The sequence below is a fragment of the Hibiscus syriacus genome, unplaced genomic scaffold, assembly GCF_006381635.1.
Source record: "Hibiscus syriacus cultivar Baekdansim isolate YM2019G1 unplaced genomic scaffold, ASM638163v2 tig00111947_pilon, whole genome shotgun sequence".
NCBI lineage: Eukaryota > Viridiplantae > Streptophyta > Magnoliopsida > Malvales > Malvaceae > Hibiscus > Hibiscus syriacus.
This window is the reverse complement of record NW_024063219.1, coordinates 868,633-940,721: the sequence shown is the minus strand read 5'-3', so window position 1 is coordinate 940,721 and position 72,089 is coordinate 868,633. Positions and strand designations below refer to the sequence as shown.

At 34.1% G+C, this 72,089-nt stretch overlaps 5 protein-coding genes and 2 pseudogenes across 7 annotated transcripts in view; 3 read left to right on the top strand and 4 right to left on the bottom strand.

The window, feature by feature from the left end:
* LOC120173419 (GLABRA2 expression modulator-like) overlaps positions 1-703 on the top strand; it is a 2,365-nt gene extending 1,662 nt beyond the window's left edge. For both annotated transcript variants that reach the window (XM_039180602.1, XM_039180601.1), the window contains exons 3-4: positions 1-224; positions 307-703. The exon at positions 1-224 is cut by the window's left edge and continues 48 nt beyond it. In XM_039180602.1, coding sequence (XP_039036533.1) covers positions 1-224; positions 307-495 — 413 coding nt within the window. In that variant the 3' untranslated portion in view covers positions 496-703. The remainder of the gene's footprint in view (positions 225-306) is intronic.
* Positions 704-6,201: 5,498 nt separating this feature from the next.
* Positions 6,202-8,254, bottom strand: LOC120173418 (annotated as a pseudogene).
* Positions 8,255-26,692: 18,438 nt separating this feature from the next.
* On the top strand, positions 26,693-28,992 carry LOC120173364 (MADS-box protein SVP-like). Of its 2 annotated transcripts, none has more exons than XM_039180559.1 (9): positions 26,693-26,847; positions 26,970-27,297; positions 27,706-27,784; positions 28,034-28,098; positions 28,171-28,270; positions 28,355-28,396; positions 28,474-28,515; positions 28,619-28,764; positions 28,853-28,992. In XM_039180559.1, the coding sequence occupies exons 2-9, from the start codon at positions 27,116-27,118 to the stop codon at positions 28,869-28,871; spliced, it is 675 nt and encodes a 224-aa protein (XP_039036490.1). In that variant the 5' UTR covers positions 26,693-26,847; positions 26,970-27,115; the 3' UTR covers positions 28,872-28,992. The 2 variants fall into 2 exon arrangements, with proteins under 2 accessions (XP_039036490.1, XP_039036489.1); XM_039180558.1 differs by having other exon boundaries at positions 28,610-28,764.
* A 9,291-nt stretch (positions 28,993-38,283) lies between these two features.
* Positions 38,284-38,998, top strand: LOC120173333 (annotated as a pseudogene).
* A 2,439-nt stretch (positions 38,999-41,437) lies between these two features.
* Positions 41,438-48,043, bottom strand: LOC120173423 (mechanosensitive ion channel protein 2, chloroplastic-like). Its single transcript, XM_039180606.1, has 14 exons — positions 47,855-48,043; positions 47,379-47,593; positions 47,226-47,285; positions 46,462-46,625; positions 46,024-46,147; positions 45,812-45,909; positions 45,566-45,679; positions 45,282-45,342; positions 44,872-45,021; positions 43,772-43,882; positions 43,410-43,577; positions 43,193-43,306; positions 42,617-42,673; positions 41,438-42,523 (listed from the first exon to the last, which is right to left on the bottom strand). The coding sequence occupies exons 2-14, from the start codon at positions 47,445-47,447 to the stop codon at positions 41,588-41,590; spliced, it is 2,226 nt and encodes a 741-aa protein (XP_039036537.1). The 5' UTR covers positions 47,448-47,593; positions 47,855-48,043; the 3' UTR covers positions 41,438-41,587.
* A 14,404-nt stretch (positions 48,044-62,447) lies between these two features.
* Positions 62,448-66,937, bottom strand: LOC120173332. The gene is made up of 2 exons (XM_039180530.1): positions 66,705-66,937; positions 62,448-62,577 (listed from the first exon to the last, which is right to left on the bottom strand). The coding sequence occupies exons 1-2, from the start codon at positions 66,935-66,937 to the stop codon at positions 62,448-62,450; spliced, it is 363 nt and encodes a 120-aa protein (XP_039036461.1).
* A 54-nt stretch (positions 66,938-66,991) lies between these two features.
* LOC120173331 lies at positions 66,992-69,418 on the bottom strand. Its single transcript, XM_039180529.1, has 2 exons — positions 69,376-69,418; positions 66,992-67,752 (listed from the first exon to the last, which is right to left on the bottom strand). Exons 1-2 carry the CDS (start codon positions 69,416-69,418, stop codon positions 66,992-66,994), a joined length of 804 nt encoding a protein of 267 aa, XP_039036460.1.
* Between the last annotated feature and the right edge of the window lie 2,671 nt (positions 69,419-72,089).

Sequence of the window (72,089 nt, the reverse complement as noted above, 5' to 3'; positions counted from 1 at the left end):
GGGGAACAAAGGTTTTAGCAGAAGGTGGCTATGAGAAGATCTTTATACAAACTTTTGAAACAGTTCCTGAAGAGAAACTTCTAGATTCATTCGCATGCTACTTATCGACATCGGCTGGTCCTGTCATGGGAGTTCTATATGTTTCCACGGCAAAGCTTGCATTTTGCAGTGACAGTCCCCTTTCGTATAAAAATGGGAGCCAGCCTGAATGGAGCTACTATAAAGTATGATACGTCTTATCGTATAAAAGTATTCAGGATCCGGTTGATGGCATCGGAAGTAACGTTTTTGTGTCTGGTTAAACAGGTAATTTTGCCATTACATCAACTGAAAGCCGTGAATCCTTCAACAAGCAGAATCAATCCATCGGAAAAGTACATCCAAGTTATGTCTATTGATGGTCATGAATTTTGGTTCATGGGATTCTTAAACTATGACGGTGCTGTTAAATACCTAGAGGATGCTTTGCAACTCCATAGCTTACTATCTGTATGATACCGCTTAATCAAATATGCACTTATCATGAAAGCATTTAACTCGGCTGCTTGGAAGCGTTTGATAAGGCTTGCTCTCCCTCGGAAGCCCTCAATATTCCGCAAAAATGAAAAATCAGTTAACTTTTATAGAAGAAAAGGTATAATAAATCTCTTCTGTTTTCGACTCATGTAGTTGTAAGCTTCACTTGCAATAATCAATTCAGTAATTGAAACCGAGCAACGTTTTAGATGATGATGTCGCTTGAAAGGTGAAGGGCTGTTGCCTATAAGACTAATTGGTGTTTTTTAGGTTCCGATTGATGTTTTCGTAGAAGAAAAAAAAGTGGGTTCCAAGATAACCCTAATCACAAAGACAATGATTAAGGTGACGACTAGGGAAAATGGGTCACTGTCCTTTTGCTTCCAAAGCATTTTGGTAGGATCATAAACCAAAAACACACCCTGCATAACGTTCCTCCACTGTTGATGTGATCATTTTAGACACAATATATAAGAAATACGAACATATAATACAACACAATATATGTATTTGCATAAGCAATATAAAAAATACAAGAAAAGAATCACTCGTTTGTACCCTCTTTTACTATGCCTACTTGGAAAAAGATGAATAAAAGCAAAAATCTCTTTAAACTTTTTCCCAAAAATGTAAGAAATTATTTTTACCCGAAACAGGCTAAGATGTTGTATACCCAATAAATATTGAGTAAATTACATGCTTACTCATTAAACTTTACTATCTCTTTTATTTCATTTACTGTACTTTCAATCTTTTTCAATTTGTACACCGAGCTTTAGAAATTGAATTTTTTTTAATCATTCTACCGTTAACTTCTAACTTTGAGATGTCATGGCATATTTTATTAATTTTTAAATTGCATGTAGATATTAATTAATATTATTCTTTTTTTAATATTTTTTCACTTGTCATCCAATTCCTATTTTCAATTGGAGCTTCCACTGTCGTTGTTCCTAGCCATCGGGAAGGCATCCTCTGCAAACATGTAACTTCAAATACATATGAAATAAATTTCCTCACCAATCTTTAACATTCAATTTCAATAAAATAAAAATTAAAAACACTTTGTAAAACAAGTAACTTTACCTGTTAAAATAAATTGAAGGCATTTGATATCCCCAAGGTTGCAGAAGCCTTTGTTCTTAAGAAAAAAAAGGAGGGCATTCAATTTCCCCAAAATTGGGGAAACCTTTGTAAACAAATGGAAGGATAACACCATTAGAAAAAAAACCTATAAAGTATAATGTAAAACTTTGAAGACAACAAATTTGTGCTAAAGTGTTTGATTAAGGTGATTTTTTAATCTATATATTATTTTAAGGTCTATACACTGACAATAAATCAAAGGTGTATTGTATCGTTTCGTTTTCATCACGAAAAATCATGTTTTTTACTTCAATTTTGAATCTTTCGATTTTATTAATAATTCTAAATACCTGACCACCTTTATTTTTAATTTGTCTAACTTAAAATTTCTAATTTTTTCTTAAAATTTCTAATTTTTTCTTAAAATTTCTAATTTTTTCTTAAAAATATAAAATTAGTTATAAAGATTTAATATATGTAATTTTATTTTAAAATGTTTATGTTTATATCTTGATCGCTATAATTTTATTTTTTTTAAATCTTTATAATTTTAATTTTTTTCTCAATTTGATCCTTGTATCATAAAAAAGTTACTAAACTATAGGCAATTTGACCCAAAAAATAATCATATTAAAAAAATTCTACCTATCAAATACCATTTCCTAACTATTTCCAGATCTAACACCTTTTTTCAAGAGAAAGAATGAGGCGCAAGACAGGGGATGCGCCTTAGTCGGGGGGAGGGAAAGTGCGTTGCATGAAACGTGCATTCCATGGGTTTTATGAATGGTGCTTCCTATGGAACATGCCTCCCTTGAATGTTGCGTCCTATGGAACGTACCCCTGTTGAATGGCGCGTCGTATGGAACGCGCCTCCCATGCCCAGCGGTTTTAGGTTTAAGGTTTTATGTTAAAGCATTTTTAGGGTTTTTAGTGGTTTAGAGTGTTATATTTGTATGGTTTAGGGTTTTTAAAGAAGTTTAGTGTTAAAATTGATTGTATGTTAAAATGTTTGTGTTTTTAAAGTAGGGTAGGGTTAAAGTTGATTGAATGTTAGATTGTAAGAAATAAACGTTAAACATTTAATTGGAAAATTATATAGATAGACGAAAGGGTCATCTTGTAAAATAAACAAGTTGAAATCACATTACTTGAAACTAGAAGAAAATGAAATAATATAAGCTGAAACATTAGAAAATATGATTACATGGTGGTGGTCAACGGTTACGTGATGATGAAAGAGATTGACAGCTTTTTTATTGTGGTCGGGATTTCTGCAATGGCCACATCTTAAGCTTTGTGTTGGCATCTTTCGAATATCCATATCGCAATGAATTCGAGTGGATTTTGGACGACTTGGCTCTTTTAATAAGTCTGGATTTGGTATAATTGGAAGCCAAGTTTGAACCTCATTTGGGTCTTTATCATTACCTATGGGGAGAAACTCATATTCATATACCTTGAATACTTGTGAAATTTGGTATATGTGATCCACATAGCGCTTATAGTCTTGACGAGAAAATGAGCAAGCTGCTATGACATGGGAGCATGGATACTTCAAAGCTTGAAAAGACCCACAGTCGCATCATCTATCTCATAGATTAACTCTGAATGAGTTAGATTCAATCCATTGCAGAGGTCGTGGCATTTTTATAACCCGAAATAATTCTTGGGTGCGAGAAAAGCTTATTACGGACATGTTGTTTGATACTGCAACCTTTTGCTACAGATTTGCTACTAATCGTGGGTGATAAACATGATAGTTTTGTATCCAAGTAAGAGTTTGTTCCTCGAGCTTGGCAAAAAGTTGACCCAAACGAAAATATGTCGTTTTAGCCAAAGTAGTTACTGGTAAATGACAGACCCCTTTAAGGTTGAATTGATTGCCTCAACCAAGTTGGTTGTCATGTGTCCATATCGATATCCACCATCTTATGCGTTTGTCTACTTTTCTTTATTGATTTCACTAATGTAATTATATCCATGTTCATTTTTTCCTCGCAATTCTTGAAGCATAATCTCATTATAAAAAAATAAAAATGAGTGAGAAATGAAATTGGGGAAAATGTGACATACCCATCCGTATAATTAATTGTCGTTCATCATTCTTCTTATATTTGTCATGATAGTTTGCAGCAATATGTCTAATACAGAGACAATTTTGGACGTGAGGGGTTTCCAAATTAGACCCAAAGAGTCAACAGAGCAATATGTCGAAGCTGCTGGTGGTTGTGGCGTCGGAGAAGGGGGAATGGAGGGGGAGACGGGGGTGGGAGATTCTTTTAAAAAAACTTAAAAAATATTTTTAACATATATTCTCAAATTTATCAAAACATGACATGTGTCACTTAGCATAGATTTTTAATGGCGGTTAACGTTCAAGAACCTAAAAATGTAACGTTGAAAATATTATACACCTTTTTTTAGCGAAAATTTCTTTATATACTAAAATGCTTTTCGATAAATATGACACTTATTTTTGTATTAAGTCATAATTTAAAAAAAAATTATAAACAAATACTACCTTATGATCACTTTATATTATTCAACATATACAATATTGACATTCAACAGTATTACCACAACCAATCCATATAATTAGGAGAAAAATAAAATTTTGGAGACTGACACTCTTCTAGTTAGTGGCGGAGCTTCATAGAGATCAAGAACAACCTTGGTCTCTGTCAATTATTTTCTTAATGTTAATTAATACTAAAATATTATATTTCTACAAAATAGATAAAATAAATTTTATCAGTCCTCTCAATTGAGAAAATTATATTTCTGAAAAATAAATAAAATAAATTTGAAAAAATTATATTTCTGAAAAAAAAACAAATATTTTGAGCCCCTCTTTAATAAGTTTTTAGTTCTGTCCCCGCTTCTAGTCTTGTTCTACCAACTCAATGCAGTTTTTGCAATGAGACTGGCAATCTCCAGGTCCCCCACAAGGACAATTTCAGAGCTCAAAAAAGAAAAGTAAACAGAAAACCATATGTAGAAGAAAATGAACGACTGCAATTTTCAAAATGAGCTGGCCATGTTGATTATAATCTTTTGCTGCAAAAACTTACACTAAACAAATATTCATTAGTTTATATGTTTTTAACAGTGTGAAGACAGTCATATGTCATTTACTCCTGTTGGTATTCTTCAGATGTCCCTATTGCAGACAGATATGAAAAGAAAAAGGGGTTGTTTATGCCATTGGGATCCCTGCCTTTAATGGCATTGTCAGTTACAAATTTAGGGTTCCCTCTTCTTTTTAATTTTTCTGTCCGATATATAAGCCTAATTCACCATGCTTAGCTGTGTTTTATAATCCGTCTACAGTTTTACTGTTTTATACACTCTGTTGTCTGTTGGTTTTTTAAGGGATGCTTTTCTCTGTGAGTTTCTGTTTTGAGGTAAAAGGCTGCACTCATTTGGATGGAAATTTCATTATTTTTCCCCAATAAAAAAAAAAGTATCAGAATCTTAGAGGATAGCTTTCGGAGTTCCTGATATTCTCTTTATTTTAACCCCTGTGGGTCTAGTACAAAGAAATTTATGATTTATGTTTGAATTTTATGCATTAAAGAATAGTGTTAGATTTTTATATTTATTGGTGAAATGGTTCGACACAGAATATATATATTATTTTATGTTAATAACCTAATTTAATCCTACCATCAAGCCCATGGAGAGTATTGGTATTGTTTCTTTATGTTTGTGTGATACGGGAATTAAATATGTGTACACGTATGAAGACAAACCTTGGTGATTCCCAAATGAAGTAAAAAAAAATATTGTTGAACTGGGGCATAAGTTACTGTAATTTATTAGGAGTATATAAATTGATTGAGTTAAATTCTAATTGAACACCATGTATGTATTGTTTTTTATGCAATTAGTTAGTACTTATCATGGAGTTGGTAAAATAAAATTTTGAATGCAATATATTCTGTCAGTGGGCAATATTACAGTCAAGGAGACGAACAAATTCTTCATGTATAAAGATTTAAATAGGTTAGCTTCGTACGCAAATACATAAAGACTTTTTTATTTCAATTTATCCATTAATGGTTTTCTTTTATATACTGTATGGCTTTTGGATTTCTCATGTTCTCTCCTCTTCCTCTGCTTCCATCATAGTTTCAGAATTCAGACACCAAACTCAAAACTCCAAAAGAATTAAAGACAAAGGTGTTGGGTGGGACCCAATTATTATCCTTTGTGATCCCAATATCCAACCAAAAAACGGCACCGTCCTGTGCTTCAACTCTGCATACTTGGTACAGCTGAAATTGAAATGTGGCATATTTGTAATTACATGGCTTTTTTTGTTTTTCCCTTTTTTCTGGATAATTAATTCTCTGTTACTAACACATTTAGGGTTATCCTGGAGCTTTTTCCCAAAATAATACTAGTAATTAAAATTAAAACATCTACATTCAATTCACTTCTTCTGCCTGTGAAGCCAATAGTTGTAATTTGAGGCCATCTTGATTAATATAAACAGCTGGTGACAACCTTTTCATGCTTTTAGCATTGAACAACATGGAAATCCAAAAAAAAAATTCTCTTTGTTTTCCCCCATTTCTCTTTCAGAGCTCCAAAACCAAACCAAATTGATTTTGGACTTAATTATTAGGAGAGAAAAAAGTGAGGGAAGGGGTAAATTCACTTGAAACCCTGTTGTGATTGTGAAGCTTTGTTGCTGTTGTGTTATCACTGTCGTCATGTTTCCTCCTTTTAATGTAGGGCGAAGAATTCGCATTCGAACCGACTGTTATTTCTTCACTTTTATAGCTCAGGCATGAGGCTGCATCCAACACCCCAATGGGGCTTTGGGGCATAGTGGATGAAGCTGATGAGTGTTGTTGAGTTGTCACAGCAGCAGCAGCTCCATTAATGAATGACAAATTTTTCACGAGCTCAACACACTTCAATACCCTACCCTGCATAAATAATAATCCCAAATCCACATCCTTTTTACTGAATCATCAAAATAGTAAAAAATGATCAATGTCAAGATCTTTGTTTTTTGTTTTGTTTTTTTACTGCTTTTTTCTTTTTTACCTTTTCTACAAAGGTGAAAGATGAAATTGCCTTGTCAATGGCTACTGTTTGCATATATCCTGAAACAGAAATTGCCACTGCTGCTGCTATTTCAGATGGTCTGAATTCCAAGAAGTCGATTCCTGCATCCATTTCCCCCCACCAACCCCCATTAATCCTCTACAATGAAAATCAGACAGATAAAGATGAACAATTCGGACATTGAGATAGAAAAGCAACCTTTGACCGTGTTCAATATCATTTGTAATGATCTACACATTGAACTTGATGGTGGATATTGGTCATTGCAGATTCTACACAGGAAATAGTCGATGAAAGAACATGGAGTAATGGCTTGCATTCTTCACTTCAATGTGCTTAAAACCAAAACCTCCATTCTGTATATTGTTCTAGCTTCAAACACAAACTTGGGTTCTCCCACCTGCAAATCTACCGGCGCAGGCACCTTTGTCTCCTCCATCTTGGCTGCAATTGATAGACAAGCAACAGCAAGCAATTGCACTGTCCATGTTTTACCTTTCTGTGTAATGTTTAAGACCGAAACATAGAGAAACAAAACCAAGGATTCGAGACGAACATCAGTGGCTGTGATTTACGATGTAAGAAAAAATAAGGAATCCAAGCAGATGAACTTACAGGTAAGTCATAAACTGATAGGAACCGATCCAAGTAGTTAATGGACAGGCAAAAACTCAAAGGTCCGAAATGGTAATGAGCAGAAGCCTGTTTGATCACAAATGAAAATAAAAATCAAAATCAAATCAAAGAAGATCTAACTTTTTCATAATTAACCGTGAGATCATCATTCATATGACACATTATCATAGTCCAATTTGGCATTATAAATTGTACAGAATGAGAAGCGGAATCACAGAAAAGAAAACACAATTCTAATATCTGCTTTCCATTAACTTGAAATAGAACTTTAAAACAAAAATCTATGATGGGTTGGGAATTGATTGATCCAAAAATAAAACATGATAATAAAAAAAACAATGTGATGAAATGAATAAACATAAAAAACACACACACAAAACTGATCAAATAAAAAACAGACCTTCAAAATCCAATCAAGAGCGTCTCTCCTAACACTCAAGTTCAAATCCCCACTTCGCAGTCTCTTGAGATAATCATCTCCAGGCAAATGCTGCGCCTCTTTTTCAACCATCTCTTTGATTCTATCATCACTCTGAATTTCAAAATCGGAACAGCCCATCAACGGAGTTGATCTATTGTTTATAAAAAAGGGGTCTTGTTGATTAAAGACTTTGTTTTTAAGGTGGTGGTCACAAGCAGGGGAGACCCCAAATTCATCCAAGCAAGAGCTCGTGGTCTCTGAACAGAGAAGGTTTGAATCTGAACAGTCCAGATTTTCTTCCATTTCATATCAGATAGGGGGCTAAGAAAGGCTAGGTAATTGTAAAACCTCGAGAGAGAGAGAGAGAGAGAGAGAGACTCAATTCATCAAGGGGAAAACTTTGTGTGAAAAAGGGTTTGCCAGTGGCTTGCGGAGAAGAGCATTTTGTCCATTATACAATAAAGCGAAAAAAGAGAGTGAAAGAGAATGGGGATGAAGAGACTGTTTTAATGACAGATGGGAAAACTTGTATTTAGTGTAAATGGATAAATCGATGAAAGAGGAGAGGGCTGCCATAACAAAGAGAAAAGGCAAAATACCTGGCAAAAATAAACCATATAATTAAATTAAAATTAGATTATAGATGTAAGAAACCCTTTTACAAGTTCTAGAAAATCTTAAAATAGCCCATCTCTTACTCGATAAATGGCAGTACCAACTTCGATGTCGATAGCCCATCGTTGTTGGTATTTTTGGTTTTTCTTTAATTTTAAACTTTTATTAATTTTATCTTTCTAATATGGTTTTTTGTTTTATAGTATATTTTTTCTTCTTTTGACACATTTTAGTCCTTTGGTCATTGTTTTATTTATTTTTTAAAGATTAAATTTGAAATCTGCGTGATTGATTAAAATAGTATTTATTTATTATTATATTAATCTTTTTTATTTTGAACTTCAAATTAAATTTAGATATACGATTTTATATAGTGGATTGATTTATATCGTCATTGAATTTGATTTACGTTTTGTCAGTAATTTTCTAATAGTTTGATCCTTTTTATAATTGGTTTATCAATGAGATCAAATATGTTTTGTATTTATATTTTTGTTTGAATTATTTTAATAGACTTTTGATATTTTTCTGGTATGACCATAAATGATTAATTTTTAGTCAACAATTATAAAATAATATCTTATTATATGTCTAATTTATGATTATAATTATAAATATTTAATATAATTTTAGATATTTGTTCTTTTTAATAGAGTTAGCTGTTTATGTAAAAGTTCATCATCTCGTCACTACTGATCACATGTAGATTTTTTTTTAAAAAATTGACAAATTTGCATAACTCCACCTGAAATATTACCGGTAGTACAGTTTGAGGCACTGCCTCCAGGCAAACTGGATTTCCTTGTAATGTGTTAATTCCTTTATTCATAAAAAACCTGTATTTTAATGTAAACATTGCTTATTTAATTAATTTAAAAGACAGTTGTATTTATTAAGATATAATTGCATTTTATTTTACAAAATACATTCCTTTTTCCCATCGCCCTACCAGTACGAAAATGCTGAAACCGCGGATATAATAATTGCATATACGAATTCCAATAGACAACAATAATTTGTGTGTTTGTCTACATGAACCATATTATATATTGAATTATTTTTATGTAAATATTTAAATTACTCATACCTTTTCAAATTTAAAATAAAAAATAAAACATGTTAAAATTAATATTCAATAAATACAATATTTTATATTTTAAAGTGTAACTTATTTATAGATTTGCCGGTGGCATCCAAATTCAGCAATGGTAAGACAATAAAATAATGGCAATTTCAATGGACAATTAGAATTTCTGTTTGTAACTTGGCCGTGGTACTTTTGCCAACCATATATATATATATATATTAACTTTATCTTTTATATACCATATCATAGATAATAAAAACTTTTAGGGTAAAATACACTAATGACCCCTTAATTATGGATGGGTTTCATTTTAACTATCACTCTTTCACTTTTTCAATCATACCACTTAATTATTTAAATGTTATCAATCAAGCTATAAGCCGTTAACATTTAACGAAAAAAATAATATGACTGTTAAAAGTTAGTATAATTAAATACTCTATCAGTTACGTTATAATTTGAATTTAATTTAACATGTCATCACCTGATTAAGAAAAAAATGTGTTGGAGAGGGATCAAACCTAAAATTTACAAATAATTTAGACGCATCAACCACTTAACTAAATTCTATAATTGGTTTTCATTTGGTGACTGATTCGGGTCGCACATCTGATTTTGGTGGGTAAGTTTTCCAGCGGGAATTTTTTGCACACACAAGGACTCGAATTTGAGATATTACTTAGGCGATATCAAGCTGCTTACCACTTGAACAAATCTCCATTGGTTGTAATTGGTTTTCAATTAACGTGTTATATGATAAAAAATAAAATATTTAAACGATAATGTCGTATTATTCTAATACATTGATATTTAAAGTTTCCGAGCTGCAGATTCAGAACAGAGGAAGTGTGGAAGAAATGAGAACATAAAAAAAGCCCATACATTGAGTTTCATACCATAATATTTATGAACTATGCATTTAATGCATAAACTATCATTTTTTTGTCCGTTTTATTTCTTATATTTTATTTTTTTTAAATCATACCTAACGTTTAGTTTGTGTTTTATTTTAGTATCTCACTGTTAAAACTTCATGTGTTAAGTAACTAAACTATTAGTTTTTGTCCGTTTTAGTACCTAAACTTTTTTTTTTTAAAACTCAACGTTAAATTTGAACGAGATACTAAAATGAAACAAAAATTAAACTTTATGTATGATTTTGAGAAAATTAAAAGTTTAGATATTAAAATGGACCAAAATTGATAGTTTAATTACTAAATGCATAATTTACCCTAATATTTTTTACTAATTATGATTATTCATGTTAAAGTCAATCTTTCATCAAATTCATTGAACAACCCTCCATTCCTTTCAATATTGTACTAAAAAAACATGCAAAAATGACAAATATTTTTCCAATTTCCTTTTTGGATTTTGATTTAATATATATAATTATGAAATTTGTTGGATCATTCTAACATTATGGCAGTGTATGTGTTGTATTCGTATATTTTACCGAGCAATAATCGCATTTATAGTTTGATAGAAGTGATAGTTTTATTTATATTTTAGTATATAAGTTAGCAAAAAAATATTTATTAAATAATTTTAATCATTTATATAATTTAAGTTAAACAATAAGAATCAATAGAGATCATTTATTGTGAATAAATATTATTTTTTACTTGAGTTTTTAGTTATATTTTTAATTTTGAGTTTAAATTTAGATTATTTTTATATTATGACAATTTATTTTGAAATGTATATAGTAATTAAGATTTTCCTTGTATTAACATACATGTAACCCAACGCAAACATCAATATATTTTATATTTAAATAAAATTTAATATATTAATGATTTGCGTACTATACATTTTAAAATACTCATAATTTTTATATATAGTCATCTTATAAAGTTGTATAGTTTTCTGTTTTATTTCTTCATTTGATATTATCTTTATAAACCTGATGATTATAAGTGATATTATTTGTTTTAAATTTTTTAAACAATTGACAATGAACGCTCAAATATTATGTAATTATTGATTCTCGAATATTAAACCTCCAAAGATAACAATTATCGTTTTAACTAACGAGATCGCTTTTCTTTTCATTTATATTATTTAAATATTTTCTACATATTACATTGTATTAAATTATTAGTTTGTCAGATATAATCGAATTATATATTCGTTTATTTGTTAAGTGATTAGATATTTAAATTCCATTTTTCTCCTCCTCGTTTTACTTCAACGTTGTCATTTAAATAATTGAATTTTCTCACTTTTATATAATTTGTATAAATTATGTATTTAGATTTATAAATTAATTTTTATTTTAATTGTTTCATTTTTATATTGTAAAATTTACCTATATTAATTTCATTAAGAATATCAAAATTTAAAGTATATATATTCGTAATTTTCTCGTCCAAGTTTTATTTATATTTAATTTGGAGCTGGGCTTAAAATAAATTTTTTGATCTCACTTCAATCAATCTAATTTTACATAATTTTTTATGATATTAATCTTTATAATAATGTTTTTACGATATTAGTTTTTATAAAACTAAATTAAATATATGTTACATGAATTATTCAAAAAAAAATTATGTTACATGATAATATAAAATTAGAAGATGTGTGATTAAAACTATTTCTAATAAATATATTTGAGGCAAGACGAGATATAAACTCACCCCAATTTAATTGGCCACCTCTAAGTAGAGTGGGGCATTTGATGATTTTACTTCTGACTGTAATGGCTGAAAATTGTAGCAAAATTAGTGAGAAAAATGGGAGATGAAATATATGGAATCCAATTATTTAAAAGGTGAGGTTAGCTAAGCTAAGAGGCTAGAAGAAGTTCCAAAATGACACGTTCTATCAAACTCTAGCCATGAAAGCGTCTAATCTATGAATAATAATTTTTGTGGGGATGAACCAATCTATGAATAATATTATTATGGGAATAGACGAAATTGAAATCCCATTACATTCGTGTTTCCCCCAAAGGGGTTGAATAATTTACTAGTACAACATTATTGGTACGGTTGTGGCATCACCTTCTATTATTAACAATGTAGCCTATCTTGCTTTACCTACATTTGGGGTTTGATTGTCCATCCAACTCAATAGATTCAATCCATATTAGTTCTATTAGCTTCGGTTCATTAAAAGATATTTTTATTTAAATTTAATTATATAAAAAATAAATAACAGGTACTTATTTAATTACATAAATGGAATTATTATTAAACAAGTTCATTGCCACTTTTTTCAGCAATTTGTGGATAATACATATAATTAATTTGATAGCGCATCTTCATAGATGTTGCATTTGAGAAAGAAGTTTCCAAATAAAAAGGAGAGGCACACATGTGCTTTGTAATACTTTTAACGGTTTAGCAAGAGAGGGAATCCAAATGTGGGTGGGGGTTTTCTCCCAAAAATTCTTTAGGACCAAACATGTAACACTGCAAAAAGAACAGTGTTTGATGAGTCGTTTCTTGTTTGGGTGTTGTGTGTTTGTGGACAGTGCTTCCTTATTCTTCATATAGATATCATGAAAAGCAGGATCAGCCATGGCTCCGGCAAACCACTCAACGACCCAATAATTTTTTTATTATTATAAACAGAAGAAAAAAAATTGCATCTTTGGGTCTGGGAGGCATCTATTTTATTTACATTTGGCTCCACATGTCTGCTTCCAGCCATGGCATTGCTGAATTATATAATTCCATATTTTTCATTCATCATTTGCTTTTCAAACTACCATTTCTCCTGCTGTCATCTTGTCACCTCGGTGACTTTGTTGTAAGTTAACCCAATGGGCCTGAACGGCAGGAATATACAGAGTCAGCCCATGATCTCAAGCAACGTCAAGTCTTTACTTTTTTTTAAAAAAAACATGAGACGATTATAAGTTAATATTTATTTTTAATCTTTATAATTTATTGATAATGCACATATACATACAGAATTAATTGTTCGAACCCAAGATTTGTAGAGAAAACAACACTTATCTTAACCACTAAGACTACTCAATGCGTTCAACAAACAAAATCAATTCAATATAATTGTTAAGTGTTCTAAAACCAAATACTAATTTTAGTAGTTTTATCAATCTCATGGCTAATTTAATAGGTAGGGTTGAGTATAATGTTTTTAATATAATATATTGTTCAAATTATATTCAAAATTTAATATTAAACTTTGATTTAAAATAAATATTAAATTACTGAGTTTCACACAATTTAATGAAATTTATTTGATTAAATCAATTTGAATCTCAAGTTGAATTTGAAATCTAATTATTTAGTGTTTGAACTTGAGTTTAAGTTCAAGTTTGAATTAAAAGTTTGAATATTTTCTTTTATTAAGCTAAGGTGATTATAAAGTAGTATTTCATCTAATTATTCTTTAACCATTTGACAATGAACGCTCAGTCACCCTGTTATAGTTATTTGTGCTCGAACCCATGACCTCTAAAAACAAACACAATTCCTTTAACCACTTAAATAAGTTAGTTCATTGGGTTTTAAAATCAAAAAATGTATAACTTACTAACTTGTTTTCTTTGCAAAATTAAAACGATTGAAAGAAAACAATGTAGTTTCACTTACCCACGCGCACAATTAATTGACGCTCATCATTCTTCTTGTACCTTCCATGATAGTTCGCAGCAATGTGTCGGAGACAATACCTATGTTGGACAAGGGTGGTTGCCACATTGGACCCAAAGACTCCATTGCTGCTTTGATCTCAGCTCCGTGATCTGAAATGACACATATGTTTTCCCTCGTGATAACATGTGCACGTAAATTTTGGAGGAAAAAAGCCCAAGAATCTGTATTTTCTCCTTCGACAAGAGCAAAAGCAACTGGAAGAATGTTGCAATTGCCATCTTGGACAACTGTCAATAATAAAACTTGCTTGTATTTTCCATACAAGAAAGTCCTGTCGATCTGGACCACATGCTTGCAGTATTTGGCAGCATTAATGCACTATGGGTAACTCCAAAAAACCCTGTAGAATTGGCTTCGATCGCGAAGAACTCGATCATTATGGTATGTATAGGAGGTTTCGAAGTCCACAATTATCACAGGATTCAACGTCCGCACCAGCCTAAACTAACCTGGAAGTTCGTTGTAAGATGCATCTCATTCGCCATGAAGTTTGACAATGACATTTTGTTTTGCCAACCAAGCTTTTTTATAGGAGACAGTGTACCCATACTGCGATTGTATAGCTAAAATCAACACTACAACAGCTATATGAGAGATTGTTTTTATCATGGGCATGATGGCTTGACATATCATTTCAGAGTCCAAGTTGGGATGATCTTGGTTGACCCCTCCAGCACAACATGTGTGAGGACCTTTGTATACTATTAGTTCTCATATGTTGTTTTTCCTCTTCATTTTCGATACGCGAACCATCCAATTGCATCCGTTTTCATGTCGGGCACAATAACATACATATTTTTTGGTCGTCGATCGATTGACTCTGGACTGAACATAATTACGGATATTGTAATTTTTTATAGCCATCACCGCTTCTTCTTTGCTTGAAAACTCCATGCCTAAATATAACTCACCATTATTTATTGATGAGTAATATCCAGAGTCATCGAGATGAGGCATATCCGCAAATTTTGGCCCGTACATTGCACCATAATCAGCTTCATACATGTGTGCAGGAGGGTCAGTTTGTGCCACATTTCCTGGAACTTCATCATCATCGGAGTTGAATTGCGGTGATTCTGGGTGAATGAATAGTCCAGTCTCAGCACCATCCGCACCAGGCTCACGAAGCGGTTCTTCTGGTGGAGATGATGGTTCCTCCATGCTCTCCACATTTAGGTCGAAGAACCTACTACTTGCACGCCTTCCCCTTGAACTGGAAGGCATATCGACATTGAGATTGAAAAAGCTCGCAGTCGAATACCTCCCCTTGGAGCTTGAAGTCATCGTGTCAAATGGAAACTGTACAGATGGTTGTGTCGATGGCATCTCCATATGGTCAAAGAAATTTGCAGATGAATGCCTTCCCTTTGAACTGGATGCAGTGTTGCCATACGGATTGTTCGTGAGCCCACCTCGGTACATATCGTAAGGAGTTACGGATAAATGTCTCCCCATTATGACATTAAAATCATTACACATTACTGTAGTCGGGCTGTCAACTTGATCAACTTGTTTAGCTAGCCCATAGTGGGAGCTTAAAGATTGACCCCAGACAACACGCACTTGAACAAAATGTGCATACATCTCAATAGCGGCGTCTGAATAATTACTTTGAGCTTCAACAATCATTTGAACATCATCATTGTTCGAAAGTTCAAACGCTGTATAAGTTAATGGCAACAATGATGTTGGAAATCTGTACTGGAACGACGACATTCTTCTACTACTTCCAACATGAATCTTCCTCGAAATCTTCGTTATCAGCTCCTCAAGAGTTATGTTTCTCTTTAATGATATTTTAACACGCTCATTTGATACGAAAACAACACCGGTTTCATCTTCTCGAATTTCACCATCAAAATAAACAATAGCTGAAAGTCGCGTCATTCTTTGAGTTTAAAAGTGCGACAATATTATATCTGCAAAAAAAATAACTGAAACAAACCTGATTAAATAAATTATATATGTACGAAAATATAACACAATAATTTTTTTACACATCAACGTAAATAATTTAAATAATATAATTTTATATTATTACTTGTACCGCAAAACTATTTTAACGGATGCTCATGCTTTTCAATTTTACGAACACAAAAATTAATTGAAAATAATTAGTATAATATTTTTTTTCAAATAATCATAATAAACAATAAGTATAATAAAAAAATTATAACAAAATTTATAATGAAAAATCGCACGAACTTCTAAATCAAATATGAGAAAATTACTAGAATTATTACTCGTTGATGGAATTGTTGTATTAATTTATAAGATAGAGGAGAGAGATGTGAGAAACTTAACGGGGAGCGAAGGGTATTTATAACCATATAAGGCGCGGTGCCTATATGTAATTATTTAGATAAAGCTATAGGGCGGACCAGGGTCCGCGCTAAATATAATTCATACCCAGGTATAGCACTGCAGGGGTAGCGCTATACCCCTACGTGGCGTATAGCGCGAATCAGGGGCCGCGCTATACACACGTGTAAGCTATGTCAGCGTATAGCGTGGTACATGGTGCGCGCTATACCCCACGTGGCGCCAAATCATCATATAGCGCGGGGCAAGGTGAGCGCTTTACTGCTACGGGTGTTAGATCGGGAAATATAATCTGACCGGTTTTAGATCGGTAAATATATCGGTCACCGGTGATTTTTCGGGAAATACGCCCAAAATTGAAGAACTTTTCTTCTTTTGAAAAATATTTTTTCCACTAGTTTTCAGGTGATAGTCAAAGGCAAAGATCATTCGCGATCTCTGTAGATGTGCTACTGTAGCTGATCATAAGTTGTTGTATCCTGGGAAATAGCTGACCAACGAAGTCGAGCACTAAATGAGTGGCCAGAAATCTATTTTAAGGGAATTGTGTTTGATTTTGTCTCAGATTGTTACTTTGGTCAACAATTAAAATTATAAATAGATATAAAAAATCATAAATAAAGTCAATACTTTATAAAAAAAATTAAAAATAAAATCTATGAGTAAATCATAATATTAAAGTATGTGGATGTTTGTTGTGTAAGAAAGAAGAGTTTTGTCTGAAAATGTAATGAAAAAAAGCACTAAAAGGCTATTATTTTTCTTCATGTTTATCCAGAACACAATGATATAACATTAGAGAAAATAGTAGGCAATTTAATTCATAGTCTCTTATAAAAAAAATCCAAGGAAAAAGGAACAAGTTCTCAAAATTATTGATAAGAATGCAGTAAAGAAAGAAGATTACTAGTATATTGATCATTGCAAAACTGCACACAGATTACAAGAATTCAGCTGTTTATATACAACTTCTATTGACTATTATAAGCCTAACAGTTTTTACAATTGATGATAACAACCTTAACTTCTACTAACAACTTCAAGAAGTTGCTAACTACTTAACTAACATCACCATGCAGACTAAGCACGAGTGGCATTGTTGTTGACTCATCATGCTAACATTCCCTCTACTTCTTCTGTCATTCTTCACTTATTCGAACTTTCTTTTTGTTGGAAGCAAGGCGGTTAAGCTACGAGCATCCGGGTGTAATCTGAAGCCTCTCTTGGGCAAGAAAACACCATATTTTGTCTGGTTAAGGAGGACAAGGCTGTTAAACACTTAATCCTCCCCAGATAATTTTCTTTCCAAGTAAACTTGGCTGTTAAGCCTCAAAGTTTCATGATCACCTTGTGAGAGAAGCAAATAGGTAACAAAGAAATGCCAACTGAAGGTAATCGAGCAACCTAAATCTATAGTAAAAGTGTCCATAATTCAACAGCAATACCATCTTAAGCCAAATCAATCGGCAACATGCAACAACTTTTTTTTTTCAAGACATTTTCCTTCTTTTTTTCATTTTCACTCCATACAACCTCAAATTTCTCAATTTTTCCCAGCACTATCTCAATCTTAGCTTTCTCGATCTGTCAACCCTTTCGATCCTCATGGGTGCTGAGCACAGTCAATGTCGTTATGACAACAGCAGGAATAGCCATTCCTAAGCCGCAAAGTTCAACTTCGTTGAACTCATTGATGTACCTCTTGGCATTCAGATAGAAGACTAAGGGCTTGGTGATGGAGACTTGCACCTTCTTCTTCTGTTTCTTTTTCTTATCGTTCTTCATGCTCTTGGTCTCTTGGACTGACTCGACAGTTTCCGCTGGAGAAATAGTGAAAATAACCTCGACATGGTGATCGGTAGTGACAACTACAGCAACGATAATCGGTTCCTTGTTGTTCTCTAAGTTAAAATCGTCGGAGATGATGGTCTCCTCGATCTTGGCTTCTTCTTTGGCCTTAGGGCTCTCTGATTCAACTCGTTCAGTTGCACTGCTCACCTCCATGAGTGAAGAAACATAAAGAAAGAAAATCTATAAGCGTGAAAACAAAATGCCCAGAACCTTGGCGAAAGATACCATGATAAGAATGCATTAAAGAAAGAAGAGTACTAGTATATTGATCATTGCAAAACTGCACATGGATTACAAGACTTCAGCTGTTTATATACAGCTTCTAATGACTATTATAAGCCTAACAGTTTTTACAATTGATGATAACAACCTTAACTGCTACTAACAACTTCAAGAAGCTGCTAACTACTTAACTAACATCACCATGCAGACTAAGCACGAGTAGCATTGTTGCTGACTCATCATGCTAACAATTATCATTCAAGTAATAAGTTTTGGTGAAACCTAAATGAGTGTTTTATACGAGTCAATTGAAAATTTTCCTTTTATATGTTTGATCTCAAATTGTGCAACAAAAAACATATTTTTTTCAAATCGAAATTTATATATGAATAGAGCTTAATTCAAATCTTCAACTAAAAATAATGGGGGTAAAAATAAGGATTAAGCCTTGTTCTAAGTTATCATTTTTTTCAATAAACCAAATTTGGAATTCGAGTACAGTTAAATTTCTACAAAGTGAAGACAAGCAAAACAAAATTAGCCGAAAGAGTTATTACCACTGGGATTTGAAAGAACAAATGTCGATATCGTCGATGCCGTTGATTGTAAATGGAGACAAAGTCAGTTACAGAGATAATTTGCCCAACAACCCAATGATGAGATCACAATTTTAAGCAAAATCATCTCTGGTGACATAACTTCGACGACAAGATTACAATTTCAATCAAAATTACCTCCGGGGACGCATGTGATAGTCACATGTCGTCCCTGAAATGTCCCCAGATATGCATCGAATGTCCTTGAGTTCATTCAACCATACCCCGCCACCGTGGCACGTCCCCGATATGTGCCTCAACAGTCCTCATTTTGGGAACGTATCAAGTACTTGAAACGGAGTTCTTTTACTGTCCCCGTATTTCATAGATTAAAGGTATGATTATTATTTTTTGAGATTTAAAATTCAAACATAATGTCTATAAAAATGTATAGATATTTATTATTAAATAATTATAAGTATTTCAATCAAATATTACCTTATTATTAGTCTTAGATTAATATATATAAAAGCAGGAAAGATACATAAAAATGTAATATATCATACGGAATACGGTTATCTGAGAAGAGCAGTTCTGAACCAGGACTAGTAGTAGTTGCAGGACATGCTTGGCCATGTCTAGCATGCTTTGGTCAATATCAGTCGATGTAAAAAGTGAAAAAGGATGTTGCAGCATCTGCAATTTGTACTTTTTCACATCAATCCTCCTTATCCAGTATCTCTTACACAATGGGAGCGCTATGGTAAATTACATAAATGACAATATAACCATAGGTTAAATCGTACAATGATTAATTTTTAAATTTCTATTAATGCAACCACTGAATTATTTAAATAATTTTAATATAGTCACATATTATTAATAATTAACGGAATTATTTAAATAACAATTAATAAAATTGATATAATTAAGGCAAATGTCCTTGTAGAGTTACGTATCCGCGGCGTTAGAACCCTGCTTTCTTTTCTTTCATTTTGGTTATTACTTGTGTATGATTTGTTTCCTTGAATTTTCATTTAATGCAATTTGATCATTATTTTGTTTTTAATTTGTATAATGTCTTAATTGAGCATTAACTTTAAAATTTTTTATTCTAGTCATGTATTAAATTTGTAGAACAAATCCCTTAAATTTTAGAATTAATCAATTTGATCACCAAGACTAGCTTTAATTCTTAATTTTTAATTAGGTCATAATTTCAAATTAATTTAATAAATTTATTTATGCAATCAAATTGTGACACACGTCACAATCTTATAATTATAATTTGAATATTAACTATAATATATAATATTTTATTATTATTAACTATATATATATATATATATATATATATATATATATATATTATGATTTGAATATTAAATTAATTTTAATGATTTCATATATATAACCTTTAAAAAATAAATATGAAAACAATAAATTTAGTTTTAAAATATTAAAATATTAAATTAATTATAAATAAATTGTTATATTTATTTTAGTGATTTAAGTGTTGTCATATTTTCAATTGGCCTCGATGTAAGTTCTCACTCGTCCATTTTTATTTTTTAAATCATTAACTATTATATATATATATATATTATAATTGAATCATAAATATTAGATTTAGCTTATTGGTTAAGACTCGTTTGTTTACTAACTAATTTTGGGTTCACACCCAATTAAGTTATTTTAATTATTTTTGATGTCTAAACTTGAACAAGTTATATAACATGTGTATTATCTCAATAAAAAACATGAGAATTAGCTCAGTGGTTAAGGCATGCGTAGGTTATCCTTTGGACACAAGTTGAATTCCCTTAGGTGTTAAAACTTATCTTTATTTATTTTTACTTCAATTCAAAAGGTCACGTGTATCACCTTTTGATTGGATTAAAAATTTATTAAATTAATTAAGTTAAAATTAAAAAAAACCCTCTGATTAGATTGTGACATGTGTCACAATTTGATTGACGAAATAAATTTATTAAATTAAATTGAAATTATGACCTAATTAAATTAAGAATTAAAGTTAATATTGGTGATCAAATTGATTAATTCTTAAATCAAAGGGATTTAATCTATAAATTTAATACATTTTTTTAAAGATGATACTTTGTATTATAAATTAACAAAGTAAACCACCTCAAGAACCTCATTAAAAAAACCTCCCTAATCTTATTTGGAGGAAAAAAGTGTACCTTAAGGTGGTAATAAACTGTATACACAAAAAGCTTACAACACACAAACCAAATACAACCCTACAACAATCCCCCCCAGCAGCACAAAAAACCAAAAACAAGTTTCAGATTCCACAAGCTGACAAAAACCTCGGCCAAGAAACGCCACATAATTCCAGAGAATAAATAAATCCGAAGACTACTCAACTAACCCGATTAAACTAAGCACCAGAGGAGTGGACTGAATAAACCCGTATTAGAAGCATATCCACTAGCACCAAGGAATAACGAAAACTACCAAGTAACCACAAAGAGAAACCATACTGAATACGACAGCAACCAAAAATAAATCGCCCAACCTCCCGCCTGCAACAGATACAACAAAAGATTACAACCTATGCAACGGATCGCTTTTTAGCCCTGCAAACTCCACCCCAAAGCAACGGCAACCGCTAAAGTCATCTCATTTTCAATAGAATCACCTTGAACTCCCTCATAAAGCACTCTATCTCTCTCTCCAAAAAGATTACGACTGTTTCTACCCTTTGGCCCACGAACCCGCTCTCTTCGGACATGGAAATTTCTCCTCCCAAAAATTAGCCTCGACGACGCTTTAAGATTGATCCGACTCACCCCTTCCTTTTTGCCTTGGGACGACTATCAGCGCCCGAAAACAAAGGGATAATAGGCCTCTTAGAAGAATGCCCATAAATGAAATCACGCTTAGCAGCCAAATGACCCTTATCCAACATTAGGGGAGAAGACACCTCATCAATCGACACGTCAAAAAGCCTAGAGTTGGTGGGGATGGATTGGGTCACCTAAGCTTGATCCAAATCCCTATTGATTACAATTAACCCAGCACTATCGTCGAAAACATGCTGCTCACGTGGCCCATTACAAGAGGAGATGGACACACCGTGAAACCCTGTTACAAAAGCATCCTTACAAACCTCGATATCATCTACATACTCCCACCTTCCATAAAGCCATCGATATTGGCACTCCTCTGACACACCATCTCACCCTGTTCTCTCTCAACAAGTCTCCCCTCGAGACCACCTCCTACAACACCCTCCACGTTGAAGAGTGAGGAATTTGAACCTTCTGCAACATCCGCAAACCACACACCACCATCCACCTTAGTTTCATTGAAAAGAACTCTCGCCTCATCCTGTACCTCGGATAGAACTTTAATAGAGGTGGAGGGAGGTGCGATAACAGCATGTGGGTTTCTAGTTCAAAAGTATGTTGGTCAGTAGGCTAGGATTCATAATAGTTCTGTTATAGTTGTTCATGTTAGGGTTGTTGACGATTGTGTAGCAAGATTTCCTTCAAAGCTTTTTGTTGCCAAGGTATTGTTGGAAGTTCAGTCTGAAGTATCCACGAACCCGCTCTCTTCGGACATGGAAATTTCTCCTCCCAAAATTTAGCCTCGACGACGCTTTAAGATTGATCCGACTCACCCCTTCCTTTTTGCCTTGGGACGACTATCAGCGCCCGAAAACAGAGGGATAATAGGCCTCTTAGGAGAATGCCCATAAATGAAATCACGCTTAGCAACCAAATGACCCTTATCCAACATTAGGGGAGAAGACACCTCATCAATCGACACGTCAAAGAGGCTAGAGTTGGTGGGGATGGATTGGGTCGCCTAAGCTTGATCCAAATCCCTATTGATTACAATTAACCCAGCACTATCGTCGAAAACATGCTGCTCACGTGGCCCATTACAAGAGGAGATGGACACACCGTGAAACCCTGTTGCAAAAGCATCCTTACAGACCTCGATATCATCTACATACTCCCACCTTCCATAAAGCCATCGATATTGGCACTCCTCTGACACACAATCTCACCCTGTTCTCTCTCAACAAGTCTCCCCTCGAGACCACCTCCTACAACACCCTCCACGTTGAAGAGTGAGGAATTTGAACCTTCTGCAACATCCGCAAACCACACACCACCATCCACCTTAGTTTCATTGAAAAGAACTCTCGCCTCATCCTGTACCTCGGATAGAACTTTAATAGAGACTAGACGACCTTCAACGATAATGGAGACTTTCTCAGATAAGGATACTTCAGACTGAACTTCCAACAATACCTTGGCAACAAAAAGCTTTGAAGGAAATCTTGCTACACAATCGTCAATAACCCTAACATGAACAACTATAGCAGAACTATTATGAATCCTAGCCTACTGACCAACATACTTCTGAACTAGAAACCCACATGCTGTTATCGCACCTCCCTCCACCTCTTTAAACGACCTAGCGTCCCTTAATATTGGCTTCCAAACCTTATTAAACCTTTTTAATACATCAACCTTCTTGCAAAGCTTTTCAGGATTATTGTCGTGGAAAACTCTAATTTTGAAACCATCCAACACCCTACCATCAGCTCTCCTCACCGCCAAGCTCGCTTCATCTCGATTACTGAACCTAACGAACGCAAAAGTAGAGTCCGCGAATTTTCTTTACAAACTATTATACGCAATGAACACATCCAAAACAACATCATATACCTGAAACACTTCCTTGAGAGAAGAAACAAGAATCCTCTTACTAACATAAATTTAATACATGACTAGTATAAAAGATTTTAAAGTTAATGCTCAAATTAATTCATTAGACAAATTAAAAAAAGAATCAAGATCAAAGTGAATTAAATGAAAATCTAAGGGAACAAATCATACACAAGTAGTTACTATAATGGAAGAAAACAAAGCATGGTTCTAGCGTCGCGAATGCGTAACTTTACAAGGATCCGTGCCCTAATTATATTAATTTTGTTAACTGCAATGTAGACACTTCCGTAAAGTGTTAACTGTAGGTGGCTATATTGAAACCATTTAAATAGTTCAGTGGCCATATTGACGCAAATTTAAAAATGGTTGTCATTTCACGACTCAACCCATAATTATGTGGTCATTTACGTAGTTTATCCAAAAAAATTGGATGATTCTACACTAAATAATTTAATTTAAGGTTCAAGAATAATAGAGAATAAATACAATTGAAAATATTAATAATAAAATAACATTTTTTTTAATTTAATTTAATTTAAGGTTGTAGGTTGGGTTTATTGAGTCTGAGACATATTTTGGGTGAAGTATATACTAAATTCACATCCAGGAGATCTAAAAAAAGTTCATTGATTTTTTTTTTTTAATTTGCAACAGTTGTCGATGATAGTGGCTAACAGGGAAGATGATGAGTGGTGACCAATAACAATAGAATTTGGCTGACTTCAAGGATCAATTTCATAATTTATTTAATGCTTTTAAAAATGATATTTTATTTAAAATTGAGGGCTAAAATAATATTATAACTAAAGTTCAAAGGTTAAATAAATTAATCCTTTTAACTAATATCTCATGCCATTAATCTAACATGAGGTAACAATTTAATGATCAAAATATAATAACTGGTAACGTAAATGACCAAAATTTAATAAATTAATAATATAAATGTTTTTTAAATTAATAATAAAAATAAATAAAATTGATTATTCCTATAGTTAACTCAAAAAGAAAATAAAGAGAAAACTCAATAATACTTTTATGATTATTGTTTTTCTTATTTACAATATAACTTTGGATAAATCAGTGACCTTAAATAAAAATAATAATAGATAGAAGAGTAACATTCGACGTAAATGAATTATTACTCTTAGATAAATTAATAATGTATTATAAAATTAAAGGAATTTAATAAAAATATAAAGAAATAGAAATGAGTAGAGAAAAACAGAAAATAATAGGTAATATATATCTGTATTATTTTTTCATAAACTTAAAATACATATTTATAATACAAGGATAGAGATAAATAATAATTATCAAACTTATAAAATTAAATCTGGTAGATACTAGATACATACATACAAAAAGATAAATATTAATAAACAGCAAATTATATTAAATAAAATAAGATAAAAAAAGTCATTTGAGGGTCTTGTACTTGAAAAATTAATGCGAGTTTTAAATTATTTTTATATTTAATGTAGTTTTTAAACTTAGGAAAAAATTTAACGTAGCTTTTGACTAATGATTTATGTCGTTGATCATTACGATATTAATCTAACATTTTAGGACATTGACATAACAATCTATGATGCTGAAATGATAATTCATAATAGTTGAGACATAGTAGATGAGTTAAATTAGTTTTTATTTTTTAGTTTAAAGGCTTATTTAACTTTTTTTAAACAAAATTAAAATATTTTAAATTTAAAAATATAAAAATGTCAAAAGAAATTAAATATAAAGTATGAAAAATAAAAAATTAAATTACTAAAATATTAGAAATATATATCACCATTTTTATCTTAAATTTAACTCAATTTTTATTTATGTAAACTTGAACTTGTCCAACGTACACAAATTTATTTTTTATCTTTAATTAACTTAAATTCTAAATGTCTTTCTAATTCTATTTCACCAAAAAATTATAAAATTGAATTTAAAAATACTATAAAGTCTTATAAAAGATAAAATTATAAATTAAAATTTGTCTCTAAATAAAATAAATCTCATATCAGAATTCACCTCTAAATTTAATTAATCATTTAACAACATTTTCAATCATTTTGATTAGTATATATTAATTTTTATTTCAATATTTTTATATTACTTTTTTGTATATTTTAAATTTAAATAAGTCATTGAACTTTTTTTTTTTAAATCAAATTGGCTCTCGAATTCATTCAAAAAATTAATTTAGCTCATTTATCACATCATCAGTAACCATGAATCATTATATTAGCATCGTGAAGTGGCTTGTCAAGATAATAATAGTTAACTGCAAAAATCGTTAGTAAAAGAACCGCATAGATTTTTCCCTAAATTTAGAGGTTATATTAAGTGTAAAAATAATTTAAAAACTATATTAATTTTTTTAAAAAGAAATACAATAACTTCAGGTGTTTTTTTACCCAAAAAAAATAATGCTTTATCTTCTTTTTAATGTTATAAACATTCACAGTAATCTATATACATCATGAAAGTTTATTTTTCCTTGAAAGAATTCATTCATCCGTGGCCTTCTTTCACAAACACTTTCTTCTTCTCTCCGGCAGTCAACCCAACATCCCACCAATATTCATCAATAAAAATGAGTTAACAAATATATAAATGGTAGTTTATCTTCCCTATAAAAGAATACAGTTATTTTAAAAACTTTAAAAATAAACCCCTTCAATTTAATGACATATGAGTTGTGCCCCATCTCTTTCCAAAGTTTCCATTTCAACTCCTACCCTGTCCTTTCGGGTTCCTACATTTACAACATAGGGGTGGAGGAGAAAGAAAAGCTTCACTAAAGAGGGTTGCTTCTTTTCCCCACCACAGCAGAAATCTTTTTCCCAACCCCAACCCCAAACCCTCCCTCCCTCCCCTCTCATTTCTCAAAAACCTTCATTGGTGGCTAAGACGAGTTCTCTCTTATCCACTTGGCACCCAACCCAATATCCCACCAAAACTGGGAAGTAACTATGAAATAACCAATCATTTTTTCACTCTTCTACTTCCCTTTTCCATTTTAAAAAACTTAGTTTTGGGTTTTTGTGTGTTGGGGCCTCATGTTGGATGGGATTTTTTTAAAAGCAATTCTCGTTTCTTCTATTTCTTTCAGGGTTTCGTCTCTTCAACGCTAAATTTGGTAAAATACCGACAGTTTTTCCCCACATTTGCCTTCTTTAACCTTGCCTTTTCTCTTTTTTAAGTCTTAAATAACTCTATTTATAGAAATATCCATTTGGTTTTGTTTTTTTTTGTTTCCAGATTTACTTGATTCCATGCTTGAGTTATTCCCTAAATAGAAGTTCGATTGCTCAAGTGCTCTAAAACGGAAGGCAACCTTTTGTTTTTTGTGCTGGTTTACAAGGAAGGGAAAAGAAGATCAACAGATTAAAAAAGAAAAAGAGAAAATGGCAAGAGAAAAGATTCAGATTAAGAAAATTGATAACAGCACAGCAAGGCAAGTGACTTTTGCCAAAAGGAGAAGAGGGTTGTTTAAGAAAGCTGAGGAGCTGGCCGTTCTTTGTGATGCAGATGTCGCCCTTATCATTTTCTCTTCTACTGGGAAGTTCTTTGAGTATGCTAACTCAAGGTACTCTTCTTCTCACTTTCCAAACACATGTTTTTGAATTACTTTCCGTTTTTTAGCATACAATTATCCTGTTGTAGTTGTAACATTTTACTCTTTCCTAGTGGGAGAAAGGACAAATTTTTGAACTTTGAGAGAAATGTGTTATATATATATGCTTTATTTGTAAGATCTTTGAGAGGGAGGAAGTCTGTTCTTCTGTATTTATGTGTTCTTTTTTTAAAAAAAAAACCTGGAAGTTTGATGGAAAAATGAAAGCAGTAATGAAAAATTGAGTTTTGGATCCAGATAACTTTACATTATGTCTGTATGTGTAGATTTGTTTCTTTTTTACATTTTATGTGTATCTATAGTGCTCTGTGTTATGCTGTACGAAAAGATGATAAGCTCGATTTTATGCTTTAATCCTAGCGTGAAGGAGATATTAGAAAGGCACCATTTGCGCTCAAAGAACCTGGAGAAGCTGGAACAGCCATGTCTTGAGTTGCAGGTTAGTTGTATTCTGTATTCCTCTTTCCGTTTTTAACTTTTTATGTCAATATTTAATCAGTTGGCTGCAAAATTACTTGGAGGATGAATGCAAATTTTGATTTTTCTTCTTAAAAAAATTAATATAACAATATATATATTTTTTGATAAGAATATAACACATGGCCTATTATTTGAATATGGTTTCACCATTGAAGTCCATCTATTTATAAAATACGTTGACCCTTTTCATTCCTGTTCTAACCCGCAGCTGGTAGAAGACAGCAACCTGTCCATGCTGACTATGGAGATAGCAGAGAAAAGTCATCAACTGAGGCATGCATTTCTTTTCTTTTTTTCATATCAATTTTATTCATATATGAAAAAGTGGGTTCTGCATTAAAACAGGCAAATGAGGGGCGAGGAACTCCAAGGATTAGATGTTGAAGAACTGCAGCAGCTAGAAAAGTCTCTGGAAGTAGGGTTGAGCCGTGTGATGGAGAAAAAGGTTCATAAAATCTCTGCAAAGTTTTAAGCAATATGCACATGTGATTAAATATTTGAAATTATTATCTTCTTTAATGGATTTCAGGGTCAAAGGATAATGAGCGAAATCAGTGACCTTCAAAGAAAGGTCAGTGTATAAACATACAAATAGCAGTACTAAAAGGGCTTGAAAACAGACATAAGAGAGTGTTTTGATGCACGCAGGGAATGGAATTGATGGAAGAAAATGAACGATTGAAGCAGCGAGTATGGTTTTCCTGTTTCATATATAATACTATTCCCATGCTTTTATAGTTATTATCGGTATAGGTATAGCCACAAGGTTTCTTCATCACTGCAGGTATTGCAGATATCTGATGGCCGAAGACAAGTTGCCGGTGACTCGGAGAACATCTTCTACGAGGAAGGTCACTCATCGGAGTCGGTGACCAACGTTTGTATGTTGAACGGTAATCTGCACGACAACGAAAACTCCACTACATCCTTGAAACTAGGGTGAGTGCAATTACAGAAACATATACTGAATTTATTGTTAAAAGCCAATGGCCAAACCGTTTTTTTCATTTGGCCTGATGTTTTGCAGGTTACCGTATTCTGGTTAAGTGGGGAAGGTTTGTGGTAGGAAATTATGATAGAAGCTTTCGTAGGATATGATTGGTGAGTTGGATTTTTATTGAGATGCAAAGGTAGCTAACTCACCTGTATGTTTGTGATACCATTTTATTTTAATCAAATTCGGAAACGGATAGACAATGCAATGTCCCTCACTTTCCTAGTGCAAAAGTTGTTGCATAGTCTCGATATTGAAGATGCATACTTAAGTCATCCAAGGATCGTATTATCCAACCTTATTATGAAAAACACATATTCCTAATGAAATTTAAACATCGATAATCTAACTTTTAACGGATTCAAATATTTGATATATAAATTAAAACTTTGAATTCAATTTTCCAAAATTGATGTATTTATAAATAGTGAAATTTAATTCTATTTCATATAAAATATTTAGATAATTTATAAATAAAAATAAATTTTGTGGATTCATATTCAGATGATAAAAACAGGATAGATATTTGACTAGTTGCTATCATTCTACTAAACATTGTGGGTCCTTCCAGCTGTAAGATGGCGTTCAATTCTGGGTTTTAGGCTACCCAATTCTTGTTTGCATGCTCATAAACACACAAACTCGGATCATATAATTTATTGGGAGATGGGTCCTTCAGTTTTCGGACATTTACGAATGACTTAATAGTTTCTCATTTTAACATCCGAAGTAAATGAAATCGTCAATGCTATGAATAATAGCCCCTTGGGAATATCTTTAATCGGATGCTTTCATTTAAAGTTATCAGAAATTCAAGTTTTTTTAATTTTTTTCTTTTAATAATTAAGACGGTTATAAGATAATATTTTATTATATTAACATTAAATAAATCAGATAATATGTTATGATATTATTATTAATGTTTAATTTGAATCATATTTCACGTTAATTTTAGATTCCGAACCAAGCACGTCCCAACTGTAAATCAATAAAAGAGTTGCTTGATTTCAATGGTGGTGTCGGTGGTCTAATCATCTCTTAACTGTTCACTCTTAAAGATGAAAACATCAATCTAATGATCCCATTTTTAAAATTATATTTCCTTATTCCATAAGCGTGAAAAGGAAAGAATTACTGTGTTTTCCCATGCACAATATCAAAGCTTTGAACTTTAACTATGGGTTAATCTTTTTCGGAAGGGGTCCCATTAGAGAAAAAGGACACAGTTTTCCGTAATCAAACTAAACAGGTGTCCATGTGAGATACCATAACTAAGGCCTGAAGGTGAGAGAGAATTCGATCAGAAAAAGAAGAAAAAAAAGAGAGAGCAAGAGATAGAGATTCGTATGATGGTGAGTGCTTGAGTAGCGCTGCTTCTCTTTTTTGGCTGTTGGTTAGATTTTGTTTTGGTGTGTTGCTGATTTGAGTGGTGCCCAGTGTTCACCATTAAATAATGCCAATCAAAGCCAACACAGAAGAAAACAAATTGAGGAAAGTGATCATCTTGGAGATCTGTGTTTTTCAGCTTTAAGGGATGAGGTTTCATTACCAGAACCATTGTTATTAGTCTCCTCGGAGAGGAGCACTTGCTGGGTTATTTCTGTTGCTTTTCCCAGTTCTTTTGACTTGTTTATTCACTCCATTCGCCCATGCTTCCCCTTCTACATTCTCGGTATGTCCATACTCGAGTTCTCTTTGTTCAATTCTATATGGCTTCTGGGTTTAATTTTTCATTGCGAAAATATCCATGGAAATGAGAAATGGGAGCCTCATGGTTTGTTCAATGAAAAAGTTGCAGTTACTTTTATTTATTTATTTTAAATATGATACTTTGTATTAAAATCATAATAAAGTACATCACCTCAAGGATCTCATTAAAAAATCTCACTACCCTTATATGAAAGAAAAAGAGTAATTTGAGGGTGGAAAGAAAGAAATAGAAGAATAACTCTTACATCAAACAAGACATAAACAAGAAATACGATACAAACCCCACTCAAAAATAAAACCAATACAATTCAAACCGTATAAGATAAAATAGGACAAAATGAACATCAAATATTGATCTGAAGCAAACACGACAACAGTGTGTTAAAACCAAACAGCAATAGAGATCAAAATCAGCAAACCTGAAAAACGATAATGAATCAACCACAACAACAAGCAACAATGAACAACTCGATTTATTACTCTCATGCATCGCCCAGGAGAGCAGAGAATAACGTTTCGACACTAAATTCATGGTTACAAAATTGACAGCTAAAAACATTAAGAAGCATATCCATTCGCTTCTCGGCAGCAGACTTTGATCTCGATTTCCCCTTTCCAAGCTTCAATTCCAAAAATCAGCATCTTCGATTCAAAAACTATGATTAAATCTCCAGAAGAGCTGAAAACAAAGACCAAAACAAAAGCAAAGAATTGTAGACCCAGTGAGACAACAAAAGCAGAAACAACCGAAAACAGAAAGATATCCAAACTAATGATAGAGTCGATTCATAACCACCCATTGACTAGCATCATAATCGACCACCACTGAAAATAATAGATTCCGGACTTCGAACAAAATCTTGAGCATAAGGGATCAACTCCGGCCATAAGAAATTAGCCCAAACCGCTATCTGAATCATAGCAACATTAAAAATCTGATCCATCGAAAAAGAACACCCATTAAACCTGGATTTGTTTATGCACAACCATATTTTCCAAATCAGACAAGATAAACCAAGATACCATAAATCCCATACTTTCCTTCTAATGTTATGAGAGATCCAAACCTCAAATAACTCTTTAACATTCATTGGAAAAATAATGTTCAATCTCCACAAGCTGCACCATTGCTGCCAAACTTGCCAAACAACATCACAATGACACAAAATATGGTTAATTGTTTCTGATCCACTATTGCAAAATAAACAAAGGGGCAGATCAGTGTCGAGAACTCCTCGTTTTGCCAGCTCTACGATGACCGACAGCCTTTGATGCATTGCTTTCCACACAAAAACAACAACTTTAAGAGGGACAAATTTGAACCAAACATTTTCCCAGATTGGGTTTTCCAACTTTTTTTTTGATAGAAAGAGGCCTCATTAAAATCCTCCTTCAATCCCTCCATGTTATGAGAGTAACATGAAGGAGCAACGAAGGCGGAAAGGAGAGCCAAGAAAACTTTTATTCACAAGAACCAGATTACAAGATTGAACAAACTCCTACACTTCCAACAGAAGAACATAAAACTTAACACAAAACATCCAACAAACAGGGAGGTACAATTCCTGTTAAACAACACAACAATAACCAAAATCACCCTATCCCATCTTTAGCAAGTTTATCAGTTTCCCAGTTTGCCGCCCTTGAAATATGCCTAAATATAATATCCTTTCCAATCAAAAGCGAAACTATATCCTTCACCAAGGATAGATGCAAAGGAGGGCTTAAACCCGGATTCTGGATCCACTTCAGAGCGTTAGATGAGTCTGATTCCAAGATAACTCTCTGATTTGCGACAAAATCCAACTCCTCCATAAGACAAATCCCTCTTTTGATAGCCAACAGCTCTGCCAAGATAGGAGGACCACCCCCTACTGCTTCAGAAAACCACTGAAGTAATAGACCTCTGCTATCTCGAAACAGACCACCAATACCTCCTTTTTCCCAACCCGAAACCATCGCTCCATCAACATTTAACTTTAGAAACCCCTCCGGTGGAGGAACCCAGCAAGCAGGTTGAGAGCAATCCTTTCCTGATCTACCAATCGAATCAGCAATTTTTAAATCACCTACTAGAGAATCTAGAGGAATACCCACATCCTTGAAACGAGCACTAAACCAGGAAGCCACTCTAAATCTAACAATGAAAGATAATCTGACCAAATCCAGCTTTCCTTTCTGAAAGATAATCTCATTTCTACACTTCCATACTGACCACATCACTGCCCTAGGAATGAATTTCCAAATCAAAGAGTTAGTCATAAAATCATCCCACAAAATTAGAAATTCCATGGTACACTTTGGAGTCACCAATGACACATTCCACATTTTCAAGAAGGAGTCACCAACTTACCGACACAAAATCTTTGTACAGAAAGATTTCGGATAATAACAACCATCCGAAGAGTCTGACCATAATAGTCTATCCGACGCTGGGACTGCACTAACAACTCTATTCAGAACCTGCATAAATTCAATCCAAAGAGGCTTTTCCCAATCAAATAGATCTTTCCTCAACTTAATCCTCCATTCCCAAACTCCATGAACCCAAAAACCAAAATCACTTATCTTCCCGGATTTCAAGGAGGCTATCCCAAAAATTCTAGGAAAATAAACTTTGAGAGAATCAAACTCAGTCCAGTGGTCAGACCAAAAATCAATATTTGATCCGTCACCCATAACACACCTCATATCAGAAAGAAAACCCACCTCATTGGAACCTATCGGGTTGACAATGTTACGCCACACCCAAGAAGAATTACGCATATTTACCTTTTTCCATAAGCTATTTTTACCATGAGATTTTGGTCCACAAATATTTTCCCACTTTATCCAGTGGATACCTCTATCTGACTTAGAATTCCATAGAAAGTTAGCTACACATTTGTTTAACCTCTCGGCTATGAAAAAAGGAATAAGAAAAATGGACATAAAGTAAACAGGTAAATTAACCAAAACTGACTTAATCAGCGTAAGCCTACCCCCAAAAGAGCGAAGTTTACCTTTCCAACTATCTAGTCGAGAACTGACTTTGTCCACAGTAGGTTGCCAAAGAGACTTGGAATTCTTTTTAAAACCAAGTGGGAGACCCAAATAGGTCGTAGGAAGTTCTGCCCAACCGCAGAAAAAAGAATCTGCCCACCTTCTGACTCTCTCTTCTTCCACATTGATCCCGAAAATCTTTGTCTTCTTTATGTTAAGCTTCAGACCAGCCGCCACTTCAAAAAATTTTAGGACGCGATAGAGATTTTTTAACTGTCGTTCTTTTCCTTCCGAAAAAATAAGGTCATCCTCAAATTGAATATGAGATATGACAATGCTTCCAGACCCTACTCGAATTCCTGCACATAGATCTAACTCCACTGCTTTTTTTAGCATGCCACTAAGAGCCTCACCCACAATATTAAAGAGCAACGACGACAAATGACAACCTTGCCTAAGACTCCTCTTAATAGAAAAACTATTAGAGGGACATCCATTTACTAGCACAACAATCGATGGGGTCGAAATGCAAAAATATACCCATTTCCTCCATCTTCTACCAAAGCCCATTTTTTTCAAGATAAAAATCAGAAACTGCCAATCTACTGAATCGTAAGATTTACAAAAATCTGCCTTGAATAAAATAGCTTCTTTCTTGTTTTTAAACAGCTCATCAATTACTTCGTTCGCGATCAGAATACAATCATCAATTTGTTTACCAGCCATAAAAGCAAACTGATTCTCTCAAATCACTTCTTTCAGACAACTTGCCATCCTCTTCGCCAACACGCGAGACACTATTTTATACATACTGCCCACCAAGGAAATTGGTCTGAAATCTTCGGAAAAAATTGCATCAACTTTATTCGGGATTAGCGCAATATAGTATTTATTAAATAAAGGATCTTTAGCTCTACCCCAATAGAAATCGGCCATAAAATTCATCACATCTTTAATTACCTTCCAGAATTTATTAAAAAAATCCAAGCTGAACCCATCCGGACCCGGAGCTCTTGAACCATCAGACGACTTGATTGAAAGCCACACCTCCTCTTCAGAAAAAAAAAAAGCTTTCAATAATCCTTCTGGTAGCAACATTTAGTCTCTTGAAAGGGATGTCAAATTTCTTAATTGGAAGAGTACTCACATCATTAAAGCCACTACGAAAATATTGAACAAAAGCTTGTTGAATCCCTGCTTGGTGTTTGAATATCGAATTATCAACCTTTAATTTTGAGATCTGATTAATTCTACCTCTTGACGCTGCTGTAAGGTGAAAGAACTTTGTATTTTTATCACCTTCCTTAAACCACTTAAGTCTAGATTTCTGCAACCACTCATGTTCTTCCTTCCTCATGATTTCCCACAACCTTGCCTTCGAAGACACGAGTTCGGCTTGGGCTAAATTATCAGTGGGATTTGAAATACACATCTTTTCTAGAGAATCAATCTTTCTTCCTATCACTTCGACATAATCTGAATTATTTTCACGAACAACTCTTTCCCACTCCTTAGTCTTAGACTTAACCAACATCAAAGTTTGAAACAAACTTTTACCCTTGTTAGCTACACAAACACCTTTAATTTTATCCGAAAGACAAGGATCATCAGCCCAATGATTGAACCATTTAAAAGGCCTGTAAAACTTCTTTAATTTCCTATATTTAAGCAAAACATGATTATGATCCGATAGACTTCTGGGAAGAGTAAATTGCATTAATTGCGGAAACAAACTAACAATTTCAATAGAAATAAGGATTCTATCAAGCCTGCTTGCAGCAACAATGGAAGCTCCCCTAAACTAAGTAAACAAACTACCCGAAATTGGGACATCTATCAAATTCCATATGGAAATGAAATTTTCGAAGATACTCGAAGCAACAGAATGATAATGTGTCCCAAATCTTTCAGAATCAGATCTAACTGTGTTAAAATCACCCCCACAATAATAGGAGTGTTCAAGCTTGCAATGACGTCATTTAATTACTCGAAAAAATCTAATCTTTCCCCTGAACATTTGGACCATAGACTCCAATCTCCAAATTATTCTGAACTAATAATCCTTTTAAGGCCACGATTCTCTTCAGAACAATTTTACTACCTACATTAAACACATTATAGTCCCACAATGAAATAAGCCCCCCTGACGTACCTTCAGCAGGTGCAAAAACAAGATACCTGCTATACCTCCTTATAAGCTTTCGTTCTACAGAAATAGAAACTTCTGCAATTTTAGTTTCCTGTAGCATAACTACACTTGCTTTGTTCGTATCTATAACTCGACTAATATCTCTTAATTTTACACTTCTCCCCAAACCTCTAACGTTCTAGGTTAAAATAGATAAACCCCTTTCCATGAAGATATACACACAGAAAAATAAATCAGACACTATCTGTGAAAAATTCACAACTTACCTGATAACTCAATCGGCACCAATCTCTCAAGAATCTCCTCTCTCGAAGCTGAAAACTCCACCCCAGAGCCTCACCAATTGCTAAAGATGCTTCGGCTTCATTTACAGAACCCAAAATACGGCCAGAGATATCCCCGCCCCAGCTTCTACTTTCGATCATCAAGCTTTTGGATTTATGCGGCACAACCCGATGTTTCGCACTCGACTTCTTCCTTTTAAATTGTTTAGCTTTCTTAGAATCTCTACCAGTAATCCGACTAACCCCCTTATTAGCGTGAATAGATGATACATTCTCATTTGGAGTTTTGGAGAGATCTTGATTAACCATCGGAGTATTTACATTACCATCAACACGTGTTTCGATCGAAAGAACCTACTCCAATACTTGGAGAGAAGACACATCTTCTATGGGCACGTCACGCAGCCTAGAATTATTTGATATAGATTGGGTCATCCACAGCTGATATTTATCTCTATTAATCTCCATAAGCCCGAAACTTTCATCAGCATGCTTGATAAGAGGCCCATCATTAGACAAAATCGAGACTTTATGAAGCCCCTCTCCTCCAGCTGGGACGTAATCCACATTGGAATCCGCATGCACCATACTTACTGCCAACTTTCCACTATCGTTTGCACGTCTCTGACTCAACGAAACATTCTACAGCTCCCCCATAACACCTTTCTCGGGACCATTATCTACTGCACATGCCTTCACGAAACCAGAAAACTCCGCCACTTCATCGGCAACTGATTGCCACTCTCCGCCGTCAGACAAGGCTCCGTCTATGAATACACGAACCACTTCATAAGCTTCTGTAAAAATTTTAATGGAAAAAACTCTTCCATTAATCAAAATGGATACTTTCTCTGGAATATCCGACTGGAACTGCACTTCCAGCAGAATTCTTGCTACATCAAACCTGTCCTGATTGGAAGTAACTTCATCTATCCTTAGAACTTTACCCCACAAACTTCCTATATCCATAAAGAATTTATCGCTCCAAACTGAGAGAGGAACGTCCTTAAAACACACCCAAACTTTCCTTCTCATTTTGATCTCAAAACCTTCCAGAAATTCCAGCTCATCGAACCAAAGGCGAACCCATTCTTTTCTATTTAACCAGCATGCCTGTCGATCCTTTTCATTCCTGAATTGGATGACCACCAGAAGATCATGCCACAAACAAACCTTCACATCAAAATCTTCTGCTCTAAATGCTGTTTGGACAATATCTTCATCATACATGTTTTTTATTTTACCAACCAAGCAACATTGTCTCCACGATGATTCCATCTTAGGAATGAATATATTCCTACTTGAAACACCACTTGAAGGATATGGACGAGAAGCTCCATCATCTGCTAAATAAACATGAACCACGTTCTTAGGCCTTTTACAATTTGAGTGTTGATAACAATCTTCGATAACCTGAAACTTCCCGTCCTCTTTCTGTAAACCCCCTAGAACTTCCTTGAAAGATCTAGAATCCCTCAAGGATGGCTTCCACACCTTTTTGAATGAACTTCCAGCCTCAGCCCTCTTGAAAATGACTTCTCGCATTTTGTCATGATATACTCTAATCTTAAAGCCATCCATAACCCTGCCATCCGCCCAACGAACCGCTGTGTTTGCTTCTGACTTCCTTCCAAACCTCACAAAGGCAAAAGTAGAATCAACTGATTTTCTTCTGACGTTTCTGTACGCAATGTAAACATCGATCACGACTCCATACATCTGAAAGGATCAGTTTGAGTTTAGTTTGCATAAGTGGCAATATTATGTAGCTAATTGTGTTATAATCAGATTGCTTTATTGGAAATTAGGCCAACCGACTACTTATCTCTTGGTAAGATATGGTTAATTTGCTTTAATTGGGGAAATGAAATTGGTGGCCAACAATTCATCTTTTCTTCCATTCTTGTAAACTTTGGCCTTTGTTAGTAGTTCCAATTTCACAAAAATAGCAAGGTTCGGTAACTGTTAGACCAATTCCTTATCGTCTCGGGGGCACAATTCCTACTTTTATCAGTGTGCATGGAACTGAGATTGTATCCTTTTACAATAGGTCAGGAAATAAGGTAAAGTCATCAATGTTGTAATTTGTGCCGCTGACTGCTTTTAGTGTTAGCATGACATGATCGTAATTTACTTTTTGGGAAGCAAATCGACTAATTGTGCCCTTTGACGCATGTTGCAGGAATGTAATGTGCCTAAACCTAGACATTTATCTCTACTCAGGAGTGCCAAGTGTGAGTAGATTTTCTTTAAGCAGCATCCTTGTATGTGCGTGTGCCTGCACATGCATATGTTGTGATTTTCCTTTTCCAGGCGTATTCTGACTTGTAATTTGTCTGTTTGATTTACTTCTTCAGTCCAATGGAGAGCAGTCCGATCCCTGGGCTCCTTTGGCCGACCAAGGGTGGAGACCGTTTCTTGAATCTGTAAATGCTCTCTGTGAGTGACCTGTAATGAGTTTTCTAGTTTTTGTTTCTCTACATTGTTGGTATTTCTAGCTATGAGACTCAGGTTTGGTATTGATGATTTTAAAATATTATTTACAGATCACAAAATTTAATTTTTCTTCGATTTCTTTGATTACCTTATGCAGCATTGCCACAGAAATCTGAAGGATATCTTCAGGTGTTTCTTGATGGTGGACTCAACCAGCAACGAATGGGGGTAGGTATTCATTTGCATTATACACTAGATTAGTCGAGAATTCGGAAAACATTCAGTAATTCTCGTCCTGACTAAATATTTTAGTCACTTATATGTTCCAGACAACCAATCTGATAATCAGATATTAAATTCCGTTGTTTTAGATATGTGATGCCGTTGCGGTTGCAAAAATACTGAATGCAACACTTGTGATCCACATCTTGAAGCAAATCCAGTTTGGCAAGACTCGAGGTACCTTTTTTTCCGAAGGAATTTACCATATCCTTTTCTTATTCCAGGCGTAATGTGCAGCTTTTGCCTCGTTTTAAGGGGACATTTTTTCTGAAATAATTTTTTCCCTGCAGCTCATTCATGGATATGTTTGATGTGGATCACTTATTAATGTATTGAAGGATGATGTTTCAATCGTCAAAGAGTTGCCGGATGAATTTTCTTGGAGCACGTGGGAGTATTATGCCACTGCTATCAGAGCCACCAGAATTAAAAGAGCACCCGTTCATGCATCTGTTAATTGGTATCTCGAGTATGTGTTGCCCGTATTACAGAGGTTGGTAGCATCTTGAAACTTTCGCATTTAATCCGCGCTTTAGTTTCTTTTATAAGTTTCGTGCCTAAGGACTTTTGGACCATATCAAGTACACTTTCATGCCTGTTCCTGTCATGGGCCACGCGGAAAATGTTTGCTGACCTGTTTTTCTACGTTCAATGATTTTAGCTCAGTTCCTTTTAGTTGCCAACTTGTCTTATTTTTGTGTAGTAATGGGATTGCTGCGATTTCTCCATTCTCTCACCGTTTATCTTTTGACAACATGACGAGTGAGATCCAGAAACTACGTTGTAAAGTCAACTTTAAAGCTCGTGTTTGTTCCGCACATCACAGCACTTGGAGATGCCATTGTCCATTGCCTCAGATATTCTCCTGGTGAAAATGAAGCAGTTAGCAGTAACTACCTCGGGGAGACCACTGATCGATATGAAAAACAAAGCCACACAAATTTGTTGTGGTACATCTTCCGTTTGATAAGGTATAACATGCACATACGTAGATGAGTATACCTGTTTTTTAACCAAGTGGCATCGGTTTTTGCATAGGCTTTACCTTGAAATGAGATTCAGCATATTAGAAGATCGGAAGCATATTTTTTTTTCTGTTTGTTTAAGCTTTGTTGTTCATAATCTCTAGCTCTATTGGTTAAATATATATTTCATTTTTCAGACCTCGTACACAATCTGCCTGCATAACTTATCCATGCGACGTTTAGTCCACCGGCTTACTCACTAGCCTTTTACATATGCAGGATGTTGCAGCCCATTCAGCCTGTGATTTCGGTGGGGGTAAAGCTGAAAAATTGGCTCTGGCCAAGTATCGACAAACAATTTAGGGAGGGAGGATTCTCAATTCTCAGTTTACTGATGAAGAGTTGAGAAATCAGGTGCGTTGCCCATTGATTCCTGAAGAAATTGGATTGCTTCTAGCAGCTTTGCGTTTCGACAATAGTACCTCACTTTATCTTGCCTCGCACAAGGTCCTTTGTTGTAGGAATATTCGTTTTCCATCTCAGATTCTTCAAATATAACATTTGGTTTTCCTACATTCTATTCACCGAATGGCCATACATTTCAGGTATATGGTGGGGAAGCTAGGATTTCCACCCTACGTGAGCTGTTTCCGCTGATGGAAAAAAAAAGAGCCTTGCCTCTTCGGAGGAAAGGGCTTGTATAAAAGGAAAAGCTTCTTTGTTAGCTGCAGTTGATTACTATGTTGGTATGCATAGTGAGTCTCTGCGTCTCCTGGGAACATGCACAATGCATTGGTGAGTTTTTCTGTCTAGTGCATAGGCGACGATGCTTTATTTTGTTGCAACCCACAGGGCAGTATTATATTTTCAAATGATATTGTGCAAGAGCAGTGCTTCTATAGTTTTTGTGATCCTCTTCTGCTAAATCAATGGTGTGTATATTTCACCCGTCGCAAATAGATGACAGTTGCAATGATGCAAGCAGTTGGGACATCAAAGTTTCGAGAACAAGAAGACCATAAGGCCAAATATGGCTCTGTTGGGCCAACTCTTACTCAACAAAAATATTACGTGATACGAATTCCGTCAGGCAGTGGCAGAAGGGCACCAAAACAGACTAGGGCAACTCAGGTTAAGGAAACCAAAACAGTCCATATAGACACATCCTGCGCTTGATTGCATGTTCGGAGGTTAAGTCCCTAAAGCCCAGCTATCCATATGCTAAAAGAAGTGAAACTACTATCGGTATGTTATTGATTTATTACTGCAGCTATCATTTGCAGCTTGTGCTATTGATATCATGAATAAGCAGTACCCCATTTCTCTCCCTTGGATGTATGCAGTGTTCTTAGTAGGTATTTTTGCAACAGGTTTTTTTTTTTGAGGTTTTAACGCAGTGGACGGCAACATTATGCTGTTCTGGCTATTTTGTTGTGACTTGAGAGGAAACAACTTTTGCAGGCAACAACATAGTAGTTGTGGACAATGCAACGATGCTTCGCTCTTTCTTCTTGATAGCTGGACCGAAATTTAAATCGATTTAATTTGTAGTTTTCCATCAGCCGATTTGACCGACCATTTACCTTATAAAAATCGAATATTCAAAAATGGATTTAAAATGTATTTAATTTACAGGTATAATTAAAAGATAAAATGTTGGAATTTCAATCACAAAATAAAATAGACATAGATCACGGCCTAGGTTGAATTGGGTTGTGGTTCCAAGTTTTCTATCTTCTTTATTCATGTATTTTTTTTTTGGCTTGGCTCGAACTACTCTGGAGGTCTAAAATTTACTAACCACTTAATATTAGAAATTATTAGTTTTCATTAAACAATTAAATTTAAATTAAAAATACTTGCCACTTCCCAGTTCAAGTAACTGATCTGATTCAATTCTTTAAACCTATGAAGAGATCAGTTGTTATCTCTGGGGGTAGGTTGCCGCGTCTTGAATACATCATTGATTATCGGGGATCTTTGGAGTGGATCGAATCTGACCATCTTTCCTGTCCTTGGTAGTGGATCCGTTTCCATTCCGGTTTGCAGAAGCCAGTTTTTTTGCATCTGCTGAGGATGGAGTCAACTCTTCCTCGATAGGTAGTGTTCTCTTTGAGCCCTCCAATGCTACGCCGAGAACTATATTTTCCTCCAAGTCAGGTCTTGCTTTTGGTGGCTGGGAGACCGCCAGCTTCTCACCTTCCTGCTTTGATTGCAACTGTTCTTGTAATCCACCTGCTTTCTCAATACCAGTTTCTGGTGTGGATACTGAAGGATTATCCGACTTGCTGCTCGGCCTAGCAATTTTCTGTTGCTTGTCAGTGACCTTTTTGTTTTTGAGCAGATTATCAGAGATTGAATCCGGAACTTTTTGGTTGAGATCTAATGTTTCTTCAGCTTTAGAACTTGTTTTGGGGACAGATTTTGATGGTGATTTCAAGGGCACTTTATCATCTGTCCTGGGATCGGATGTCGATTCAGATGCTGCCTTAAATTCCTCCTTGATGTCAGAATTTGGAATTTCTTCAATTTTGGCATCTGCTTCGGGCTCAACTGCCAGTGTTGCTTTGGACTTGGAGTCAGGCTTTGGTGTCGTTCCTGCTTTGTTGTCCACTTTAGTGTCGGCAGTAGGCCGCACTGTGGTTTTACCGTCTTGTTCTCCAACTGGGCGTGAGGAACGACCTTTAGTTCTGTCTTCACCATTAATCTTGTAAGAGGGTTCAACCAGTAAAAATGGCCTGTTAGATGCCCCTCCATCACGGTTATACATTGAGTCAGCAAATGGTATATTCTCCAGGTCGGAATCGCCATATAGTTTCTGCACAGTGCGAATTGGTGTGGCAAGCCGTGCACGGTGATGGCTGATGACTCTAAGGAGATCCAGAAGTATAGCTTCCTGCATCATCAACCAAAGAGACTTATAACGCATCCATTCAAATATATCAAACTTGAATATTGAAATGCATAAACTTCGGTGGACGATTCTTACCTTGACACATAGGTACTCTTCAAGATGGGAAGTCTTTACAAAACAGGACACCAGAATCTGTCAAGCAAGAAAGAAAGGGGGAAAGAAGAATGATAAGGCATAGACTATAGACACAACAGCCGCACAACTAACGCATCTTATATGTCAGGTATCACAGCCAGTAACAAGGGGCATGTTTCTTCTTTTCACGTTTAGCAAAATCTAATTGATTTCTTCCTTATTACCAGAAGAGGATATTCCGTACATATGTTTACTGTATCTCTTGTCGAAAAACTGGAAAGGAAGTTCTTGGATTATAAGGTGCTCGGAGACACTTAAAAGGCATTAGGAAAATGTCAGTGCTAAGAGGTTGACATGATTCGACTTTCAAATAAAGTTCCTACTTGTGTAAACAATTGAAAGATGTCGTTTGGTTCGTTAGATTAGAGTGGAATAGGCATGATACCACATCACACTTATATTACCGGCATATAAAAAGGACACTGGTTGAGGCTAATTCTTTTAGCGTCACTTGACAGGGCTTATAAAAAAATTACAAAGTGATTAAAAAAAGAAAGGTTTTCTAAAGATACAAACCAAAAGAGCCTGATTCTCGGGATTAATATTTTCCAGAAATACTCTTCTGTGCAATCTCTGCTGCTCGACCTGAGGATTCTTAGCCAATACTTTGCGCATGTCAGCAACTATATTCTGCATAGACAAGCAATCCAAAAAAATAATAAAAATTGAAATGGCAATTAAATGTCTCCAATAGGTGCAGTAGAAGTTTTGACATTCTAAAATAACTCCTTACATTAATCTTATGGACATCCATGTGACTGATGGCCAGGTGAGTTTTAATGCGCCAATGAGTTTTCTGAGTGAGATTTCTCACAACATTTACGGTAAATTTGTGGTTTGGAATGTGAACTGCTTCACGATCTTCACCTCTTATTATTGTTGGAGACCACCAACCAACATGCTAAAAATGGCAAAAGATAAAACATAAGAAAAGCCTCAGATGGGATAATTTTTTAAGTGATAAGGGAATTACATCATGCAAACCCAATCATAATTTTGATATCTAATACCAGCACTATAATCATAAAGCATATATCTAAGAGCTCCACCTTTTTCTCTAAACAAATTATTCAGAGACAAGGCTCAGATACAAACCTCAACAGTACCGGAAACTTCATACCCCTCAATCTTTGTTTGAATCCATTCATTTATAACAAAAGGTCGAGTTGCATGAATCATTGCACTTGAAAGAAAATTTGTAAATATCTACATCAACAAACAACAAAATGTCAAGCCTTGAGAAAATGCATATACTGAAACAGATAACAAAGGGATAAAAAAATCAGGATAGAAAACAAAAATGTTTGGAATTCCGTCGATCTTTGTTTGACCTTGGACTGATTTAGGAAATGAAAAAGATTGAACAAATACTAATTGTATGTTTCCTTGGGTTAAATATGAGATTATCATTTCTTGTTTTCTTGGGTTTATTCTCAGTGGTATTCCACCGATCTCTAAATTAGCCTAAAAAATCTCATGTTTTGAGTCTAAAGATTTTGTTTTGGGGTTTTCTTCTGTTATATTTTGAGAGAACAAATTTCAGTGGTATCCCATCACTAAATTGTATAAGTAGAACACCATAAGTATGTGAACTCTTTCAGTTGACAATAACAAGATAATTTCAAAGATGCTATTGATGCAAGATAAGTTACACTGCCTTCCAATTGTATGAAGCAAGTTTTAGCTGTAGGCGTGAAGTGTTATCTTTATCTTCTTCTTATCCCTATTTCTAGCATTGTTCAAAACCAGCACTATATCAATCTCTTAAACCTATCAAACCTCTACCAAATCGAACACCAAAAGCAATTTACAAGCTTCAATTACAACCCCTAATCATTTCCAACGGTTAGAACTACCAAAACCAAGATGACAGGTAGGACATTTCCCTTTTGTAAGTTTTTCACCCTCAAAGCTGAGTTCCTTTCCAAAAAAACCTGCAGAGGTAACTATCTTCTCTTACTCAATTAAACCCTACAGCAAGTTCTTTCCAATTGAATAATCACCAATTTGAAATCTGTAAGTTTACATTCCAGTCCCATACCATCTATATTATTAATAAATTGCAGTTAACATAAAATATTTTTACTTAAAAAGAAAAGAACTGTACATTGGTAAAAATTGATATTAAGGCGAACATAAATTCAATGTGCATATAAGTTGTAATGCATTAACATGAAATTGCATTTTAGGTGTACCTCACGACCAGCAAGAGTAAGCAAAACTGTCCCTAGACCTCCAGCAGTTAGCCACCTCTGTGTAGAGAAACCCAGCAACTCCATGAACAATGAAACAGCAGCGACCCAAACTGCAGAGTATATAGCTTTTCCTGCAAACTGGAAACCCATCTGCCAATAAAGAAAGAGATCATGATTTAGTTAGAAGGGTCACACTGCAGTTCAGGGTGTCTTAGCAACAACCATAAAAATACGTAAATAAAGAAAATCAATGAAAGAGAACTAATGTGTATTATATATAGGTATCTCTCTACTGTGAGGCATCAGAGTTGCATTTCACACACACTTCTATATTTACCAACGAACAATATAAATTACTAAAATATTAGCAATTAATATCAATTGGTTTATGTTAGAGCAATGTCACCAACGTTTCTTGCATCACTGGCCTCACTCGTCTCCATGAAGAATCTCTGCATTTGCTGAACCGTTCTGTATAAAAACATTTTAACCATGTTTAGTGGTCAACAAAACAACTTTCATGGATAATTACAACTAGGAAAGCATTGTCAACAACAAAAAATCAATTTCAGTCGAACAACATTCTGAAACACTATAAATACAAAAAATCAAACTGTACTTCATATTACATCATTTTAAAGTCAGTGACCATCCTCACCAACAACCAAAAAAGAAAAGGAGAATAAATGCACACCTTGATAAGCAAAGCGCAAAGGCCAACACAGTTGACAATGATCTTATAAAATGTAAAAGCCGTTGCTTAACAACTTGGCTAGCTTCTGTAGGGAGAACTAATGGATCCAGTGTTCTGCAAGAAGTACACCAATATCATGGACTTGAGTTGAAGAACTGGAAAATAGATTTTGCATTTTATAACAGCAAAAATACAGGATACGTTTTACATTCAATATATATATATATATAAATAATATTTTGGAACCTGCAAATGAGTATTGCTCCAATCCACAGAAGCAAAGGTTGAATATAAGAAGTTGTAACATAATGTGTTCTACTCTTCTTCCAGCTATTCTCACTCCTCTGCAGGTAATCGTAGAATATTAGATAATGCATTGACCCAATCTGGCTAAATGTTTATTGATCCATGCTAGTAACCAATAACAGAATGAGTAGAGCCCACAAGAGCATACTTACATGGAAAAGTAAGCTTCTACCCTGTCGAATAAGTGGTTCAACACCACATAGGGCAAAAATTATAATACTAACAGCTGGAATCAACTTAAGAACAGTAGGACTAGCTTGTAAGTTATTGTACGACCTGCATTACAAAGGGCTAAATATTAAATGAATACAAACACATTGCAGTCACTAAACATAAAGACAATCACCACAGCAGCAGAAGAATCATGAAACCATGTGTAAAATAAATTATCTAAAGCAGAAAAAAGCAAATCTCTTAAATAATAGTTAGAGACACGCGTTAGAACTTGAACCTAAATAAAAGTTTAATACTAGAAACGCTGAACTAACGACCGAACACATTTTCTGTATGAAAATGATCACAACAATCTCGAGGTTCAGTATATACGCTTTCACACTTAAACTGATTACCGAGCAGGGGAAAAAGAGCACCTTGTCAATGCAATGGACGCAGGTTTTACACCAGGTAGTTCAAGAATTTGGGGAGGCACTCCAAAAGCACGACACTTAAAGGCATTTTCTCCATATGGAACAGAATGCATCGGCCTGTACAAGTTGTTGGAGAGACGACTTCCCCAGGCATCATGTCGCACAAACTGTGGCAAGAAGTGAAGAAGAAAAGATATCCCCAAACATCAGTTAAAGAACATAAATTCACCAAATGCTATTAAATAATGAATCTCTCTATATTTTATAGCTCAAAGTACAATTGCAATTGAATAATCACAAAAATAGACAAAAGAATGAAATTTTTCTGCTTTTATGAATGCAATGTTGTATGATATTTAAAAACAGAACATAAATCTAGTGTAGCGTTTAAATCCAGCAAAATCATTACATCATGGTACAATCACAGCATTGATAAATATTGAGAGACTAAGGGGTTGAAATAGACAATTACAAATTCCATTCACTTTAAATGGTGATATCATGAAGAAAAATATCATATTTCTGTTCATACGCGAAGCAAAAACTTACAACTATAAATTTGGCTTAACCAAATCCTACACAAACCACAAATAGCAACATAAGAATGCTAAGAATACTTCAGCAGCAAAATCCAACATGTATATTTCACATATGCATGCATTAATCAAGGTGACACTTTTTCTTGTTTTTAAACAATCAATGTTCCTGATCACAGTTAACAACTAGCAGAAAAATAGTATCCTAAACAAGAAGCACCGAAATCACACCGAAGCATCGGAGGAGAGGTCGGAGCTCAATAAATCAGTCTTCCCCCTTACATATGGAACCTGAAAACATAAAAGAGAGAATAAGTTTTCAATATACAAATAAAATTGCAAAGCAGAATATAAAATGCTTTGTGAGCATGGGGAATCCTGTACCTTAAACTTTTTCTTGTTCCTGCAAAGTCCCAAATCATAGGACAACCGCAAAGAACCAGAAAGAGACATTGTTGAAGTGAAACCAGTCGTTTGCAGGGCGTCACCAGTAGCATAAGATCATAATATATTCCAATAAAAGCTAAGCTTCAAACTCAGAATGGGTATTATTAAAGTGAAACTCTTGTTCAATTTCTCAAAATTCACAAGCCTCAAGCCTGCAAGAGAAAATTAAAACTTTGATGCGCCAACAGAAGATTAAAATTCAATTCATAAGAATAATAAAACTTTCCTGGAACCTATAAGATAAAATTTATACCGGAAATTTCAAAATTCCACCAATCAGATATGATATACCATAATTTTGAGCAGTAATTTGTGAAAAAAAAAAGAATTTACATAAATAACAATCAGAAAAAAAAACTCCATAACATGAACCGAAGAATCTCTTAGAGAATAGATAAACATGAATTGAAAACCTGAGAGGCCACGGAATGACAGTTTATCCTGAAGCGGAGAATTTCAGGTTTCCACAATATTTTCGCAGAAATTTGGAGATGGCTCTTTCTTGATATTTTTCTCCCCTTAGGGAGATTCGTAGAGGAAAAATGGAATAAAGAAAGAGCGAACAAGGATTTCGTTTTATTCGCAAAATAATATTCTGTCGCTATATTTATTTATGTCTTTGTTTTGTTTTTTAAGAGTGGTTAATATTTAGCCACGTGGATTGCCACGTTGGCTTCCATGGCGGAGAAATACATTGGATCAGGATCAGGATCAGTAGCTTGAATGTGAATATATATATATATATATATATATATTAAATACATAGTTATTGTAAGACTTGATAAACAAATAGAATTCTGGAAATATATATATATATTAAATACATAGTTATTGTAAGACTTGATAAACAAATAGAATTCTGGAAAAATTTAAATTAATAAAAATATATTTATCGTCGCATTATTTTATATCATATTAATTAGAATAAAAGTTTTCATTTATTCTTGAGGTTTAAAAGTGTTTGAATGTTTCATTATTATTAACCTTTTATTTATGCTGGGAATCGCACCAAATTCTCTAGAATTAAAGATCTTGCAATTTTAAGCCACTTGTTATCATTGATTCTCGACGGAGAGTAGCGGAGATGGACTTTGGCTTCACCATCTACCATCACGACGATCACGGCGACACCATTGATATCAGGAGAAGCAGAATAATGAACCGATTCACTTAGTGGGGGCAGTGACACTCACTGATGCTTGGATGGCGACGAATCGACGAAAAACCAAGATAAAACTTTGATTTTCTGACGAGACTTCGCGATAATCTCCCAAGTGTTCAACACGTTTTCATAATAAGTGGGGGACTGAGTTTTAGTCGGAGTGAGGATGCGATCCTCATAGTGTCAACGATGACAATCACGAATGATCAGAGATCACTGATCGGATTTTCAATGATAAAAGGAGAGGGGAAAAGACTTTAGAAGTCTGTAGATTTTTTTAAAAAAATTTGATTCATGCCTCTTTATGCCTAGTAATAATTCAAGCCTAATAATAATAATATAACTATTTATAATAATATTGCTTTAGGACAAATGGTTAAGCTTGGTATTTAAATTCTAAGGGTGTGTTTGGTTGGGAGAATGTGAGATTCTCATGAGAATGAAATCCACATTCCCCTGTTTGGTTGGACGGGAATATCATTCATGATAATCTTACATTATCAATAGTGGATTTTTTAGGGTATATTATCGGGAATATCATTACCTCCCTTTTCTTAGGTATTGTTGGATTACCGATGTTTTGGACTAAAATGCCCTTAATTTTTTTTTCAAAAATATCCTTATTATGTCATTGAATAATAAAAATTCTACGAAGGTTAAATTACAAATTTATCCTTAAACTATTTTAGATTTACAAAAAAAAATCTATAATTAAAAATTTATATAAAATTCAGAGGTTAAAATAAAATTTTACCCTTTCATTAAAGATTTTTATATTTTCTATTTTGTAAAAAAAATTATATAAATTTTATGAATTTAAATTTTTTAAAGAAAATATATAAATGTTTTCTAACTTGTTAAAAAACTAATATATAATAAGGACAATTTGTTCAAATATACATTTTAATAATATTTTATTTCTTTAACCAAACACGGTAATCTTACATTCCTGCAAAACCAACCAAACACAAAATACAACATTATCAGTAATCATATTCCCTGATAATCTTTTATTCCCACTGGTAATCTTACATTCCGTGAACTAAACACACCCTAAGAGTTAAGAGTTTGAACCTCTTCATGCTTTTTCCCCCTCCATTTACAATGTTATTTAATCTTTTTGACCTCAATCTTTTCTCTTAATTTGTTTAATTAATTACTAAATAATTAATCAGTTAATTTAATTTGTTTAGTAGGTTACTAAATTTTTACCCAACCAGTTAACTTAATATGTTATATATATTCATAGTTTAACTAAGATTGCATTCTAACTCTCTTTTTTTCCGCAAAGCTCTTTTTTTTTATCTAGTTCGCACTTTTGACATTCTTTTTTTTTCCTTCCTTTTTCACTCTTATTATAATGGTAAAATTCACCCCTATTTATAGATTCTAGTAGCCATTAGACTGTTGACAAATATCATCTTAGCCATTTAACATCACAAATATATAGATTCTTCTAATAGATAATTCTAGATATAATATTAAATATTATAAATATCTAGATTTTTTATGGATACTTCTACACATCTATAATTTCTATATTATTCTACAGTTTCTTTGTAACACCTTAATCCAGTCCGACCCAAAGATCCATGGCTTACAGTATTACACGGGATTACCGAAATAGTTACCTAAAAATTTTCTTTAAAACTAAATTAAAACCACTTATAAATCCATCCAAAATAAGTGAGATAAAATATATTGATAATATGAGTTTACAAAATATAAGGAGCTCCAAAGTATATTCAAAATAATACAAATATTAGGTACAAATCAAAATTATGACTAAATATACATAAGGGTCCATAATAGTACTTGCCATCTAAAAATGACTCAAGACGTACTCTGAAGGTCTCTGAAAGTCTAATCTGCTGCATTGGAATGTCTGTGACGATATCTCCCCATAAACGACCACCTAAGAGTTGTCTTGATATAAAGTAATACAAATATTGGGTACAAATCAAAGTTACGACTAAATACACATAAGGGTCTTTCAGTATCGATACTAACCCTTTGGTATCGATACTCTCATGTTGGTATCGATACCCCTGATTGATATAGGCTAATTGGGTAAGGTAGTCTCGATACTCTGGTGCTGGGTCGATACTTGCCTGAGTATCAACACCAAATTTAGGTTCGATGTTTTGAAAATTCCCACAGTATCGATACCCCTACTAAGAGTATTGATACCCCTATCTTAGTATCGATACTCTATGTAAGTACCGATACCAAAATTGTATTATGGAATGTTGGTCTCAATACCAACTTGGCCGGTATCGAAATCGGGGCCCTAGTATCAATACTCCTTCGATGAGTATTGATATTTCCCTTTAGAAAATTGTTTAATTTTTACCTGAATGAAGAACAATATCGATACTGTTCCTACAATAAAGATTCCTCTGCTACGAGGTGCCCTATTTTGGCACGAAAAATCCTATCTTTCTACCCCAAAAGCCCTATTGAGGTCCCCAATTAATGTTTAAGTGTTTTATATGATATTAGGGGTCATAAAGAGTCCAAAAACATGTTGTAAACACTCAAATGATGCAATATACCATGAACGTGCTTTAAGCTTATGCAACCTACCAAATCTCACCTAAATGAGTTACATGTGGTAGAGTTGAGTTAGAAGTGAGTTACTTGATGATTCTAAGCTGTTGGAAGCTCCCAAGAACTCAACCAAGAGTGAGCTTCTCCTTCCCCTAGCTTTGGAGCTTTCTCCTACTTCACTCACTAGAAAAATCAAGAACAAGGGTTACTAGCTGAATGTAGAGGTTTAAGAAACTTTAAAAACATTTCCTAAGCCTACAATCTTTGAAAACGAATTAAACCCTTAGGTTTCTCAACTCCCATAAAACCCGTTTTTGGTTCTCATAGTGAAATGGTGAAGTTGAGGGTTTAATTGAAAGCTCTAAAGATATTGAATTCATTTCTTACCTTGGTGTTGCTAAACTAGGTTTACAAGGTTACCATGTTACCTCCTTTAACTATCCAACTTGAAGGAAGAAGAAGAGAAAATATGAAGGCTTGGAAGAAGACAAATGAAATAAAGAAAAAAAGAAGGCTTGCTCAAACGTGATATCACCCAATTTTAATGAAAACCAGCCTTAGTTTTGAACCATGGTCTATAGACACTCTTGGTCATTTTGAGATTAGTTGTAAACTAAAAATGCCCTTTTTTATTCATTTTTGGGCTCAATCCAAGCCTAATTTCACTTGTTTTTGGGTCAAGGCTTCCTATAAGCCAAAGAAGTTGTCCAAAGCCCATCTCGGGTTAGCCCAAACCTCCTAACTCGGGATTCGAGACATTACATTCTTTTCCAGGTAAGATTTATTGTTTTCTTTTTCTCTCTTTTTTCAACAATTTCTATATTATTCTAAAGTATTCTTAAACGCAACGTTTATAAAAATGTATAAACATTCATCATCAAATAACTAAAAATCATTCAAACATGTATTATCTTATATTCAACTAGATTAATAAAAAATATCAATCTCCTAAAATTGAATAATAAAAAATATTTGTATACAAGTTAAAGTTTGTGTGTGTATATGTGTGTGTATATATATATATATACACACATATACACACACACAAACGTTGACTTATATACAAATATTTTTTTATTAAAGTCTTTTTGGTAAAGTGTATAATGTTATTATCTTAATTAAAATTATGGGTAAACTACATAAACAGTCACTAATGTTTGAGTAAGTTTTCGTTTTTCCTACTGAAGCTTCAGAAGTAACAAATTGGTCATTAACGTTATCGATTTGTAACAAATTGGTCACTAACGTTATAGATTTGCAACAAATTTGACACTTAACATTAATAGCCGTTAACATGAGTGACGGAAAGTTGAGTTGGACTATTAACCGCTTACTTGGCTCATTGACCGGTCAACTCTGCAACTTTAAATAAAGAGAAAATAACCTCAATGACCAAAAATGCCTTATAATATACGAATTTAACCAACTTTTTTTGGATTTGTCAAAATGACCAACAAATTCGCAACGCGAATTCCAATTTCGCAACCCAATTTCCAATTTCGCAACGCGAATATGTAAATCGCATTGCGATTTTCCAAATTCGCAACGCGAAAGTCAAATTCGCAATGCGAATTTGTAAATCGCAACACAGAAGTCAAATTCGCAACGCGAAAGTCAAATTCACAATATTATCGCAAATCATTTCTAACCTAAAACCCTAAAGCACAACTCAGTCACATCTCCATCTCTCACTCTCTACGGCGACATCCGTCCCCATCTCCGATAAAATTAGTCCCCATTTCTGACGAAATCCATTTATCTCTATCTCTCAGATCAACTCTCACAACTATTCACGGTCAGAAATGGAAAATCAACCACCGAGGGTTAGTTTTTTTAATCTCTTATTTTTATTTTGAAATTTTTGTATTACTATTAGATTAATCATTTCACTGAGATTGCTAAATTCATTCGGTTGCTGCCAATACTGCTAAACTGTTTAGTCTTTAACCCTGTGAAGTTAGTATTTGTCTTTGTTTTATCTTTTTATTAAAGAAACCCTAAATCACAACACCAAATTCACAACGCGAAAATGAAAATCGCGTTGCGAATTTAAGTTTCAGAAACTTCTTTTATTCGCCAAATTGAAACTTGAATGAATTGTATTACTTCAAAAAAAAACAAATACTAACTTCACAGTGTTGCTAATTTAAGTTTCAAGAATAAACTACTACTCTTTATGTTGTCCTTAAACCTGCACTAAACCTATATATTGTCCTTTTAAATGTTTATATAAGTGCTTTCTTCTGGAATGTTATCTGATGCATTTTGTGAACTATGATGGAATAATGATTTGGGTGAATACCGTGCTAGTTTGAAACATATTTGGCTTTGTTTTCACTGTTTAATATCATGTCTGTTTGTAGTGTATAATTTGTAGTTTTTGGTATACCTAACTTGGTATGTTTATTGTTTTTGTAGAATTTTTTTTCGGCTCAATTGACCTTAAGGAATAAATTAAGCATAGCCACTAAAATTGCGTCGACGCTTACACCTCTACAAAGAAAATTGTTTGAGGATACTTGCTTCGAGCCATGGCTGAAAGTACAACATCCGGGTGGAGATGCTATGTTGACACATTTGTTTCTTCAGACCATGACTAACGATCTACCCGAGGGGGTACAATATGGCGATGAAGAGATATGATTTCATTTTCCTCCAGCACCGACGTATACTTGTTTTAGGTGGGAGGAGTTTTTCTTAATCACCGGTTTACGCTTCGGACACGATGATGTAGGTCGGTACACTAGTCATATCGCCCGCCCATCATGGTTATATCAGGTTTTTCCTGAGCTGGCAAAGTCAAAGCCGAGTATACACGTCGACGACTTGAAGAGATTATTTGATAAAGATGGTTTTACTCGGATGGATGACCTTGATGTTGTCCGAGTATGCAATTTATTACTTTTGCATGCCGGCTTTTTAGGCAAAGAGGGCAGAAAACCAATCTCCGAGGACCTAATATTATTGGTAGAGGACCTAAATGCATGGAACCTGTTTCCGTGGGGTTCATATCTATGGAAAGCTACCTGGAAGAAGTTGTCATCTACCTTTGAGGAGCAAAAAAGTTTGCGGGGTGATGGTTCTAAATACACTTTGACAGGCTTTACTTGGGCTTTTAAGGTAAGAATTTCTATATTATAATGTTTCCAAAATTATAATTAATTATATAACAATTACTAATGTTTGTGTATTATATTGTTTGTAGATTTGGATATTTGAGGCTTTCCCCAGCATGTGGATATATGCGATAAAAAGATCAAATGATATTCCTAGGGCTATTACCTGGAAGAGGATCCGCATGTTGGATTGGGAAGAGTTACTCTCATATACAACGATGAATAATGTAAGTTAACACACAAATAATACCATATATAAACAAGTTATTACTAGTACAAGTTTAACTTTGTTTGAGCTTTTATATTGTTAGGTGACCAACTATCCATTACAGAGGCTAACACCCACAGAGGCTGAGCTTGCCACTGATTGGTGGCAAGCTAGTAAGCGGTTTTTTTATGGGATGGATAATGAGCACCCCCACCTTGAGAGCCATCACCTATTCGGGCCGATTCTACAGCTCGACACTCGGAGCCATCACCAGATCGAGCCTCTTCTCCACCTCCACCATCACCTATTCCATCACATCATCGAGCCTCTTCTCCACCATCACCTCATGATAGGCGACCGGCAAAGAGGCCACAACATTTATCTCCCTGTTCTCCACCTCCACGGGATGAGTTAGGGGAATTACGTGATGAGGCCGGTGCTTTGCGTCATGAGGTCGGTACTTTACGTGAAGATAATGGTGCATGGCATGATGAGGTTCGATCTTTACGTGGTGAGGTGGATTTTTTACGCGATGACAATGGTGCGCTACGCAGTGAGGTATCTACCTTACGTGATGAGGTTGCCGCTTTACGCGAGATTGTTTCATTGTTGCAGAATGAGGTTAATACTCTACGCAATGAGGTAAATTTGTTTAATACTATACTAAAAATGCAAATAACTTTTTTTTCAAAATTATTTATTTATTTATTTACTGATTTATATATTAATTTATTTTCAGCGGCCTGTTAAGGTAGATGCTTTACGTCGGGTTTTTATTGCACGACGGGGTTCACGCATCAGACGTTGTGCACATTCCATTACGTCTCCGTTCACCCCACTAGTGCCAAGACTCCGTAAGAATAAGCCCGATGCACCTATCATTATTCAAGAGGCACCTCCTATCGTTCAAGAGGCCCCTATCATCATCGAAGAAGCCCCTCCCACCGTTCAAGAGGCCCTTGTCATCGTTCAAGTGGTCCCGCCCGCTGTTCAAGAGCCCGATTCATTTGGCGTCATATGTCTACGTATTGATAAATTACCTCTCGTGCCCGATATGATGGATGCGTGTTGGCTTTCATATGAGTTACCGGCCAATACCATTCCTCAGCAGGAGATGGAAACACTACCGGACACAATTACGGATAATACCCTTTGGGCTAAGACCGCAGTTGATTTTTATCTACATGAGCGGAGCAAGGGGTGTTATTCTGACCTATGCCAAATCGACGATGTTATTCATTTGTTTCTTGATCGGTCTTGGTGGGGTATTTTATTAGGGGTTGAAGATAATGGCTACCTCGAAGGGGGGTAAGTATTATATTATTCTTATATTGCATTTTGATTAATTTTTTTTAAATTATTATTAATTCACTAATATATTTATTTTTTTATAAAACAACATATTGATGCATGGGTGTCACGTCTTCTAATAATAAGGAAATTGAAGAAAAGAGGTATTCGATGGACTATTATGCCGACGTCTTTTCACGCAGCTCACTTGAAGGATCAGAGATATGCTTCATATAAGTTGGCTAATGGAAAAGCTAAACTTTATCCTGCGTGGTGGGAGGTCGATAAGGTTAGTATTTATTTTTTGAATATTTTAAAGGTTTTCATAAATTTTATTTTATGTGCGCAATTATTTATGATTGCAGGTGTTTATCCCTGTTTTGGAACATCGTCATTGGCTTCTCGTTGAGCTTCAGCTCCCATCCCTGAAGACATTGGTATATGACAGCATGTTGAATTACATATCATTGTCTGATTTGAGAGATATTATTACAAAGAGATGGAGCGATCATTTGGCTAAAACTTGAATGCGATTGATTATTGGACAAAATCTGGAAACAATAAGCCAAAGAAGTTCAAAATTACAATGATCAGAGACGAGACTGTGCCACAACAAACGCAGGGAGCCAGAGGGGATTGTGGTCTTCTCGTATGCTTGTGCTTGGAACGTTTGACGACAAGAAGTATACAATATCTACCTCCCACAGATAGAGATAGAACTGCAGTAGGCTTGTGGTTTCGGCATTATATGGCCAGATCGATATATACGAGACGCTGCCTACCTGCATCCACATGCTGAAAGTTGTACATAAACAATTGGTAAGTTTGAATTCAGTACTCTTTAATTGGTTTGAAAATATTTGGTTAAGTACCTAGAATTCAGTAATTTGATGTTTGTTGGTTTTAGATGCGTTGAAAGTGTTGTTTGAGCAAATGTTTGGTTTCTGCAGGTTAATCCTGAAGTGAGCTGCGTGAAATGTATTTGTGCATAAACAACAGTCTGGGGTACACTTTTTTTCTTTGTAAACAATTGAATTTTACATTCAAAGTTGATTTGTTACAATTGATGAGGAAATAAGATTTATTTTTTGATTAAATGATTTGTAAAAGTTGATTTGTTTAATTTGATTTGTAAATAAGAATTATTTTTTGCTTGTTTAATTGATTTGTAAAAGTTGATTTGTTATTTCTAAAAAATTCAATCTGCATTATGTTTGAAGGCAAAAAAGACCTGTTGAAGGTACAAATTCGCAACGCGATTTTCGGTTTGCGAATTTGACTTTCGCGTTGATCGCAACATACAACATCAAGGTATATACAACATCAAACACATTCCAAGCTTTAAATACAAGCTAAGGACACTTGAAGAAGCAAGAGAACAACTATCCAAAAAACCAAACAAGAGAAAATCCCAACATGATAACAACTTAACTGATCATATCAATGTTCAAACTCAAGTTGTAGATTTTGATTTCCTTTTGCTTGGCACCATATGAGATTTGGATTTTGATTTCCTTTTGCTTGGCACCATATGAGCTTTGGATTTTGATGAGCATCAGAAGCATTTCGGACTTATGATTTGGGTGGTACTCAGAAGCATTTCGGACTTATTATTTTTGTTATTATTACAAGTTGTAGCCCTCAATTAACGGGATTTTTAATTGCCATTTGTTGCATTTCTCGTATACCACCCAGATCATACGCCCGAAACATTTCTGACGCTTTAAAGTTGACCAAAAAATACGATGGTCGGGATTTCCCTCGCGTTTAAAGTTGAAAAAAACAATAGAAATTAGGAATAATCAATGATAACATGCATATTGGCTTGGGCTAATATTTATAGTGGAGCCGAAATTTATATTGAAATTTAAACTCAAATTGAAATTTAAATTCAAACTCCAATTACATATGAAATGAATTTGAAATGCAGTGTTAAATTGAACATGGAAATTGCATAATTGATTCATACTATTCAAGTAACATGCTTTCTAAAAGACAATATTGATTGAGTTCAAAACTGAGTTGTGAGTTGATGGGGTTGTCACACTTGTCACATGGTTGGAATAAAGTACTCACATGGAAGAGATAGATTGTTTTGTTATACATAGCCCATCTCATCTGAATGAAAATATACATACAATATAATCAAACCAAAACGTACATACACAACAAATTTATACATAACAATGTTCAAATAATGTACCCACAAAAACAAAATTAATCCGATGAAAAAGGGTTATTTCTAACGAAGTCGGAAACATTATTTTTCCAAATAATGTACCCATAACAATGTTCAAATAATGTACCCACAACAATGTTTAACTGATTTGTTGTTTAATTTTCAATCTGAATTATGTTGAAGGTAAAAAAGACTTGTTGAAGGTAAATTCACAACAGGAAATAAGCGTTGCAATAGTCAAATTCGCTACGCGAAAGTCAAATTCTCTACGCGATAGTCAAATTCGCTACGCGATGCGTTGCGAATTTGACTATCGCAACGCTTATTTCACGTTGCGAATTTGAATTTCACGTTGATCGCAACATACAACATCAAGGTATATAAAACATCAAACACATTCCAAGCTATAAATACAAACTAAGGACACTTGAAGAAGCAAGAGAACAACTATCCAAGCAATCAAACACAAGAGAAAATCCCAACATGATAACAACTGAACAGATCATATCAATGTTCAAACTCAAGTTACTAATGAATGTCTAACTGAAAATGCATGCATTCACACATAAAATACACATAATACAACGTTTGCATTTAAAAATCACCTAAGTTAATAAGTCCCAAAAGGTGAAGCCGGTTGTGATTGGGATTTTGATTTTGATTGCGATTTTGATTTCCTTTTGCTTGGCACCATATGAGCTTTGGATTTTGATGAGGATCCATTTTTTGGTAGAGGAAAAGATGATTGTGATGGCACTGGTGATCCACAGGTCAATCTTGTATGACCACTCTCCTTGCACCGACTATATGTCGATATCCTCTTCTCTTCACCCTTAGACGGTATATGATCATGATTTTTTGGTTGGCCAGGTAGCCTGCTGTCCATGACTGGTGGCAAAACTGTTTGTAAGTCATCTGGTATGTCCCACTTAGAAGGATGTGGACATGGGTAGACAATCTCGACATAAGTCTGTCGATATACTTCTGTAGTGTAGCAATCCATAGCGTATGCGCTTAAATCATCTTGGTTTAGATGAAGAGAAACTTTTATAACATGGCCACACGGATAACCAGATGTTTGTCATTTCTTACTACTACACGTCTTTGCATTTAGATCGACAAGCCCATTTAAATTATTATTCAATACTTCAAACAAAGTGTTTGAACATGGTTCAACTCTCCAGGACGTTGACTTCACAACACGTTTCGTTATCTTTTTTTCAGTCTATGGTGTAACACGACGTTCCAATGTTCCTGTAAATTTAAATAAATAATACTTAGTAAAATATATGATAAGTTACGAATTTAAAGAAATAATACTTGCATGGTTTCTTTTCTTGTAGTACCACTGTTGAATAGAGGCTCAAAAAAACTCCATTAACATAGTAATGGGTAATTTTCGGGAATGACGACTTAGAGCGTTTATTGATTCTGCACTATTAGACGTCATGGAACCATATATTGCTCCAAGTTGATGTACTCTTGACCATCTTTCAAACCCGACATCTTCTAGTGTTTGAGCACATTGAGGCAAAACACGTCTTAAACAATTTATATGCTTATTAAAATCCACTTCCCGATAAGCTTTTATAGTCTTCCAGTATGTCCATTTGTGATTTTTTATACCAGCAGACCTTGATTTTAGATTTCTGTACAAATGAACATCACAAAGTCCATGAAAAGCATCTGGTAAACACCTTCTAACAGCGTTGTCAATTGAGTTTGCCCTATCGGATATGATTGTCAGATTATTAATAGGACCTATGCAATCTCTAAGATGCCCCATAAACCATATACATGAATAAGAAGTTTCAGATTTGCCAACCCCGTAAGCTATTGGTAGTATCCCATTGTTAGCATCCATGGCTATTGCTAATAAGTTTACTCCAAGGTATCTACCTTTCAAATGTGCTCCATCAACTATAATAAATGGGCGCATGCAAGTAATAAACGAACGAATCTACAAAATCATATACACAAGAAATATAATCATTTAAATGTGAAATGCATGCAACTAGCAAAAATGAGTCAACAAAATTATAATTATTTACTAACCGCAACACCAATGGCGATAAACATCATCTCAAAGCGTCCATCTCTATCTGTTTTGATATGAGTTACCGACCCAGGATTTTTCAGCTTTAAATTGTGACAATAAGCCGGCAATTGGGCAAACGATGCTTCTGACGACCCCCTCAACAATTCCAAGGCATAACATTTGGCTCTCCAAGCTTGAGAATATGAGATACTAATCTTGAACCGAGCATTCATGTCAGTCATAATTTCATGTCCCCGATATACCGTTCCATTCAAAAACATTAACTCAGCCAGAAAGCCACCCAACACCTTTTTGTTTGCCTGTCTATGGTGAGGAAAAACTTGGGTTCTTGAACATGTATGTTTATCAATAAAAGTCCTAACTTGAAATATTTTGCAATCTTTTATCCTCTTAGCAATCATACGCCACGTACAGTTTTTGTCAATCATACACCTTGTTTCGAAATGATCTTTGCTTGATTTGTTAACTCTTAGTTGATAGCCATCTTCCACACATTTCGTATACAAAGCTATCTTCAAGTCTTCATTTGTATCAAAACAATCATCTTTCTTGATACGAATAACTTTTGTGTAGCAATCAACTGATATCTTTATCAACTCTTCTTCCGGTATCTGAAGTAATTCTGGTATATTCCAATTATACTCATGTGGCATTTTATTCTTTTTCCTTTCTTTAGGGACTTCTTCTTCTTCTTTTTCTTCTTATTTTTCTTCTTCAGGGTTATATGAATTACATAATGGATGTTCAACATGTTCATTCACAGTCGTAACTTCCTCCTCATTATCATCAACAACATTTTCCTCGGTAGTGGATGTTTCATCATCAAAATTCAGATTTTGACCAATATCAAAATTATTACATGCAGGGTCTGTTTCTTCTTCTATCACATCATCAAAATCCGAGTATTGACCAAGATTAAAGTCCGGGTATTAACCAAGATCAAATTTCGAATACTGACTAGTACTCACAATATTTTCTGTTGGCTCATAATCGTCTAACTGGTCAATATGAAAACCGGAATTTGGTACTGAAAGTTGATTGGGATTTGGATTAGGAAAAGGTTGTGGGTTTTGAGATTGTGTTTGATATTGTGTTTGGTATTGGAAATGTGGTGAAACAAAATTTGCTTGGTGATGAAATTGTGGTGGAACCATTAAATTTTGGGTTGAAGAACTTAGTTGATTACTACCCGCTACTGACCCAACTTCACTACTTCTAGGTTCAACAACATATAATGTAACATCATCTTCTTGCGAAACACTAATGTAAGCAATGAATCGTTCAACATCTTCATTATCGGTTAACAAATAAACTTTACCTTTTCTCAGATAAGATAACCTAAATCCACTTAGAGGCTCTAAATTCAATTTCTTTGCAACACGTAACATTAGAGTTTCATAAGTTAACTTTTTAATGACAGTTTTAGTTGAAGATTCATGGGTAAAGGCACATATTGTAAAACACCATGAACATTCTCCCATGACACTCCAAAACACAAATATATCCAAACATGATCAACATTAGATGATTTCATTCTAAAAATTGTAAATTAATTTACTAAACAAACAAGCTATAAACTAGATATCATCACTAACGTAGAGAAAAACATACCTTTATTAAGTTGATAGTTGATAATTTGGGAGAAAAATCATTGAAACATTATATAGAAATAAAATTATGTAAAAAAAATAGAGATGGGGAAGGATGTCGTTGGATATAGGAACGGATGTCGTCGGAGAGAGTGATAGATGGAGATGGAATGAGTTGCAATTTAGGGATTTATGTTATGAGTTGTTGCTGTTGTGTTGTTATATACCCAAAACATTTGTGTTACGAAACTAAAACCTGTTGTGAAATAAAATTCGCGTTGCGAATTTGAAATTCAGTTGCGAATTTGACTTTCGCGTTGAGAATTTGACTATCGCGTTGCGAATTTGGAAAATCGCAACGCGAATTTGGAAAATCATAATGCGATTTACATATTCGCGTTGCGAAATTGGAAACTGGGTTGCGAAATTGGAATTCGCGTTGTGAATTTGTTGGTCATTTTGACAAATCCAAAAAAAGTTGGTTAAATTCGTATATTATAAGGCATTTTTTGTCACTGAGGTTATTTTCTCTTAAATAAAAACTCTAGTGGAAAGTTTTCAATTTTTATTGTTTCTTTTTTAGGTAAAATTTATTGTATCTTTAATTTCTTTTTCTCTTTTTTCGTCTACGTTGACCAACCATTTTTCCCCCAACCAAACACTGAGAAACAAAAAAACGTTTTTCGAAAAATGATTTACATGAAACAAACATACCCTAATTGCAGTTGTGCTCTTTGTATCGCGGTTGCAAGTGTTGCGGACATTACAACGTGATTTATTTCCTAAATATAATTATGATTTTATGTTGTGGTTTACGGTGTCGCGATGAACTTATACTATGCACCCGAAGCCTCTAGAGGGCAAGTTTGTACTTTGAGAGATCAATGTTATCAGCTCTGTTGAGCTCCCTCACTAAGTACTCCAATCGTGCATTGTGAAAATCCTCTCCACCCAAGAAGGGGTCTCCATTTGTGGCTGTTAATCTGTTGATCAAAGTAATTAGCAGTTATGAGTCAGTTAAATAGGTAGTTAATTTGTTCATCCTTTCTCTATATAATGGAATGTTACTCTCCACACATTTAAACAATTCTACGAAAAAGCACTTCATAATAGCTCACAAAGGTTTCGTTCCTAAATCTAAGAACAAGTCTTTCAAGAAGGGCAAAAGGCCCCCGATCCTAACCGACTCATTTACGGGACCATCGGGATGACGTGGGAGTGGCTGCTGCTACTGTTATTTCTGATCATGATCATCATCCTTTTTGCTTCACCGCTATTATGCTGATACGATAATGCATTCAGGTAAATTCTTAATCTTTCCTTCGTGCATTTAGGTAAGTTATTGATAATTATTTCGTTTTATTAATTCATAGGCTTTCTCACTATTTTTTCTTTGTTATTGCAGATGACTTCCAATGTGTGAATTTGTTTCCTGATACACTACCTCCATAGTCGCGTTTAGTTTTCAAATTTTTTGCCTTTTTTTTGTTGTTGCTTCCAGACTTCTTGAGTTGGATGAAACTATGAATAAAGAAATAGATTTTGTTGTTGTTGTTTTGTTGTCTATATTTAACGTTTTCTTTTGTTTTGTTCCTATATTAAACGTTTTTTTAAAGTAAAATAGTAATAAGATAAAGGATAAATTACATAAATGACCACATAATTATGGATTAGGTCGTGAAATAATTACCATTTTTAAATTTGCGTCAATATGACCACTGTACTATTTAAATGAGTTAAAAATAACCACACGCCGTTAACATTTAATGGAGGTGTTTATGCAGTTAAAAAATTGGTATAATTACGGTGCGGGTTACGTATTTGTGGTGCTGTCACCCTGCTTTATTTTCTTCTATTTTGGTCACTACTTGTATATGATTTGTTTCCTTGGATTTTCATTTAATCAAATTTGATCCTTATTTTGTTTTTCATTTGTCTAATGCCTTAGTTTGAGTACTAACTTTAAAATCTTTTATTCTAGTCATGTATTAAATCTTTAGATTAAATCCCCTCGATTTTAGAATTAATTAATTTGATCACCAAGATTAACTTTAATTCTTAATTTTTAATTAGTTCCTAATTTCAATTTAATTTAATAAATTTATTTCTCCAATCAAATTGTAACACATGTCACAATCTTATGATTATAATTTGAATATTAACTATAATATATTTATATATATTATCATTAACTATAATATATATTATATAATTTGAATATTAAATTATTTTTAATGATTTCATATATATAATCATTAAAAAATAAATATGAAAACAATAAATTTAGTTTAAAAATATTTAAAATATTAAATCAATTATAAATAAACTATTATATTTATTGTGGTGATTTAAATGTCGTCATATTCTCAATTGGCCTAGATGTAAGTTCTCAATTATATGTTTTTATATTTTTATCGTTAACTATAATATATAATGTATAATATTATAATATTATAATTGATTCCTAAATATTAGATTTATCTTATTGGTTAAGGCTTGCTTTATTACTAAATCATTTTGGGTTCAAATCCAATTAAGTTATTTTAATTTTTTTATGCCTAAACTTGAACAAGTTATATAACATATGTATTATCTCAATAACAAGCATGAGAATTAGCTCAGTGGTTAAGGCATGCACAAGTTACCCTTGGGAGCCAAGTTGGGGTGTTAAAACGCAATTGGACAAATAAATTTATTAAATTAAATTAAAATTAGGACCTAATTAAAAATTAAGAATTAAAGTTAATCTTGGTGATCAAATTGATTAATTCTAAAATCTAGGGGATTTAATCTATAAATTTAATATATGACTAGAATAAAAGATTTTAAAGTCAATACTCAAATTAAGGCATTAGACAAGTTAAAAACAAAATCAATATCAAATTGCATTAAATGAAAATCTAAGTAAACAAATCATACATAATAAGTGACCAAAATGGAAGAAAACAAAGCAAGGTTCCAATGCCGCAAATACAAGTTACCCTTGGGAGCCAAGTTGGGGTGTTAAAACGCAATTGGACAAATAAATTTATTAAATTAAATTAAAATTAGGACCTAATTAAAAATTAAGAATTAAAGTTAATCTTGGTGATCAAATTGATTAATTCTAAAATCTAGGGGATTTAATCTATAAATTTAATATATGACTAGAATAAAAGATTTTAAAGTCAATACTCAAATTAAGGCATTAGACAAGTTAAAAACAAAATCAATATCAAATTGCATTAAATGAAAATCTAAGTAAACAAATCATACACAATAAGTGACCAAAATGGAAGAAAACAAAGCAAGGTTCCAATGCCGCAAATACGTAACTTTGTAAAGACACATGCCCTAATTAAACCAATTTTGTTAACTATCACGTATACACTTCTGTTATGTGTTAACGACAGATGGCTATATTGAAACCATGTAAATAGTTCAATGGCCATATTGATGCAAATTTAAAAATGGTGATCATTTCGTGACTCAACCCACAATTATGTGGTCATTTGTGTAGTTTACCTTGAAATAAATGCGACCAAAAAAGGAAAAAGAATGACCTTTTTCTTATTAGAAATCCCATGAAGAAAGTGGATTTACTATATCTTTTCGAGAAATCATTAGATAGTCTTAACTCACCACGTCATCTGTAGTCTTAATCAATAATATCTGTCTACATCAATTTTATTTAAGGTGAATCTTCACCTTTTTCTTATATATAAATAAAAAGAGTGGTGATTACTTGGAAGTTGTTTTAAAAATTATGGTTGTCATTATTGGACCTGAATAATGAGGTGAGCCGTATACATAAAATAATTTCTCCTCCTTTTGTTGTGAGAGATTCTTATTAAAATAATGACAGATTTGTTGCCTATATTTAACGTTTTTTCCTTTTTGTTGCCAACATTCAACGTTGATTCCTCACCGATAATCCCCTTTCCATCATCTCCTTGTCGATTTACTCTCTCTTTCCCTTTGAATATATATTCTTAAAAGAAAAAATCAAACTTACATAGCGAAGGGTGCGTTCCCTTTGATTTTTTTAATTGTAAACCGCATTTTTTTGTTTTTGTTTTTATGGGATCATAAAACGACTATCCAGCTCAGTTGATAGAGCACAAGGTTCTTAACCTTGAGGTCGTGAGATCGAGTCCCATGGAGGGCATTTCATAATTTGGAGGTCTCCTACGGAAAGCTGCTCTCAACCTAGTATTGGGGGTAGCCTACTATCTTACCTCCCCCTTACCCCATTATATATGGGAATAAGGGACATCCATTTTTATTTTAAAACGACTCCAACTTCGGTTTATGAGTTTTTATTGAAGCGTTTTTGATAAAAGTGAAAAGTTGAAGGGGGAAAAAAACCCCAAGATTATGGCAAATGAGACTAGACGCCACGGCCTTACTAATCAGCTGGGTACATATGGAATGCAATTGACTCTTCTATCATCTTTCATTCAGTTGAATCTTGCTTATTTTGCCCCCATGGTTTAGTTTACTGCAATTGGTCTTCAGTTTGCTCCATTTTGTTTATATTTTGGCTCACGAGTTGGGTTTTAATTTATTTTTTCTTTTGTGAGGTTTGGTTTGAAAGATGGAATAAATACCTTCATTCGAATCCTTTTATGCAGAAGAAAAATGATTAAGCTCAAGGGGCGTTAATCTTTGTCGAAAATAAATGATCTTGGGTCAAAATTAAAATGCAAATGTAACCGTTTTCACTTATCTTGTATAAAAAAATTCTATTAGGAATCTTTTTTCATTATGAAGTTAATGTGAGGTTTAGAGTAAGTTGGTGGTCTTTACTTTTTTTTTTTTTGATAATTCTGATTTTATTACCCAAACAAAGTTAAGATACAACCAATCAATCAATCAACATAAAAAAACAAACAGCCTATACAAAATGATCGGTTAGCCTATACCCCAAGCATTACAAAGCTTTAAGTTAATACTATCTAGTCTATTAATATTAGTTCCCCTAAGACGGATTCCAACGACGTCTTTAACCTCCTTTAGCAAGAAGTCAATCGTTCTACTACGTCCTTGGAAAATTCTTTGATTTCGCTCTTTCCACAAAATGTAAATAGTTGCAGTCCAGGAAATTTTTAGGATAGTAGTTAGCAAAGACCTTCCTTTCCATATGGAACAAACCTTTGTTACCATTTCATCCCATGGTAAGAAAGTGGACTGCATCCCATTAAGTTTCAGAATTAAGTTCCAGAGATCCACTGCCAGTGTACATTGGGAAAAAAGATGGTCTCTTGACTCGTAAGAATTGCTGCAGTTAACGCAAGTATTGTCGTTGCTAATTCCCATTCTAAGAAGTTGGCCTTTTGTAGGCAATTTTTTGAGCAAAGCCATCCAAGCAAACAAGCTAAACTTTGGAATATGCAATGGAAACCAAATGAGTTTGTGTCATATAACAATCTGCCATTTACAATAAATCAAGTCCCAAATTTCCTTAACTTGCGCAGAACCCGCAGAAATTAATGAACGAGCTTCAGTCCTTGTTTTTAAGATCCGTTTGATGCTCCAACTTAAATTAGCTGCTGCTTGATAGTTCCAAAAATCCCGATCCTTAAAAACATAAGCGTTGAGCCAAGCGACCCACAGGGAACCGTTTCCTGCTAATATTTTCCGGATTAGAAGAATGCGACAAGCTCTATTCCAAGTTTTAATGTTCTTCAATCCGAGGCCACCTTCTGATTTGGAAGTACAAATGTTATCCCAACTCACACGAGCACCAGCAGCTGATTTATCTGCACCTTTCCAGAAGTACCTAGAGCAAATTTGATCAATTTTTTTAAGAATAGAAGATGGCAGAACAAGTTGTCTGCACCAATAATTGCTAACATTGAATAAGACTGATCTAATGAGCTCTAATCGACCTGCATAACTGAGATTTCTGCTAGACCATTGATGAAGTTTTAGCTTGATCATATCAATTAAAGCTTGGCAATCCTTTTCAGTAAGTTTGCGAGTGACAAGCGGAATACCAAGATAATGAACAGGAAGACTTCCGATCTGAAACCCCGTAATAATCTTTAAATTATCAATGGTTCTTGTAGAAATCCCCGTAGCAAAAATCTCACATTTGGTCGGATTCAATTTAAGCCCAAAGACTTCATAGAATTGGTCAAGAATAGTAAGCACACCAACAACAGAGTCTATGTTACCTTTACAAAAGATCAACAAATCGTCAGCAAACGAGAGGTGAGTAAGACCAATTTTCACTGATTTCTCTGTTGCAATACTAATTTAACAAATCCCTCTTGGTTGCTGACATTATTCACTAAATGTGTAGGGAACTCTCGCACATTGTTCTTGTCCACTATCGAGATGTAAAAGTCAGACCTCATTCTATCACCTTTCTCTTTTTCTTTTCTTACCGCATATGCTTTTGTTGCTTCACTTGTTAGAAGGTTCTTTAACTGATTAAATTTATTAATTTAAAGAACTATGGTTGCAGAATTATCAATATTATTACCCAGCCAAAATGGAACTTTTAAAAGCTGATATAAGTTGAAGGGGCAGCTTTTTGTTTGTAGATATCTTATGTTTTTCATTTTTACCTCTTGAAGCGGTACACTCTGGAATCTGAATGCCCTAAAACAAGTTAATGCATTCAATTGTGTTCATTTCATTTGATTTCTTTATTGAGCATGAAAGACTTTAGCAGGCCTATAACTTAGTTTTCTTGTCTTAAATCAAGGATAAGTATCGCATTTTCTACCTTGTTGATGGTCAAATATTTTATAAAATATGGTCGATATTATATATATGGGCGTGTGTGTATTTGAGCTTGAGAGCATGCATGCCAGTATGAAATTGTATTTTGTTTGCTGCTATATATGGGCGGCGTTATCATCGGAGAATGCGTCTGGCTCCTCGGTGGCATGTACAAGAGTGGATGCAGGTATCGCCAATAAGCAAGAGGATTGGACTTTATTCATCAAAAGCTCTAGTGGATGGTAGGACCATTAGGGTTTCCCGTGCAAAATACTCAAAACCTAATGCCAATTCTCAAGGTCTTCAAAGGGTGGCCGACCCTCACCAGAATTAAGGGAGACCAGGTGTCAGAACTGGTACGGTGTTTCAAAGTCGTTCAACTGAGGCTGTACAAGTGAATTCGGCAAAGAAAACCTATAAAGAGGCATTGTTAGGTAACCTTGGTCCATAAACGGGAGACTTAAACAGCCTTGGTTATCCTGTTACAATAATCCAGGAAGAAGGAACAGTGGATGCTGAAGCAGTAATGAGTTTTACTCCGGTTAATAATGAAATTTCAAATGTTTTAAAGTTAAAATAAAGTTAAAATAAATATTTTAAAAAATAATTTAGAATGTTAACGTAAAACAATTTAAGAAATTAAGAATTTAAAATGTTATGACGATAAAATTTAAGAAATTAAGACTGAAATAATTTGAAAATTATAAATAAAAATTAATATAAAATAAAAATAAATATAATGATAAATTAGGTGCCAGGTTGGCGGATACCCTATTAAGTAATATCTTGTGATCTGGGCACGATCTGAAAACCCAAAAAAATTAGCAGATCGGGTACCTGACCCGTTAAATATAACTTTGGTTGTAGCTAAAAGAGGATCAAATAATTTAAACAAGTAAGCAAACTAGGTAAGAAAATGAGAAATTATTTTATACTCTTCTCATCATATAAGATATGGTCACAACCAATAAAATTAAAATATAGTAATAATTTTTAATTATCATTAATTTAGATTAAATTTTTAATTAATTATTTATTTTCATATTAAAATTAAATCTCTCTTTTTAAACCTTTTGACTCTCTCCAGTCGTTAACCAAAATCACCGTGACCATCGTTGGAGATAAAGCTCGCTGCTCAGGTTGACAAAGGAACACCAAGGGAAAAAGAAGAAGAGTTTAAAAAGTGAATATGATGATATGAATCAAAATCAATCAGAACAATCCAACGTTCACAACAACAAAAAGTTTTATACCAAATGTCTGTAATTTTAAATTCAGAATCAACCATTGAAGAAAAAGAAACAGTTTAGAAAGTGAATCTGATGATATGACTTGATTAAGTGCCCTGCTACTCTTGGTTGCATAAACTATGAACAAAGCTATGTATGTAGTTTCCATAACACATCCGAAGGAGTTGATGGCGATGAGCAGGAAAGTGTCCTTTTTCATCAAGGCATAGGAAAGCATCATTTTTCATCAACTACGAGAAAGAGTTAAGAAGTTGAAGAAGAGGAAGATTTAATTTTAATATAGAAATAAATAAATAATTTTAATTTTATAATGATTAAGAAAAAATTGTTGACATGTTTTAATTCTATTGATATTGGAATCATATTCCATATGATGAGGAGGATCATGAATATATGGAGTGATCGAGGTAGCACGGGTAGAGGAGGAGTTTCATACAGTGTCGTTGAAAAACCTGTCTATCAGCCCGTTTTGGCATTGCATCTGCCACATAGTTTGCCTCTCTTGAAACCTACTGAATGCAAGTTTCCCAGTCATATGCACGAATCCTGTCAAATTCTCAAACGAGCAACAAATGATATGTTGATGCGTCAGCGTCAATAATAATTTTGACAACATGGAGAGAGTGATTGAATCTGCAACTTTCGAATGCCTCTAGCCCAAGCTTTCTGCAAGCAAATCATAACACTTCATAACTCAGCTTGAAGGACATTTGTGTGGCCAAGAAATCTGCTGAAACCCAACACCCAAGAGCCATTTCTTCTCTTCCAAATCTTCCAAACAATAGAAGAGAAAGTGAGATGCCAAGGAGCTTGAGTATTATGATATTGTTGGCCTCTAGACTTTATGTTAGCAAAAATCCAGTTGTCCAAGTCGAGGTTGAAAACAACATGCCTTGATTGTAGATCCGTAGCCAAAGTTGTAGCACAATAGAACAATCTCGTAAAACATGTAAGATTGTTTCTTGACTATCTCCACAAAGATGGCAAGAAGGGTCATTGGAGAGATTGCGTCTACATCTTTCGAAATTTGTCATAAGTCGTCGATGAGGTGCTTGCAGTGTCCAGATGATGTTCCATTTTAGATCACAACTTAGCCAGGAGATATACTGACCAAGATTTTATAGGCTGACTCTGTTGGAAATGAAACACTCACACAAACAACTTTTATTGAAACTCAAACAAATATTACAAGAGCACTCTCACTCAAAAACAAGAACTACAACTCACTCTTATAAGACTTTGCTTCTTCACTCACTTAGAAGCTCTTAATTTTTCTTGATCCTTAAACTACAATGGGGAGGGGTATTTATGCTACTTAAGAACAATCCTACACCACACAAATAAAATAATTTAAACCATTAAAGTCTACAAATACCTAACTCTCACCTAACTAAATTGATGTAAGCAATGACATCTTCATCTAATTGATGTAAGCAATGACATCAATTTAGTTTGGGTTTGGGCTTAGGATCCCATAATGGATCAAGTTTATGATCCAACACCCCCCTTAAACTTGATCTTGTGACCCCTAGTAAGTTCCTTAATCTTATGAAGTCTTCGCTTGTCAGTGGCTTGGTAAAAATATCGGCAACTTGATCTTGTGACTTTATGTATTCAACTTCCACATCCTTTCTTGTAACACACTCCCTTATATAGTGGTAGCGAATATCAATGTGTTTACTTCGATCATGGAATACTGGATTCTTTGCTAAGGCAATGGCTGACTTGTTGTCGACACAAACCTTGGTAGGCTCTTCTTGTATCAAACCTATCTCATTCAATAGATTTCTAAGCCAAATTGCATGACAAACGCATGAGGTAGCAGCAACATATTCCACTTCACAAGTGGACAATGTGACAATCGGTTGTTTCTTTGACATCCATGTGAAAGCAGTATCTCCCATGAAAATACGAATCCAGTAGTGCTCCTTCGATTATCTATGTCTCCACCCCAATCACTGTAGCTATATCCAACAAGCTTGTAATCATTAGAAACTGAATAGAACAAGTCGAAGTCAATTGACCTTTCAGATAGTGAAGAACTCTCTTTGCAGCTTTAAAATGGGTGGTTGTTGGAGATTCCATGTAGCGACTAATCAATCCAACTGCGTGAAGAATATTGGGCCTCGTGTAAATTAGATAGCGTAGACTTCCCACCAAACTTTTGAAGAATGTTGGATCTACACTTTTGCCTTCTTCATGTTTGGACATCTTGATCCCGTATTCTATCGGTGTGCTTATTTGCTTACAATTCTCCATCTTGAACTTCTTCAGTATCTCTTTTGCAAAGCTTTCCTGTGAAATAAAAATTCCATCATTTTGTTGCTTAACTTCAATGCCAAGGTAGTACGCCATGAGCCCCATGTCTGTCATCTCGAATTCCTTCATCATCACATCCTTGAGTTCATTAAACATGTTTGGGTTGCTTCCGGTGAAGATCAAATCATCCACGTAGAGGCACACGATCAAAATATCTCCATATTTAATCTTGATGTATAGAGTGTGCTCGTAGGGACATTTATTGAAGACATTCT

Excerpts from the sequence above, each read along its gene's own strand:
- LOC120173423 (XM_039180606.1), bottom strand. The coding sequence starts at position 47,447 with ATGTCTCTTTCTGGTTCTTTGCGGTTGTCCTATGATTTGGGACTTTGC. Across the intron at positions 47,286-47,378 it reads GGAACAAGAAAAAGTTTAAG|GTTCCATATGTAAGGGGGAA; the intron begins GTACAGGATTCC and ends TTATGTTTTCAG. Across the intron at positions 45,022-45,281 it reads AGGCCAGTGATGCAAGAAAC|ATGGGTTTCCAGTTTGCAGG; the intron begins GTTGGTGACATT and ends CTTTATTGGCAG.
- LOC120173364 (XM_039180558.1), top strand. The coding sequence starts at position 27,116 with ATGGCAAGAGAAAAGATTCAGATTAAGAAAATTGATAACAGCACAGCA. Across the intron at positions 28,099-28,170 it reads GAGAAAAGTCATCAACTGAG|GCAAATGAGGGGCGAGGAAC; the intron begins GCATGCATTTCT and ends GCATTAAAACAG. Across the intron at positions 28,397-28,473 it reads TCAGTGACCTTCAAAGAAAG|GGAATGGAATTGATGGAAGA; the intron begins GTCAGTGTATAA and ends TGATGCACGCAG.
- LOC120173331 (XM_039180529.1), bottom strand. The coding sequence starts at position 69,418 with ATGGTCACGGTGATTTTGGTTAACGACTGGAGAGAGTCAAAAG. Across the intron at positions 67,753-69,375 it reads CGACTGGAGAGAGTCAAAAG|GTAACATAGACTCTGTTGTT; the intron begins GTTTAAAAAGAG and ends TCTTTTGTAAAG.
- LOC120173332 (XM_039180530.1), bottom strand. The coding sequence starts at position 66,937 with ATGGCTTTGCTCAAAAAATTGCCTACAAAAGGCCAACTTCTTAGAATG. Across the intron at positions 62,578-66,704 it reads TGTTCCATATGGAAAGGAAG|ATTAACAGCCACAAATGGAG; the intron begins GTCTTTGCTAAC and ends TTTGATCAACAG.